This window comes from Mycetomoellerius zeteki, unplaced genomic scaffold (genome assembly GCF_001594055.1).
Source record: "Mycetomoellerius zeteki isolate Tzet28-1 unplaced genomic scaffold, Tzet1.0 scaffold113, whole genome shotgun sequence".
Classification (NCBI taxonomy): Eukaryota; Metazoa; Arthropoda; class Insecta; order Hymenoptera; family Formicidae; genus Mycetomoellerius; species Mycetomoellerius zeteki.
In genome coordinates, this window is record NW_017256051.1 from 686033 (window position 1) to 758121 (window position 72089).

Sequence of the window (72089 nt, forward strand, 5' to 3'; positions counted from 1 at the left end):
GCTACGTACAGTCATTTTAACTCACGCGAAATTTCTAAAATTTCGAATGCACCGCGTGAAAGAAGTCGCCAGTCAGTCGGCATAGAATTATACCAAGGCATTGAAATGAGTTCTGAGAATCCGGGTAGAGGACTTCACTGTCTTATAGGTGCCGTCCTGGAGTCCACGAAATTGATGGCTCGTCCTAGCCCAGTCCATTGTGTCTAATTTGCTAATTTTAGACAGAGGTCATTACGAAGAATATCGTCCGGATTCATCGTAGATCGCGAAAAGAGTCGTTTTATATACCCAACTAAACTTTTGAAATACGATCGCGTTTCTCGAGCAGACACCGGAATAATGAGATTTACATAAATTACAAATTGCAAAAAAGTTGGCAAGTTTTAAAAAAATTGGATATCATATGTAATTTCTTCATCAGGATTATCATTATCGATTCAAACATGAATTATTAATAATGTAGACCCGGTGGATCATCAAAGACTCTCAACAGAGCAGCCAGTACATGTTTTAAAACCGTAATTTTTTACCCGGTACATTTCAATCTCGGCATTTAAGGCAATGCTACACAATAAATCCAAAGGGACAACGCTTGCACGTGCGTCTCGCTGAATCAGCATGAAGAAGCGTGGCGACGACTCGTCTGATATTACTTGTTACATTGCATTGTCGCAATTTTAATAACTATCCAATGGATACAATCAAATGTATTTCCAGTGCGCCACAATAGACACTAGATCCTAAAGAATTTAACTCTAAAGAGAAATATTCATGACATGTTCCAATAAGAGAATTAAACATACAGAATAGCGCACGATATGTCATACACACAGAAAAATAAATATTGTATTTAAATATTAATTACTTGTCTCAAGTATTTCCAAAGTCCGAAAATCATAAATTCATCACAGACATCAACCTTATTCGAAATATATTCTGAATTTTAGTAAATTAATATTTCAATCAAGACTATTAAATTAGAACAAATTTAATTCACTTATATAAAAAATTGTTTCATCGATAAAATTTTAAAATATTCTTCAAAAGAAAGTAAATTCTTGTTTTGAGTATATAATGAGTTTTTCTAAAATTTGTAATAAGTATATTTTATAACCACTATAAAAAAAATATTTTTTGTTAAAGATCGTTACTTAAAAGAAAAAAATAAACCGAGTAATCACTTTTCTTTTAACAATAAAATGATTTTTGTATGTGTACCATTTAGTTTATATATATATAAAACACATTTATTTTTAATAAAATTGGTACAGAACTAGTATGAAATTAATTTTATTTTTCAAAATCTGAAAATTGGATAATTAAATCGTATGATATTTCATGCACTATCCTATAATATAAAATAATATAAATTCGATACGTTATAAATATCGAATATTAAGCTATTCCCATCCTCGGTATTCTTTTGCGTGTTGCTTAAAAGTGATATTCTCTGTTTAAATCTTGCTGATAGTTCCAAGCACATCGCTGAATTTCGATATAAGGTGGAGAATTTGCGTGATTTGGCAGTGCACGAGTCTGCCACCCGACCGCACTATAAAAACCTTATCGGCGATCTTCCTGCGGCTCGAGTGGGGACGCTTAATATTAATGTCTCCTCTCTCGCGGAGGTATCCCTGCATTTGTGCATACCGGGTGTTCCGGGAGAGAATCACAATTTATTCCTGGCGCTTCTGCATGTATTTATTTCTGTTTACAATTCATCAGAATTATCTGAACAAAATAATTTGATGTAACTTTTGTTTCGACTTGCACAATAAAAAAAATAAGACAATTCTAATTTAAATGTAACTACTTTTCTCTTACTATTTTAACCTCTAAATTGAATTTTCTAAAACTTATCTTTTTTATGAATGTGCTCTTTAAATTATTACACTGAAAAAAATGTTTGACGTTTATGACTATAATTGCCTGGTAAAATAATTATGATTAGAAGCTCCATTTTTATAGTTATTACTTCATAATGTTAGTAATAATAATTATATTTACAATTATGCTAAAAAAGTATATAGTTGGTTCAGAAAATTATTATAAATTATAATTAAATAATGCAACCATTTTTCTCAGTGCAGACTTGAAAAGTCATTATTTTTTAAACAGATGAGGATCTTCTGTAAAGATGAAAATTGATTAGATGAACATGTCGCGTTTATAACAAGGGCATATATACGCATAACTACGAAAAGAAATTCTATTGCAATTTATGTCGAATTAACGTGTCAATCACGCGGTAAGTAATCACAGCTTGACTCGTGTCAACCTTCGAACTCACTTGACCCAGAACGAAATGAAATCGGTCTTTGACGTAGCCTTGATCTTTCAACGATCTTTTATCCTTGCACCATACCGAGGATCATCCGCCGATATCGAGAATCGAAATCGTCATTAATTCCACGTGATTCCGTATCCACCCCACCAACGGAGCTTCATGCTCCGTTCCGTTCCGGGCACCATGACTTTTACCTCTAATTGCGAGTCACCTCGCCCAGGGACTTTTCGCAAGACAGACCCGTTGCACGCAAAGGTCATCGAGTCGTTTACGAAGGAGCAAATGTTATCCTTTAGGCGCGATAACGGTCGTCATGATGAAGTGGAAATACTTGGCACGTTGTTAATCAGAGAGCCGATGCTGCATGAGAAGAGAGACCGAAATCGATATACAAAGAAATCTCAACTCCCGCGATCAGGCCTTCCTACATAATCATGATTAATGTCGCTTCTTTACCATACTCAAATTTACTTTATTCGAAAGATATAACGGGAGAGACAGTTACTTTTTAATAAATAATTCTGAATATATCACAATCCAGACATGTAGTAATGTTAATAACTGTATGAGTTTTTTGTTATTCGATAATTAAGAATTCTATTTAGTCTCATCAAAATGCCATTCTTGTTGGTACGTTTGTTAGTTTAATAAAACATTTTTTTTAATGTAGCAATAATTGTCGCATTTACACTGTTAGATACAACACTATAGTTATTATTACTATAAAAATGGTTGCAATCACAATTTAACTAATAATATAACTTACAGTAATTGTGCAACTTATAATTAAATTTTCGATTATATTTTCAGTTTTGCCAATTATAATATTTTTATTGATGGAACTATAAATATAGTTACTACTAACATTATAGTAATGATAATCATAACTGTGGTAACATGTAATTATGGTCACAAACACCAATAATTTTTCTTTCATCGTAAAATCCATTTATAATTGCTCTTAGTTTCACAAAGAGTAAACAATCTTCATATTAAAATATATACACTTATTAAACAATAAACTAAATTTGTGAGTCAAATTTAACGGTATTTTGAGTTAAATTGTTTAATTCTATTGTTTATTTAAATTAACAACATATTGAGTAGAAGCAATAGCGACGTATAATAATGATTAAAAGTAACTCAAACTGGATGACATTATGAATTTAACAGTGCACAATTCAACTCACATAAGTCTGCATATAACTCGATCACCCTATATAAAATCTCGTGGCAGCATATAGCAATGCACCAGGTACCAACGTCTCGCATCCCCCAGTATAACGTATGAACACCACGGGCTCGAGGTAGTATAGGAGTTTAATTGGTGGTAATATGAATCCGCGTAATATAAACCGCCATCAGTCTCTCGCCGGGAGAGTGAACGAGCAAAAGAGGAGAGGGCCGACGGGCGGATCGGAGCGGAAGAACACGCGCGGCCCGAAACGGTGTCTCCACCTTCGTAATACCGACGGCTCTTTTTATCACTGTCGCGAGATTTGGCGCTCTTTAAACGCACCGATCGTTGATTACGCCAACGATAATTCACACGGAGAAGACAGGAACTTTAGCGCGGTTAATCGAGACCTCTTATCAGACGTGAGCGAATGATCCTTTGTTATTGCTAAAGAAAGCAATAAGAGAATCTACGCAACTGTACATATTTTATTCTTCAAGAGACGTTCAATCATTTCACACTTGATAAATCCTTAACTAAATAAACTGCAACAGTGATTAACGATCATTAATTACACGTTAAAAAAACAGGTTATATAAATTAATAATGTTAATACTGATATCGTCGAACTACTGCTATGATGAAACGTAATAAATCATTCAAGTTGTTGAAGTTACATCTCTCGAAAAAAAATCAAGATCTGCACCAGATCACAAAGGTATTCAATAGAAACGCGGTATAGAGAGTGGAGGTGCACAAAATCCCGCGGGAAAGCCCGAGAGCGAAAAGTCGTTGACAAAAAAAATTAGAATCCTCGCAATTCTGGAGCCGCGAGAAGAAGGGAAGGGGATGAGAGAGATAGAGAACGAAGTTCGTTGACTTTCCAGGGACGCGACCCCAACGAGATCGGTGGAAGATAAATACCCGAGAGGCGCGGAGGAGGATTCCCGGGCGTTTTCCTCCGGGAACGAATCACCCTGCCATTCCTCAGTCCTCCCTTTCGCGCGCCCTCCCCGAGGACCCCACGCATTTTCTCTAATGTATTCACAAATCTTCGTTCTAACGCGGCGTTATCATTCTCCCAGCAGCCCCGGTCGTCTCGGGCGGTATAGCAGTGTGTGTGTATGTGTGTGTATATGTGTGTGCGTGCGTGTGTGTGTATACTCTCGCGCATATACGAGCAGCAAGTACGCGAGTATGCGAGACCGGCGCGACGGGTGCCTCTTTTTTCCACCCTCCGTCGAGGGGTGGAATTCATTTCGCGGCCCAACGCCCTCGACTCCCACGAACGGCACGACCGCCGTTCGATTGCTTCGATTATCCTTACCTTATTCCTCGAAGCTCATCCCTTCAGCCGTTCCCCGACCATTACCAGGAGTTTGCTTCTTTCCCTCGATCTCGATTCACCGTTCTCGTTTCGCAACGTCGAGAAGCATCCTTATACGTACGTCGCGAGTCGCGACGACGACACATTCTATGATGTGGACTCGTCGGAACCATCGTTGTAGATTACCAAAAATTTCAAATGGATCTCACCTACGTTAGAGAAGTGGCTACACTGTAAATCCAAGTGTGAAATAAGTGCCTTCATATATGTACATACATAGGTAATTTAGTTTTATAGTATAGTGTAAAAATGAAACCATACTACACATTTAAATGTGAAAATTCATTTTTATATGCAGTAAAGTATGTTATTTTTATACGAAAAACTAAATCGCATGTGTGTGTGTGTGTGTATAAAGACACTTATTACACATTTGGATTTGTAATGTGGAGCGTTCTTGAAATTCACAAAAGAAAAGAAAAATAAACTAACCAGAATAGACAGTCGAAAAATTAATACACTGATTACAATTTCCCGGAGGAAATTAATTTAACTATATTTATAGTTATTTTGTGCCAACTATATATTTTTTGGCATAGAACTATAAATATAATTTTATTACTAACATTGTAACAGTAATAACTATAATAATGAAACTCCTAACCATAATTATTCTATCATGCCAATTACGGTTGTAAATGCCAAATCCTTTTCTCTCGGTATAATGTGTAAATGCTGCATAATATTGTGTTTCAAATATAGTAAATTGTAAAACGATATAATTGCTGTACGGATTGCGCGTGGATAATCGAAAAATTTGCAGATTATTATTCAGAATTTTAGAATATATTTTAGATGAAATAAATTTTTTGTACATCTCGACGTTCTTATTATTATTTTGCAAAGAGTAGTTTTCATATCTCCTGAAAAATGTTTTTGAATCTTTAAGATAAATATACTTCGTCACAATTTCGCTGCATGTCATATATTTAATTTGATTAAATTCTTGAATTCAATTAAGTATTCATCTTACCTACATCACAATTGAAGTAGTTATAACATCTCTTGTATTGTTTTTTGCCTTGCAAAAAAAAGAACTATAATAATGCTAAGCGACCATCCATTTCCATTATAATTTCAAGTCTCGGAACCCGCTCTCGACTTTTCATAAAACTTTACGTCTCCGGTTACGTACGTCGTCGGGGCACGAAGGCGTACGTATTCATAATCGACTACGCCGCGGGTATATGCGGGATATTTCGAGGGTGGAGATAAGAATATATATATTCCGATAGGACACTGCACCAGTACCGGGCAAGGGACGGGGGAGTTAAATTCGCGTCGTCATTCCGGAATATGAGATTTCCAGGAGCGCCGCCGATGGGTAGCTGGGAGAGGGTCAGGCAGGACACGGGGTCGCGAGCTCGTGAGACGTAGGAGGGGTGGAATTTCAGGGGTGGATAAGGCGGACGGTCGCGCGAGCTACGCTCTTCCGTATGTAAGTCGCATAAGCGAACGAGTGGCGCACATGTGTGCGCAACTACGTATCTACAACGAGAAAAGGAAAGCGAGACAGAGCGAGAGAGAGAGAGAGAGAGAGAGAGAGAGAGAGCAGAGGACATTATTGGATTCTGAGCATTCCCGGAGTTATTAAAATTCGAAGCCAGCCGCGAGGAACATAGCGGTGCAGGGTTCGCGGGGAGTGGAAGGATCCGGACAGAGTACGAAAAGCCACCCCGTCGTGAAAGAGGGGTAAGACGCTTCCACGAGAATATTAAACTCCCGATACCCGGCTGCCCCTCTTTTAAGAAAGGTTCTCCGTTACCTCGGGCATAACAGCTTGTTCGCCCGCGCGACCGGCTAACCACGAAAAAGAGAATAAGAAACGGGGAGATTGCGTCTCGGAGACGAGACACTTAACAGGGTGGAAAGTTAGCTGGGGATCGGTCGAGATGGATACTTGCAATTCCCGCAAACATGTTGCTTGTTACGGCCACGAGTTCGTTAAATTTAATTTACATTGAACAAAATTAGTCGACGAATTTCTTTTAATTAAAAGTTTTCTGCGATATGATATAATCCTACCACTTCGTCCTATCTATATTTTAAAGCAAGACTAAATAAAATAAAATACAGCCTTAGCCATAAGCATAAAGCATCTCATTTTATTGTATTTTTTTGAAAAAGGCGAAATCCAAAGGAAAACTAACAAAATTTGCAAATTTTTCTAAAAATAAGAATTATTTTTCAATAAAACTTTTTTCATTTATTTTTCGTGAAATATAGAACGTTTACGTCAATTTATAGGGATGCTTTATACTTTTGGTCATAGCTGCACTTAAAGTAAAATTATATTTTGTAAAAATTAAAATTTGTACTGTTTAGTTTATTCAATGATACCCGAAGAGCAATGTTTACCGTGAAAAACTAAGGTACTAACGAAGTAGTCATTTATTAATTAGTATGTCTTGTACGTTGTGGTTAAATTTGCTCATAAATCTATCAAAGTTATCATTACATTAACTCGATATATTTATTATTGAGGTAACTATCGCAAATCGATCGCATTAATTTATTAAGACCTTGCAAGCTAAATCCGGCGACGTCCAATGTCCGATTCGCCGTGACCCCGCGGAGCCATTTTCCATTCGCTTTTAACGTAAACGGACTATTATCGAAGAGAGACGATCGATCATCCGAGCCAATAACAAATGTCCCCGTCGAAAGTATAGCTCTCTCGACGTCGCGGAAAGCACAAAAGACGACGGCGAATTTTCAAGAGGGTCTGTCGAAGGATGTCCAGGATTCACCTTCGCGAATTCGTACAGGGTGGGGCCAATGTAGATTTCATCCACGGCTACCACGATCGCATGTGAGCAAATATAGAGATCCTCGACGTAATCTGCGTAATCGCCGGATGACGTCGTTCATCGATCATGTCGCGACAATAAACCTAATATGATTTAGCGCGCTGAGCAATATGGCCGGAGACGAGAGTTGACCGTGCTCGAGTCGTGCACGTGATTATCCGGCGGTTCCATTATTTCGAAAACATATTGTACACGTGTGCCATTGTGCGGCAAACGATCGCTGTCAATTGCCATTTATATGCGATACGTTTATCCATAGAATCCGTTATAGTCATCCGTTAGTCGCACTTAGCCTTCGTGACAATGCGGCACAATTATACATATGAGTTATCGTTAATAATTATTATTAACAATATACACATGTAATATCACGTGCTTTGAACGTTCGATTACGCGCAAGTTAAATTATTAAATGTTGAGAAATATAATCGCGTATATAAATACGAGAGACTGATTAAAAATGCATACAATTATTAATGTCAACTTGTACGTTTATAACATGGTGAATTCTTATAGAAAAGTTTCTTTTTAGGATATATGTTTCTAGCAAAATCCTTTTTATAGCCTTTCAATAAGTAATTCGTGATGCGAGGCTGATTACAGCCTCGGGTTATACATATCTTTCATGCAACGATGAAATGTCGAATGAATTTTATAAATGGCAAGGATAGGGGAACCCATGATCGACGAACGCGCAAATTTTCAATTATGTGGACTCAGTTGAAAGCTTTGATCCTTTGGAAGTAATTCATGTTATTCTCTGCACCTCTTATGTATCATTTTTTAATTCTTATTCATCGAAAACCAATTGATTGATTGCACTGCTTATAAAATCAGAATCAGATATGTAAAATTGGAATGATATAAATAAATACAAAGAGAGAGAATTAAATATTGAAGAAAAAAGAAACGTTTTATGTATTAATAATTACAGAAAAGAATAGTAATGATAATCAAAGTATATAATCAAATTAGAATAATAATTGTTGCGGCATTGTAGTTAGATCGGCGCGATAAATGCTATTTGCGCGTCGATGGCACCATCGACCAAGTCCTTTAACGAATATTTCGTCGCGGATGCGGCGCCGTCTCACGAATCTATTAATTATGAACTCGGCATTGTATACACACTATTAGATGACGCGTAAACCGATGCCGTTGTCATCTGCCGATTCGTTGCGCTAATCACGTGATAAGACGCTGCCCGTTCGAGTACATCGTTCATTCAGAGTATTCCAACGCTCGACATGACAAGTTGTATCCGAGTCGGTCTAAAGGCGACAAAAGTGCTGCCGATCAACAGCTTTGCAATCTCAAGCAGATTGAAAGCGTAAATTAAGTGGACAGTCTACTACTCGTATCACTGCTCCCGAAGAGGAGTTCGGGTTTCGCGTGAGCTACCGCTGATCGGGTTTCGTGTTACGATTCGCGCGCTGGACGAAAACGCAAATAAAGTGTTCAATTAACAAAGGCTACGAAAACTTTGTTATTCACATCCAGTCCACTAAGTAAGATCTCAGTCGAGATCGAACCCAGCGATTCTCAATCAGAACAATTGTTATTACTCTATGTATATATTAAATCTCTTCGCAAAAAATTAAAAAGCAAAGAATGTTTCGATGAAAAAGATTAAGACTAAATAATCAAAGAAAAATGAATTTTCCTCATTTATCTCGCAAAAGTGCGGAAATACAATATCTTCGTTAATCTAATTTCCTCGTGAAAAAGGGCTGTACCTTGCATAAATAAATTTCACCCCATACAAAGCCGAGCATACGTGCAAATAAAACCGCCGGGATTACGGACTGCAAACGGGAAAAACGAAAGGCGAACGAACCCTCGCGCGAGCGTTTGATTTTTAGACTGGCATTGCTGCCTGTCGGCCCGGAAGAAAAGCCTTTAGAGAGTTTTTCCGCCTGGCAGGACCGACCAAATATTCGTCGTCCTCGAGCGAGAGATGGCGAACCTATCCAATCCGATGTTTCATTTCCATGATTGCTATTTTAAATAATTGCATCCTTCTATAACCATCCTTCCACCCCCTTGCCAATCGGCTTGTACAATATATTTCGCCGTGCAATCCTTTACCATCCGTTTCCACGCGCCGTCAAACATAGGTTCGGATATATAATTCGTGATTTTTAATTAAATGCGTTTGAAAATGTTAGCAACCATTGCACTTCCAATGATTAATTTATTGGAATCGCGACTGTCGGTTTATCGACGATATTTTTACTTTTAAAGAGAGAGCGTGACATATATATATATATATATCCCAGGTATTCACATATCCACTATTTATCACGATTATCAATTCTTTCAAAATGATGTGATCATAAAACTCTTTAAACTACTTATAATCGGAAAAGATTATTTGCAACGTTTCGTAAATTAGAAGTTGGGTTTTTGCGAGGGGTCTTCCGGATCAGAGTGCGCGGGGAGGTCGGCCATTAGACATTTTTTAACAAGCTGTCGCAGGGGGAGAATATCATGTTTCTGTAAAGCCAGGCATCTCTCTCTGGCCTAGCCCTTCGGTCAAACTTCCCCTTGAACTTTAGTCAGCACACCCCTGTAAACGATCGATCGTCTTCGTAACGTCGCCCTTCATTGTTTCCGACACCCTGGTGCCAGCGGCAGGAAAAAATTTACATCACCGTTCATTTTCGACGTAGTACCCTCTTAGCTCAGAGTAAACTCGGAGCGCGGTGTGATGATACAAAACGAAGGATAAAACTTCATCAAAAGCGACAGCTGATTCGAAAAGTTCGTTAGCTATCTTACAAAATTATCCTGAGATGTTACATGATAAATAATGATAGAAACTTTAACACTTCTAATTTAGTTTAATGGAATAACGATATGAGTAAAATTCATAACTATTGTTGTGTACTCAGTTGATAAAATATTAAATTTAGCACATTTTGTTCTAAATGGTCTAATCAACTTTTTGTGTTAATTTAACACAATATAATTTAAAAAGTAGCACAAATATTATATAAAAAATTAACACAAAAATATTGACGCGATTTTTAAGCGCGCGCGCGCGACGTACAAGTGTATTTCTTCATTAACATTTACATTTATAACATATTAAATTAACACATTTATTAACTCATCTTAGAATTTACATTTTAAAATACATAAATTTTATGTCATTTATTCTCTTATTATTTTAACACTAAAATATGTTAAAAATTAATTTAATGTAAGATATTTAAACACAATGACATTATGTTAAATTAACACTCAGATATGTTAAAAATTCAATGTAAAAAATTTAGCAAAGATTGGTTTTAACATAAATATCAAATGTCTTTTACTATACGTATATTAAATAAATTTTATTCTTTTTTTGAATAATAAATATCTCTTGTCTAATAAAGTAGTTGAGAGAATTTTGCATGGAATACCTCGTAACTCTCTTACTTTTCGAAATGAAGATAATACGACTCCGAAAACTGGATTCTGAATAGGGCAAGGGACAGTAGGATAAACAGGAAGAAAGGGGATGTATCGCACACAGTGAAGTATCGCACACAGTGATGACTGTCATGCGAGATGGCCCTCACGAATCGAAATCGCTCGATGAAGGCGAACTACGGGAAACAACGGCCAGGAGAAAAGAGAAGAAGCAAGGAAAAAGGAAAGAGACAGAAGAGTGTTGTTCTGGAGGGACGGGTTTGTGCAGTAAGGAATCGAGAAGGAGGAAGAGGAAGAGGGACAGAAGCGCTCCGAGCAAGTGCTAAGCCCGATGCCGAGAGTGCCCAGGCTAAGCCCGAAGGTAGAAAGAAAGGTTTTATCTGCTCGCAGTTATTTATCGCTTTCCGTTGTAGCGGTGGCGTCGGGGCACGACCAATCAGAAGTCAGTATCCCCGGGTACCAGTCCGCGCCATCCGCATACATTATCGTGCGGAGCCTCGGCCATTGTCTTTCCACCGTTGTAAATCACATTTTATTCCCTCGCTTACGGTTTCGTTTTATTTATTTGTCGGAGAAACGTATCGCTACCGTACTCGTGGCCAACTCGCGCGCTCTCCTACACGTACGCGCGCACGTGAGTGTATGAGGACAGACGAGAGCGCGAGCACGCTTGTGTACGTGGACACACGTGCAAAATCCCAGAGACACGTATTTTACAGCGTGTGTGCGAGAATGTAGACGAATACAAGCGAAGAGAGAGAGAGAGAGAGATAGGGGGGGAGGGAAGGAGAGGAGAAAGAAGGAGAGAGAAAGAGAACAATGTGCTCCAAGTTGGCTTCGCCTCTTGACCGTAGAACGTGTGAGAGGGAAAGGGGACCAGGGGACCGCAACGAACGACTTCGATTTTTATTAAGCACCCAAGCCCGACCGTCGTCGACGACTGTTTAACCAAATTCCATCGCTAGATCATCCTACCGCGCCGTGCTCCCGCAAAGATTCGTTCCAACGTTTTTTCCTTTCTTCCTCGCGCATCGCTTTTCTTATAAGAAAACATACGTGAACGCTGTTTACTTTGAAACTAAGCAATTCAATCATAGAAATGGGTGGATTAAATATGGTTATTTTTTTAACCACATATTTTGAATTATGAAAATATTATGTTTTAACACACCTGGAAGATAAAATAGCTATATTGTTTAAATTAAGAAATTGATTTAATTCTTTAATTGGTTCGATCCTTTAATATTTAAAGATCACCGAATTGTTTTGTTTAAAGGAAAAAGTAAAATCTGAAAATTCAAATCGGATTATTATCTAAAATTATAAAGTTAGAACGTTGCACTTAAAAAAGTTATAAATAATAAAATTATTCCATCTTTATCTCTAAATTTAATTACATAAATAGTATATATCAAAATAGAACGTGTCTATTTCAACGTATTTCATAATGTAATGAGTCGAATAAATAAAATATTCGATCTGAAACAGAAGCGGCGCGCTATCCATTCAGCGAAAAAAAGGATTGATTTAATATCGCGCGTCGAACGGACTTTATACACTCTTCGTGATACGTCTTAATTATACGTTAGGCTGTTGCATGCAGATATTTAACTACAGTGTTGCCATTCCGACGAGGCAACGAGTTTCTCGCTTCGGAGTCGAAGGTCGAAGGGTAAAAATGTCTGCATGAGGAGGAGAACCGACTGCTAGCGATTGGAGGCAGTCGTACAAGTTGAACATTCTAACAAATCTAACCAATTTAAAATTTTAGTTATTTGAAACGAACCTAAGATTTCTTTGTCAGCTCATGACATCATTATTTAAGCGTTACGATGTGAGAAGCATATATTTACCTTGCTGCTTGCAACATTTTTTATATACTTAATACAATATTAATGTACGAAGAATGTTGAAAATGTCATTCGACATTCAACATTCGCATTGTTTATTTAAATGTAGCAACGCTGCGACGATGACAAGCCAATATCGCCGCATTGATAAAAAAAATGTCACTCAAATAAATGTCAATAAAATTAGTATTTTTTTAAACAATAAAAAAAATTGATCTACAAATAATATATTTTTATGGAAAGACAACACGTTTGTTGATACATTGATTATATGGAAAAGTGTCACAACTTTGATGATGAAATTTACACAACCCTATATTAGGATTGCAGTATTCGAATTTTTTAAAGAATACATTATAATTGAAAATATATCAAGGGAGGAAAGCGAAGTTATGCATATATTCACTAGACTAATTAAAACGTTATTCTTTTTTTAAATCAGAAAAATAAAATGCTCTACTGAAAAGTTGCTAATTTTGAGATGTACATTTTAGTATCGATGCAGCAATACGAGATGTCTCTGTACATCATTAAAATAAATACAGAAAAATGTTGCACTCTCAAGAGTAAATCAACAGAATTTAAGTTTGACTCCAACTTACTTTTTCGGAAATATCGGTCAATTTCATTTACAGTTGTATATGACATAACTGAAATATTAATATTACGTTTTTTTTCGCAGCCTTGCTTGCATCAATCGCTTTCGTGTGCAAGGTTTTCAGATGTAGAGATATGAGTCGCGTGTCAGCGTTGCTACCGATTGTAACAATTAATAGTGGTCAAGTAGAGGCCGCTGCCTATGACGGCAATCAGAACGAGGTTGTGAAAGAATTCTACACATTGATGTTGGAGGCGTCGAGGCGAAGAGAGAGTTTGGCCTGTAATGTCGTTTCTCCAGAATAAATAGAACAAAAAAAGAAATGAATAAAAAAAAATGCGCAACATTGGTCGCAACAAGACGACATTTCGCGAAGCCTTTCGACCTGCTTCCAAATCCAGGTAGAGTTCCTTGGCAATACGCAATTCTGAGATGTCCACCCACTTCCGGTTCCTGTCCATCTCATCCCGTCCGCGTGTCTCCTATTCCCGTAAAAAAAAATAACGATGAAATCCTAGCGTAATGAAATAAAATACCAAATGCTTGTGACAGTTTCAGCGGTGCAAGTAGACCATGCAGGCCAGGCTCTCTCCCAACCTCAGTCGCGTTCTGGCCATCAACAGGTCAGTACGATAAATGTTATTCCAAGTTATTAATGTATCCGAGCCGCCCGATAGAGCCACGATGTAATGCGGTTTAGACGGCGCGAAATGTGTGACTGAGGTTGACAAATGTAATTTATACTCGAAACATTTTTCGTATAAACAGTAAAAATATAACAATCCGGCAAACTGCCTATCTTGCACAAAATATAATAAATGGTTCACGGCAGTGACTTTACAAATAATGCAATAAATTGTACACAGTAGAAAACATTTTGTATTTATGTTAAAACTGGTCCTTAATAAAAATTTTATGTCGAATTTTTAACATGTTCATGTGTAAATTTAACGTAATTTTATTTGTTAAATTGATATTAAATATTTTTTAATATTAAAATATTTTATGAGTAAGTGAATAAATAACATAAAAATAATGTATTTTAAAATGTAAGTATAACGTATTTTTTAAATTCTAAAATAAATGAATAAAATACGTATTAATTTAACATATTATAAATGTTAATTTTTCTTGAAAAGATATGCTTAAGACATTATCTGTTTACAAACTGTGTCAATGTTATATTTTTTATATTAATTTTTTTACATATTATTTGTAGTACTTTCTAACATTCATTTTGTATTAAATTAACACAAAATTTTGAGACGCGTGAAATGTATTTAATTAAAGTCAACACCAATTTTCCAATTGTGTACTTGTTCAGTAAATAAATTCTGACTAAACTAAATTTACTTTTAAAATCAAAATGTATGATTAAATAATAACCGAATAGTTACCGGATACACATTTTAATTTTATCGCCAACATATTGCCTATACGTGGGTCTATCGGACGTCCGCGTTTCATCGGGATAATCAGCGATTACGTAAAACAATTTACGAACATACAAAACGCACTGTGAATCTCTAACAGAGAGAGAACTTACAGTGTGCTTTGATAAATTTCGCGTTACGATGAACGGCATTCGGCGCCGTTCGGCGCACTGCGGGGGTTGAAAGAAACTTTTCCACCCACGACGACGTGAATTTGTCTCCCCGCGTGACACTATTTCCTTTTCTCTTGTCATCTTCGAAACAACCTGCAGAGGGCCGCAAGTGGAATGAGTACGAAGAATGGTCATATCCCACGAGGGAAAAGACAGCATGAGGGTGCTTGATTGGTAGAGAAGGTGGTCGGTGGAAGAGGTGAAACTTTAAATCGCTGTAATTCGTTTTCATGGTCCCCTCCTCCCGCTAAACCCTCCGCCGAACAGTGGTCTCAGCATCCTGATTACTTTTCCAAGCCCCTTCGAACCGCACACGAGCGTTCTTGTTTTTTCTCTTCTCTCTTGCCTCAACCACTCTATACACGCGCGCGACTTTTTGTCGCCTGCGAAATTAGCCCTTGAATTAAATCCCCGCCTGCCACCATGCGGAATCATTTTTTTGTCACGGTAATTCGAAACCGCGAGCTGATGCTTGTTTTAAGTTTCCTCCCGAGTCTTAATCGGTGCATGTGCCACCCCTCGAGTTCTTCACTCGAACGCGACCCACCCTCCAATGCGAATGAGCGCTCATTGTTAATTTGCATCCATGCAAAATGTATTATTGTCCCTAGCATGAGTCGTGAAAGCAGCAAAAATTCTGTGGCTAACTAGACATATCCATACCTAGAGAAAAAGACATTTAATAGTAATAAAACTATAAAGGTGACAACAACTGGCCAAGTTTCACATGTAGAATTAATGTGTATGGTTGAATAAATTATAGTTGTCGCAACTATAAAATGGTTATATGCACTGAGAAAAACCAGAAGATTCTGATTCATCCACTTTCAAGTAGAATTCCAATTAATCCAACCAGACATTTTTCAGTTCAGTTGTCACTTTTATAAGTGCAACTACTACGTTTTTTTTTTCTGGGTCTTTTTAAATTTAGTAATATTATTATTATGTAAGAATTATGTGTGCTTATGAATGAACGACACATGACATATATATATATTTAAAAAATAATTAATTTGCACATATCTAAAAATCGCGAATATAACCCGATCATAAAAGAATAGAAAATAAATCACTTTTAAACCAAACATTGGAACTTGTATAGAATTCTCAGAATTAATTTAATTTGTATAACTGAAAAGTTCTCTTCCTACTGTGAGTTCTCTTCCTACGAGCAGAAATATTTGCACGAAATAAAGCGAAACATATTTACGAATATATTTAGCATACTAGACTTCATAGTTACAAAGCACGTTTAAACGGTCGTAGCGATGGATAAATGGTCATAGCAAAGCATTGCTTGACTATATAGATGAACGTAACCTAAAAAATCGATAGTTATAAATGTACTACCTTTGTGGATACAGAACTGTATCGTTCGGTTGCTCAATGATTTATATCCCTGCTTATGAACCGCATCGATTTCTCCAGATATACCAACGTTACGCCTATATAATTTTATACATTTATCGTGCAAATATTCGGTTAGTTTCGTACCATTTCGATCGTTACAGCGTAAGATTTATCGCGACGTACATTTATCTTTTATTTTATTAATATTTTATTATAGATATTTTAACATGTTAAATAATTCAGAAATATTTAGATCTTGAATAATAGAATACTTTTTGCTAAATATAATTATTATCTTTTATTATATTTAAAATAACAAAATTTAAATTTTCATGTCTGTCGTGTTTTCTGTTTCTTAAAATGTTCTTATATTTTATGATTACATTTTAGAAAATCTCAAAAATAATGATACATTTACTATACTTGTATTTCCTGTATATCGTCCTCCATCAGCGATACAAAAATTCAATAATGACATTCTACGATCGTGCTGTATACTACCCGGGACGACTATCCGCAAACTCGCATTTCGCACGATATTTCAAATAGTTTCCGCGCTTGACGGGCATCCAATTACACCCGGCATCGTCATTATCGCCCGGTCACGGTATACCATCGCGCTGAAGTAAGTTCTTCGACAAACTGAAAGAACGGGGTGAAAAGTGGGTGGCCGTCGCACGGGGGATAATGTCAAGGAGAAGGAAAGTCCGATAATGAGACGTCCTCGCTTTGAAGTCCGCGCCAGGGCAATCCGGGCGAATCGAGGCCGAGGGGGCGAGGAGGCGAAATGTTCGCGCGGCGCATGGATACGTGAACGAGATGCAGTTACCTTCCGGAGGATCTATGGATCTCATCGCGTTGGTACACTACGATCCGCGAGAGTGACGTATCGACTAAACAATGTGCCACGTTCGAGAAGACACGGTGCCGAGCGTGAAAACGACATCCCGATCGAAATGACTCTCCGCCTCTTCCTCGTCGCCTCGCCCGCCTCGTCCTACGGATGCTCTTCCGTGACTGTTGCGACCGTTGTCTAGGTTGCAACGTGTAGCGAAATGTCACGACGAGGCACGCCGGCCCCGGGTTCGTCGCCCGCTCTGGGATTAAATCGTCCCGAATAAACGTTTCAAACGGAAAATATTGTTAACACGCTCGCAATGAGGAGAAAAGAAATTTAGCCAGGAAAGCGTCGAGAAGCGAACCTCAAGACATTTTGCTTATATTTTATTGCGTTATTCTCTGTGCCAGACGATATAGTTTTAGTCTTATACGGAATGGCTACATTGCAGAATTTTCTTTTATTTATTCACTGTTCTAAAGGCGATTTTTTATGTGTCGTTTGTTAATTATTTTTTACTCTTCAACAAAGGTTAATTTTTTTAATTGTAAATCGCGCACAAAGAGAATTACTAAAATTGAAATAATAACTACAAAAATTGAAATGTCAGAAACATTCCACACGAATAATTACGATAAAGAAACCACGTGAGTAAAATGTAGCATTAGAGAACTAAATTTTATTAGCATCTTGCAATCTTAATTCTTTAAAAATTTTATTCTATTCATAGCTCTAAAATTATCGATATTTTTATTATATACGAATGATACTTTCTTTTAGATTTTAACAATTCATAGACACCTTGTCTATAATTTACTATGCATAATGAATATTCTCGTCTATCGTGTTCGAGGGAATAATTTTCTCCATTACGCCCTCTCTACTTTTTTTATGCAAGGGTTCTCTAGTTTATTAGAAAGATGAGAATAAAGGCGTGCAATTCTTTTATTCGTATATTCGGTATATGAGACTCGTTGCACATGATCGTCACAGCAAACGACTACTACGAACTGTGCGCAAGGTCAGGGGTCATCCCTGACCCTGCCACTTTTCGAACCCTCTTGAAAAAAGTCCGTAATGATCTCTCGTGACATAAAGCTATTTTTTTGTCGCCTCCTACTTGCATCCATCCTACACCCGCAAATGACATGCCTTCGCGATGCAAAGAATAAAGGGGCATATAATCGGAGCGCGTATGTAAAACCGCAGGGGAGGAAACTCAACCCTCGATCCTTCACGTAATATATCGGTAATAACAACTCTTCAAATATGCATGCGAGTAGTGATACATATCTCTCCTTTTGTCTACAATTGCGGGAGAAAAGGATTAATAAGATTATTTACCTTTTAAATTTTGAAAAATGTTTTCGAAGAATCTCTACTTTAAATATTGAATAACATGAAAGTTTCACATTTATAATCCTTTTCATACGTATCTGCAACCGAATTTTTCAACAATAATAATAATTATGCACGCAATTTAAGTATATACACGATAATTTTACGTTATTCTTTTCTTTATAAATTTGATGATTTCTTATGAATTTTGATGAAATTGATAACGACAAATAATCGACATTTAAAATTATCAAAGTTACACGAATTCAGAAAAAAATTTATTGATATCTATATTTAATATATTTTTATTCACTGATCAATATCGCGAATCATCGGTACTGACAAACTATCGCAGAGTGCTTCTTAAATATTAACATTTATTATCTCCCTCGCATTTGCCATTATACGAGTACAGAAAAAGCGAGCAGAGTCACTGGGAGCCGCCGATAAAAGTTTTAGTTTTCCAATGATTGATCCGCGTATGCAACATGTCATTCGCTGAAATGACGATCGCTCGCTAGAGAAAGAAATAAAGAAATAACGCGAAAAGTTTCCACCGTCATTCAGTGTCCCCCGTTTTCGAGATGACCTGTCATCGGCTCAACCTTCACGGTATAACACTTAGTTCTACTTCGTCATTATTTATAACGAAGTCATAAGTTTATGCCTACGAAGAACACGAACGGCATAAAAAATAATAGATTTAGTAAAAATAAGAAACTTTAACATGTTTTTAAAAACTTTTTTAAATGTTCAATTTTATATCATAATTAATGTTTCATCTTTATTATATCTCACGTAATAAACAATATTATTAACGATAATTTTTTTAGATTAACTATAGATATTTTTATCTATATTTTATAATGATAATAATTGATAATAATTATACTAGATAATAATTATACTAAATAACTGATAATAATTAACTAAAAAAAGTATATATTTTCAATTATATTTTCCTCTTATATTATTCTATCTGTGAATAAAAATATATTTCAGCAGAGAAACGCACGTACAAAATTTTGATAAAACACCGCGTGTAAAGCAGTCCGTCCAAAGTATTTCGCTTCTACCCCACGTGAGATCATCGCCTACCCCTCATTCCGACTTTTCTCACTACGCTCGCCTACCACGCATGGTTATTAACGTAAAAAAAGGGCGCGCATTAACGCTACCCTCCCGGTTACTACCCCACCTCGGCGCAATAAATATAAAAAACAACCCTCACCCCTGAGATACCCTCTACCATCCGTGCTTGAAACGTGCCACGTGAAAAGCACGATTCGAAACCGACATATGGAGTCCCATTGGGTCAATGGCATTGACGAATCTCCGTTTGGAAAAAAAATTGATTTTGAGGTAGTTAATGTTGCGTAACGTCGCCTTACTTTAGCCTTATTGTACAAAAATCAGTTCTAATATTCCCAGTATTTTGCAGACTTTTTTTTACTCAAATATATCACTGTCGTGTTATATAACATATAAATTATTGATTATATTACATAATTAATTATTCATTCTTTAGCTTTATTTTTATCAAAATACGTACAATAAAAAGAGATATAAGAACTCGATCAACAATGCTTGTTCGCTTTTAGAAATATTTAATGCAGATACACCAAATTATTGATAACTTTCCAACTAATTAAAAGGCAACGATTAAAAGCAATAATTTAAAGTCAATGAACGACTGGCAAAGTATAAGTGTAAAATAATGGCGGAAAATACCACGTAATTCCATTCTTCGTACGGTGCGAGGAAAGGGGTCAATAGATGGAAAAATCGCTCTTTCCACGTACTTCTACGTGTTGCCAGGGGCAGTAATAAAAAATAACCAAGATATACAGCGTAGCCAGCCATGCCTTCAGGGGCATAACTCCGCTAATATACCCTACTGAAACCTATTCTTTGCTCCACTCTTTTTGCCCCTCTCCCTCCTCTCGCTCCCCGGTGCCGTCACCGACTCTTAGACCATCTCGCTGTTAACGCGGTTGAGAGGGCGGCCCTTCGCATTAAGATCTACGCGCAAGACGCGATATCCGTAAACTTCCTGCCGCGAGAGATCACAGCGAGTTATCTCGTGTACGAAACGCCCACGACTTATGCGAGACAGATTCGTGTTACAGTTGATTATTTTTGATAATGTTAACGTAGCTTTATTTAAAAGTGATTATAATAATTTGGCCGTAATTAAGGAACCCGTCAACTTTGTTGAAAATATTTTAGCATCATCGCATTTGATTATATACATATAGGTATAATACATTTTGGCATTAGAAGAGTCAAACAAACAAATATGTTTAAACAATTAGTTTGATATTAAATCTACATTTCTATAATTAAAAATATAGATTTAATAATCAAAATAATAAATGTTAGGTACAGTAAATTTCTGGATAATAAAGCGAAGAAAAAGGGAACATCCATAGATTCGAACGGAAACGTTGCGCGTAAAATGAAACTTTTTCGCTTTCGATCAGCAATTTTAGCGTGAGGTCTTTGCTTGTGACCAAGCGACGCCAGTATTAATTACGGGCGTGTAACTGGAGCGCACAGGAAAGAATAGAGATAGCGTCGTTGGTCGAGGGCTGCGGAAAAAAACGGCCGCCGCGGAGTCATAAACGTGAGTTATGTCAGCAGTTAGATAGTTGAATCTCGGTATTCCGTGGCGCGCTTTTGGTCCGTTAATATCTTCATTACTAAATCATCCTCGTCTCTCCCCGAGATTCTTCTCTCCTTGCGCACACACAGGCGCGCGCGCCTATACACGCACGCACACACGCGTGTGCACGCAGCACGTGTAAGTAGACCAGAAGGCAATTTCTGGATATGGTCCTAAGTACCACCATTTTCATCCGCGGCACATCTCTCTTTTATACCACCGCTCGATAAGGTCAATGGCAGAGATGAACTTATACAGCCTAAGTTCCTCGCGAGATTTCGCAACGCGAGTTACTATCAGCTACAACCCAGTTGACTTCAACTAAGTGTAAATAACATGTATGTTATTTCGCATTCAATAATATCTATAAAATGTAATATAACATATAGTGTTATGTAACAGTTATATTAACTAACCAATAAATTTTCTCTTTAAAATTTTCTTCAATCTCCTATTGGTGAATAATAAAAACGAAAAATGAGGTAATCTTCAAAGGTTAATTTTACTTCTTCAGGGATAGCAAAAAGAACTGTTTATTACATATCAAGATACTTTCTATGTATTGCTAAAGCTTCATAATTTATTGAATTTCCAAATTAGAGGTCTTCTTTTGTGAGAATATATACTTATAACGCTGATATAATTAATTGAGAAATAACTGACAGTCGCGGTATTAAAATTTATAACTCGGTATTAAAATTGGTAACTCGTACTATATATAACTCGTTATACGAAATAAATAATTCAGAAACTTTTCCTCTCTTTCTCTTTCTCTTTTCTTGTGTCGTAATCTGATTAAACATTAAGTGCAAGACGCGCCTTTTTCTCACCGTTAAGACAAACCGTGCACGTAATACTTAAGAATTTTGGCGATCTACCTAATCGTGACTCACGTCTCTCTTACCCGAATGATACACCGAAAAGTCATGACGAACGGACGTGCCGTGGCAATGCGAACGACAAGAAAGGAGCGGCGCATTTGAATCGAAAGAGTCTTTTCTTCTATCCCTCCCCCACCCCTTTCCCTCTTCTCTTTTTCTCTCTCTCTCTCCTCTGTTTCTTTTTTCGGGTCTTCTGTCTTCTTGCTCCCGTCTGTTCCAGCTACTGTTGCGAATGCGCTTTCTACCAAGAATTAAACTGGCGACCTTAAATTAAACCGTCCGTACGGGCGGGTCGTAGGGCCTGACACTCACGATAATTCACGTCGACCCACGTTGACGGTTGAGCCGTGTCGCATACAAATGGCGAAAATTCGTATGGTCGTTGCCTCCGTGTAAAACGAACGAAAAAAAAATGCCGGCTCGGACTCGCGAACGAAAATAAAGAGGCAGGGAGAGCGGACGGGGTAACGTTATGTGCAATGAATACTGTTGAGAATGAGTATCCTGAAATGTGGTTAAATGCTCATTGGTTTTCTACGATCGTAGTCACGATTAATTATCACAAAATTGAAAGATATTAAAAGATTCTTTTTGCTCAAGGCATTTCAAAGAGATATTACAAATTTTAATAATGTGCTCATATACTGTTATATTATTTTTTAATGTTCCGGAGAACATGTTTTAAGAAGTTGCAATAAAATTTTAATTAAATATTTGCTACAGAATTAATTACTAATTAATTATTATCATTAGATTAATCATATTTGATAATAATGACTTATACATTAATATTTTATCGCTATAGAAATCTTTTATATGCTTAATATATGAGCTGTTATATAAACGTCGCGTAATTATGATTGAGATGAGTTTGTCGCTTTTGGGAAACTTATAAATCCGCAAACACACACTTGGAGTTGCGAATGGGAAGATCACGCGGCACGGCGTGCAAATTGAAATTCACAGCAAGTCCTTTAAAAGTTATCGCGAAGGGGACCGCGGGATCTCTCCTCGGTCGAAGGAATAGAAAAGATCGCGTTAACGACGTGCTCGACAATTAACCCCAGCCGGAAGGGCGGAGGACTTTCCGGCTCGGTACGACAAGCAAGCTGGGACAATTAATTAATGCCAGCTCGCTCGCTTAATTCGGGGCGCAAACGAGTTGGATCCTCGGCTTACCGGAGCATACCGGTAGCTTCTGGCTCCTGGTGCAACCTGTTGCTATGGCACAAGAGAGGAGTAAAGAGAAGCGCAAGAAAAGAGAGAGACAAAGAGAAAGAGAGAGAGAGAGAGGGTGGAAAGGTTCGGATATAGGATGCCTCGGTGGTGGTCGACTTGGGGGCGGCTGTGATGCTGCGAGCTGGCAATTAAGCCATCAACCCTTAATGAATGAACTCGCTCGAGCTGAGCCACCGACCCTACCAACCCCATTAGCTAACTAACCCCGAGTTATTTGCATGTCTGACGGCGAGGGTGAACGCCGAGATTCGCCGGGACAATTACAAGTGACTTTATGGTCAGGTGCTTAAAGGCTTAAAGCCGACGAATTCTTAAATGATACTTGTTACCTGGATATGAATTAGTCATTATGCCGCGATAAAAACTTATGAAACTTTTTCCTCAGGTATCTAAAAATTTAGCTGAATGCGGATCTAAAAATAATTTTGTTTGGACTATAAAAAAAAATTAGAACGCTTAAACCAGTTGCTAAAACTTCTTGCAGTATTGTCATAAACACTCAGACATTCTAATTATTTTGATCATCCAACAAAATTATTTTCAGATCTATATCTAAAGTAACTGTGTACCTAATTGTAAGTAGTTCAAGGATAGTCAAAGCTTTATTACACCCATCTAAATATTAAATATTAAAACTGTCTTATATTTTCAATTAATATTCCGAAATGTTTCCTATTTTGAATCTGACTATCAGTTTTCAATATTGGACTCAACAAAAAACTTAATGCTTAGGTAGACCATTTTAAGTAGAGTTACTTTAGCTAAATTTTTAAATATCTTAGCAAAACCAGTTTTTTAATGTATGTATCAATAAATTATACAAATGGAGATTTTCTTCTGGTAATAATTAAATACCGAATATTTGATACCGATATATTTCTCGTTCTCTAAGAAAAATGTGTTTAGAAGAGAGATGAATTATGACTCTCATTTATGAACTTAATTTTAATAAAAATTTGCCCCACACGACGAAGTCAATTTAACACAAAAGTTTGCACACGTATATGCATGCACGCATGCGTGCCGGTTATGCGACGGTGATCAGGATGACGGACTCTTCCGACCGGAGTTAAGGAGCGTTTAATTAGAGCAAGTTGAAGCGCCCATCGCTTGTTCAGCCTAATTTCACACACGAACGCATCCCACGAGGAGAGCACGCCCGGTCCCAAGGTGTGAAAAGCGATGAGATAGTCAAGCTCCTTGGCCACGTGGGTTGTTTTATCTGCGAAATGGATCTTCGGACACACGCCGAACAAATTCCACCTTCGGTGGTTGCACGATGCCGGGGACGATGCGTGCGCACACCTGCGAACAATCGGGAATGCACATCGCGAAATTTATGCCCCGGGGGAGAACCGAAATAAACGTAAGCAACGCTGCCATTTTATGTTAACATTCGCGCGCCCGAGCACTGCTGTAAACAAGCTTTAAAGACGTCGAATATACAACGGCGATTCCGAAGAGTTTTACGATCAGCAATCGTATTGTTTTACAACGCACGCAGTTTGCGAAAATTAACTAAAAACTGGCATCTCGTTCCGCATCGATCTCCGTATTATATTTTTTTACGTATTATTATACGATAGGGTATAAATTTATTTAATCCTTTAACCTTCCGGAGTGGACTATTGGATTCATTCAATTATAAATCTCTTTGTCAAACATTTCAAATAACACGGACCTGCGAGGTTTGGAAACCACTCCACTGCATTGAGATGTAGGAATGGTTTCCGACGTATTGTTCTTCTTTTAAGACGATTTGTGTTATTTTAGATATTTGAAATTAATTAGTGTACTTTTTAATTAATCTTCCGTCTGCAATCTAAGTCTTTTTTAATAAGTACAAACGAAATTTCACTCTCAAACTCTGAAATAAAGGAGGGCGGACTCCGGTTCGCATAAATTAAATGAGTCTTACAGACAATACAAACCAAACGTCAATAGGTAACGGTGTTACAAATTTTCAACTCCAGAGGATTAACATATTTTTTAACAAAATACCTTAAGATGTTCGATATTTATAGTCAAGTTTTACATTACGGTCGCGTATTATTATATACTTATAGTCGCGTTTTATGTTGTAACTAAATCAGTTTCACTCTTTTTTCCTTATAACGCGAAAGAGAGAGAGAAAAAAAGAAAAAATCGCAAGTAATAATAATAAAAACTAAAATAAAAACCGGCAATGAGCAAGCTCGAGGTAAATGGCGCACGAGCTCGCAAATTCCGGGTGGATTTGATCGAAAGGTGTATCTCCATCCGGCGAGCGAATGTATTTTATACCTGCACGGTACGGTGGGATCGCGTGTCGAGACGCACTTTGTCCTCCTAACTCCTTATGCCTTATCCAGTCCTTAGCGCGGAAACGCTAATTCGTTGATTATCCTAATGACTGTCAGGGAGTCAGCGGGAAGGAAGCAAAACCACGCGCGCGCCATGAACCCCGTCTTGATTTATTCCGAGCAGAGTCTTTGAACGTGCCGCGAGCTTCTCGTTACGCATTACGTTTACTCGATCATCATTGTTCCATCGATAAGCCGTTCTTACGCTCTCGCGGCCTTCTGTTAATTCACGTGTGACTATTATGCGAACAACTTGCGCGAGCAAGTCGAGAAAATGCGCGACCGATTTGTAAAATTAATTGCCGACGAGCTATATTTTCATCCCAGCGTATAGTGTCTAATTAATTTCAAGGCTTCGTTTCTCGAGCTCGTTGTGTTGGCTATATCAATTTGAATCCGTTAGGAAACGAATAAAGAAACTGCATAACCCTTGTATAATATTAGCAGGTGTTATTAACTGTTAGAAATTTTACTTGAGAATATTTTTGGCCGCGCCATATGTGCTCGTTTATTTCTTCAATTAACTCTGATAATATTGCTAATTATTCAAGTTGCGCAACTGTAATACTTTATGTAACTATATATTGTATGAAGATGAATTTGTCACGCTGTGAATTTTTATTTTTAAACACGTTTATGTATACTTTGAAAAGTACGTGCCTTTATCATCAAGATAACTGAAATTTATTGTGTAACATATTTTTTTACTAATAATATTCAAAATTGAATGACATCGTAATAATAAAATAAATCTTTTCCGGATTAAATCTAACGACTTCTGATGAATCTAATAGTTGTACACACGTGGCATCATACTAAGGTTTCTTAATTTAATCTGGCAAGTAATGCCCCAGTTTTATTCTTGGCACCTCTGAGTAACTCATGTAACAAACTTATAAGATTATCAAAGATTTATTTTACGTTGTATGACTTACAATAGACAATCTGTATGTTTCATAGCTTTCTACAAATTTTTTTATAATAATTGTTGTATTTTAAAAATCGATGAAAAAGTTATTAAGACAATTTATATATCAAATATAATGATACAATAGAAAAAATAGATTAGATATCGTATTAAAAATAAATCGTTATTAATAAATCTGTATACAATTTATAAATAAATCCAGCTGAACTATTTTTAATAAGCAAAAGTAAGATTCTCGTCCAAACTTACTCGATCAATGGAATTTAAATTATTCTTATTTCAGTCGTCACCGCAATAAGGTTTCTTAATTGTACGAGAGTATGACATTAATGCCCTACTTTCGCGCCCTCCAGTTGCCCGCAATTACTTTCACCCTGTGCTATTATCGTAGTGCGCGAGTCGATGGTTAATACATCGAATATTGATGCATTACTATAGTACTAGATACGCCCGCGTGTATTACATAGAAAACTTAAATATCGCCGTATACATGTACACACACACGTGTGTATCGGAGTGTTTAAAGCTATCGAACATTCGAACAACTTTGTTCGTTCTTCAGTTTAGACATGTAGAGTTTCACATATCCTTTTTTCCACTATAAATGATTTAAACCAATAAGAAACTCTCTTTAACCTGAATGTCATGACAATCTATAAAGGATTAATGTAAAGCTCAATCATAAAGGTTTTATATAAGATTGCACTTTTATTGCAAAATACCTGGTAATATTGCTACGTCTATTTCCTAGAAAGATTTAAATTATTTTTCTCTCTTTTCCTGATTCTACATTCAGTTATATAAATTTTGATACTTTTATTCTTCTTATCATTGTATTAATGGAAACTACAATGAGAGCAAAATGTTGGTATTTGTGACTATAACATACTTATACGATAAAATAATTAAAGTTAAAACTTTCATTTTTCTAGTAATTATTGTTATAAAGTTGATAATTATAGATTAATAATTCTATCAAAAAAATATATAGTGGCACCGAAAATGATATAAATATAAAAAGTTAAATTATGGTAATTGCAACCATTTTTTTTCTCAGTGCAGTAACGAAAATGGTAAATAATTATTTAGACTTTCTACTGCTTATAAGTAATGCTAAATTGTCCGAGTCTGAGAGATCCTACACATCTCGTTATCTTTTTTTTTGCAACGATAATAAGGGGCGATAATAAACGCCGAGGTCTTGGATATTAAAATCTCTCTCCTCAAAAGTCCTCGAGTATCTCCTCGGGAACGGATGGAAGTGGTACTTCTGGTATTGTTTGCAGGGTCGGCTTGAATCCTCCTAATTAGAAAATTCTCGTCGCGATTCCATTGCCGTGTGCGCCTTCTTTCTCCGATGAACCTTTTTATTATACGAGGGCGTAACAAGGGCCGAGGGTGCCTTAGTAATTATTATTCAAATATTTTCCTTTGCCCGTGCCCGCCGCATTAATATTTACAATGCCTTCCCGTCAGCCAACCCCCTGGCTAGGACTGATAGAGAAAAGAGTTCGCGGTTCAAGCAGACATTTTCACCTTTCTTATCCCAAAAGCGATAAATTTACGAGAAAATATATTGATTTGAAAAATATATCCACGCATATTTCTTTTAACATTACATAAGACGGAGATAAAAATGAAATTAAAGTTTAACGACTTTATAAAATAATTTTCAAAGAAGAAACTTATATAAAGAAAATAATAAAGTTAAACCTATCGTTTTAATAAATCATATTTAACATGTAAAATTAGATATATTGGCAATATTGGAAGACAAGCTCAGAGTAAATGTTAATATAAAAAAAGAAACGTTTTAATTATTTTGAGATAATCACAAAGAAAATTAATCTAGAAGCAATAACTTTCCAATAATATTATCTTGTTAAAATTAGAGATAATAAAGAAAGTTAGACTTCTTTTATGTTTCTTTGGTTTTCTTATATTTCTTATAGTTCTCCCTGAATTATTTCTATCAAACTGACATAAAATCAATTAGAACATTGTACCTTGTCACTCGATAGCTACGAAATGCTTCGCACAAGGTCAATCTCCTTCCGCGACAGAAAGAGAATCGCCGAGTGGCTTTTCCATGAGGAGTATATACCCGATTGCATTAAAGTTGTATCACGTTGCGACGTCCGCGTATAAGTTAGATTCGCGAGGTGCGCGCATGCATAAGTGAAACGGCGTGCTCGCCGCCGAGGAGGCATGATTCCCAGTCGCGTCTGACGGTCTAACAAGCCGCGCGCCGCTGCACCGTTAGACGAACTTAACCCCGTCGATAATCTCCTGGTGGAGAAACAAACCCTCTCGTGCTACCTAACGATATATCAACAAAATACGCGAATAAAGAGACGAGGAACGTAGGCAGATTGAGGGCAAAATTGACGAACGTTACGAGAAAGATGTAATAAAAAGGGCAGGATGCTCGTCGGGGTGGTTCCAGGCGAGGGGGTTGGAAGGGAAGACAAATACGCGGAGCTCGACGAAACACGAGGAAGCGAGCTAAGAGTAGCCGGCCACGATCATCGTGAAGACGGTTTTCCTCCCCGTCTTTCTGAAAAAGGAGTTTTACCCTCCTTAATTATCCGACTGACAATTATTTTTAACGACTTCGCGATATCTTAACGAGACCTAATCCGCCGACGTGGCGTCCGTTAAAAAAGGAGGAGGGGAGAGGGAAGAGAGAGAAAAGAGTCGAAAGGGAGGACGCGCCATAAGGGGTGTTTCCTTACCGCTCCTTTTTAATCCCTCGCTGAAATCTCTTATTACCGTGCCGTAACATTCTTGCCGGTGGTCTACCCTCCGGAAAGATTTCGAAGGACCTGCTCTTCTTACGGTCGACTTTGTAACAGCGACACGGATCCGCGCCGTGCAATTAAAGGGCGAATAATAATCCTCGGGCGAATTGAGATTCACTCTATTGTCATTCTCTCTTATTTGAGCGTCGAAGCGAATCTCCGTTTTTTTTTTAATTTTTCGAAACCTTTACCAATCAGAAATTAAAAAATGATCGCGTTAAAAAATAAAATCGGTGATATTTAATTTTAATACAAAAATATAAATAAATCGCTTCAAATATGATAGTCTGATTATTGAACAATAAATTTTGATTAACATTTTGTTTCTTAACAGGTAGTAAATGTTTCTTGTAGAGCACTAAAAAAGAACGCTTTTTGAAAAATTCCATCACCCTTAAATTGTTTAGAAAAATTTCGTTTTAAATTTCTCGTATAATAACATAAATTCGTAATATATAATGTGATAGTATGAAAGTTTTTTACTGTATACGTACAATTTTATATGATATATTAAAATTAAATAAAATTTATTGGCAATGTTTAATGTCAAATACTGATTTACAAGATTTCTATTTCCCAACCTTAACATTTCTTACGTGCTCTACTTCATAACGTAAAAGAAGAAATTTTGTAAATTATTTAATTTTCTAGAAATTTTCTAAAAAAAAGCTTTTAATTTCTCAAAATTTGTGGTTGAAGTAACTTTTTAAATCTTATATTTTTTTCAGCATTTAAAAATACATAAGAATCATTCAGGAATCAAGAAACAGAAATGTCAATCAGCGTTATCATTATCATTTATTTTTTGTAATTGAATTCTAGCATCAATTTAGCTTCGAGAAAAAAAGACTACGTTTTTCCATCATCATAAAGAGGTTTAGAATCTGTTTCCCATAAAAAGGGTACAATTATTCGAAATCCTTGGAAAGGCGTATTACTTCGAACCTAACGCAAACAGCAGGAGAAGTCTATTAGCTGATCGCGGCCACGATCACGTGAGAGCGTCCACTCCCATTTTCGATCCCCATTACCGTACGGTAATCGTCTAATAATTGAAGTGAGGTAATTACTGCACGATAGGCTACTTCCCACGTCCGGCGCGCCTGGCTCATTAAGTCGTCGCTTAATGATAGTCGCGATCGGTCAGTCCCTGCCCGCTACGGCTACGGCAAAATGCGTAGTCATAACACTCGGCGTCGCATTAGTTGATCCCGTTTCGTTATTTATCTCCGAAGGACGCCGGATTTACTCTTCCGCGTTAAATGGAATCCAATGACGTGCCATTAGTCATCTTGCACGCATCTTCACGATATTCGCAACTACTGTTTGCGCAGTATGAAGATGTTCGGCGCAATAACGCAAACTGTAATTTATTCGCTAAACGCCGGATAACGAAATCCTAACGAGATCGGTTCGAGCTACGGAATGGATCCTACCGTGCGTATATTATCGCCGCGCCAGGGTCAACGATGCTCAACGCCGATGCGTATTTATAGAGCTAAATACCAAAGTGCTACCGGATATACACCGCTGCCTCGAGCCCACTTGTCACTAAGGATTACTCGTGTTCCCACTGAGCCTAGCCTGCGATGCTTTGGGCAGGGGCGGATTAGAGGGAATAAACTCTGATGGCGAGCAGATTCTCACGATGCTCCATCGCCGTCTTTGACCTCAAGTTCGAATACAATGATAAATTAATTGAAACTAGATAAGAATTTTTTTTTTAATTATAATAGAGATTAACAGAAATGATGTTGCTCGTATTAGTACTTCTACTAATAACAAGCACAGTGAGAGATATAAAAGAAATATTAAGAAAATTAAAAGAAACATAAGAAATCTTAACTTCATTATTGTCTCTAATTTTGAAGAGATAACAATTTATTAATCAATATCATATTAACGATAGAATTATTTTAAGAATAAAGCAAGAGTTACTTTCTTTGACAACAGAATGATGGGACGAGCGATGGATCAAAAGATCTGCGCAAGTACATTCAAGTTGACAAAGTTTCGCATCTCCACAAATCCGCCCCTGTCTCTTTAGAGGGCTCCGGTACCCTTCGTGCCGGGTCCGCCGCGGCTCTGCATTTAAATAATTAAAGATCCGCCGGGACGGATGGACGCACGGACTCGTCGTATTAATGGGATAATCGAGCGTTCAACGTCGACCGAGAAGTAACGGCTTGCGCGGGAGAGGAAAGAGGGACAGAGATCGGTGGTAGTGGTGATGGTGGTGGACGGGTGATAATGATTTTATAGTCAGCTGAACTGTCTCGGGGAGGGGGATGTGAGACAATTGACTCGATAATACGGGTCTTCCTGCCTGGCACCCGTTGATACCGACGGCGAATCAAGTGCGAACACCCGACCAAGAGAAAAAGAGCGAAAATCAGCGAGAAAGAGAGAGAGAGAGAGAGAGGAGGGGGAGAGAGAAAGAACGAAGGACAAGGATAAATGTTCTGTTCGCTAATGACCCCGGTGCCTCTTTAGGAACGGCTCCTCGACTTAGGCTACCGGTCGAAGACCTCTCCACCTCTTCGTCAGATGCCGAGAAATCAAGTACCTGACAGCGAACTCCACCTTCTGGCTCCCGGTGCATCCTCGTAGCATCCGGAGGCGCGATGCTACGAATGATTCGTCACCCGTGCCGGGAGTTTGAAGCCTGAAAGGCTCGCTATTAAAGCTCTTGATCCAGATATCCGTTAGAGTCATAATGCGCACTTAGACAAAATATGATGACCACGACAATAAAAATAATAAGATAAATTGGAACAGATAAGCGAAACCCGCGCGAATGAAATAGTACATGGTTTGATACATAACAGAGTTGTTACATTTGAAGAGTTCAAGAAGTTTTGACGTGAAATACTTATGTGAAAACAATTATGCAGAACACAATCACGATAAATCAAATGAAACATAAAGTATAACAAATCATTGTAAGCTTGATTTGCACATTGTTTTTTTACTATAAATAACTAAGGTACTAATGTACTAGCGAATTAAAAAATTAGCAGCTAAAAAAAAATGTAATTCTATAAATTATATATTTTTGACTGCTAGTTTTCTAAAAAATATAATTCATAGAATTATATTTTTTACCTTTAATTTAGTTTTCTAGCTCACTAGAAGATTAGCTATTATAGTAAAAAAGCATCATATAAATGACACCTTAATTCTGACAATTCTGAAATCAATTTACTAGCATGAGACAGTAACTTAATAATAATTCGTCAAGTTTAAGACAGATGAATAGTTTGGCAATCGAGCGAACATTTTTATTCTCCATTTTTATTATAGCCAATCTATTATCTAAAGTGTAATGTCATAATGAAATTTTTAAACCGACCATAAGAATTAAATACTGCTATATATACAACAACGTACGGACATTTGTAGCGTCGTTCGTCAAAGGTATTTGCTTCACGCTACTATATTAAATGACAGACACAAATGTCGAAGGAACACCTGCCTCTGGCCACACACAGATCTTATATCTTACGCATGCGTCTCTAAGATTAAGCGTTACCCAGCAACATGGACGTCATCATAATCATTTAATGTGTCTGATTTGACAGCGATATGCGAACCATTGCAATTTTATACAAATCGTTGGATGTAAAAAGTTTATATACTTATCAATGAATATACAGATAATATATTCAATGAATTTACAGCTAATAGATATATAAGGAAAATTGATTAATGTACATTTCTACCATTGTAAATTAATTTTAATTTTTGTTCAACTTACTTTTATCTTTTTCTAAAAATGATAGAAAGAGTAAGTAAAATCGAGAATAAAGTTAATCTACATTAATAAAAATGGACATAAGTCCGGCGCGTTTATAAACTTGTTGGTGATCGATAACATGACTCAACATTAATCGTTAATGTAGATAATTTTGTCTATTCATATACAAATTAATTTTTATACAAATTTCCAAGCCAGATTCCGTTTTGTTTAAAAAAAAAAATCAGACTCTTTTAATCCGGCAAAAGGAAGAATCAGAATAAAAGAGAAAGAATAGGCGGAGGAGGAAAAGACATCTGCTTTTGCGTGCGGAGGGCCCGAGCAGTGCAAAAATAGCCCCGAGACACGTCAATAATTAATTAACGGAATTTATCGATACGCCAACGCCGTTATCTTGTCCGATACGCGTACGAAGCGATTTCGTGGTCGAGCCGCGAGATAAGCCGTCGTCAATTCACTCGGGCCTGCCTCGTTCGCGTGGAAATTACGACTTCCTCATGATTCCCGGCGACATCTAACATTTTCTGAGCCCTCTTACATCGAACATCGTCCAGGTATTAAAGTCGGTTAAATGGGCAGGTGACTTGGGGTGGCTGTTCGATCTTTGAGTATACGTATCACTTTGTTTACGTTCTTAGCGAATTTATTTCGCGTAATGAAAGTAATAATATACACAAAATTCAACTGTTCAAAATAAATTTCTTTAAATATACGCTATAATTATACTCTTTCGTTGGATAACACATACACTTCTTTTAATTACTCGTTTTAATTTAATTATTAATTTATCTTAATTATTAATTTCTATTTTTACTTTAATCTATAAATTAAAAAAATTTATTTTATTGCATCGTTTTTCTTTTAACTAATAACACACGTATATAATGCATTAATTTATAAAATTCCTATATTGTCAAATTATTTTAATTGATCGAAGTATAATATTAAATAAAACACGATATATTTTAGAAATAGTTGCGTATTAATATTATAATTAAACTGCGGCTACCATTTTTTTATCCATTTGATAGTTCTTTCTTTTCCAGTTAATTTGAATTTGCACATCGAGAGAGTTTTAGATTTTTGTGACTTCTTACAAATAATCATAATTAATTACAAGTGATTTTACTTTTATAGTGACAACCCTCTCTCATAAAAAGTCAGATTTACCTTGAATCACGATTAGATTAATTTAGATCACGGTTTTAGTGTTAATGTATCATCAACTTTTCTTCGTTTCTGTAACATATTTCTAATCGCGTAATTATAAGATATCATAGCATTGTACACACACACACTACGTGGAGTAAACAAATATTCGAGCAAGTTATGACATCGCTCACGTCAATACCCAGAAATAACTTCTCGTCGTGGGTTAATTACAAGAGTGGCTATCGCGATTCTCCGAAAATGGTCGAGGTAAAGTATCAGCGCCGTAGCTTACCTTTTCGCCGTCATTTTAATCGGGATTGACCCGTTTTTAACGAACGACCCACACTCGCCGCGCACTCCGCGCGCGCAGAGCCATTGATCCTGCGGTGTGTCGGGACACGATTTCGACCGTGTCCTCGGGTCCTACAAGGCCCGGGGCCTCCGACATCGGGCCTTGACGTCTTAAGCGTGGGGTGAGGTGGCCATCGGGCGAGATAACGAAATTAGCCCGACCGCTAATTTATTTCCTAATTCCCGCGCGAGCGGAGGTGTGAAACAGTCGTTCCGGGCCATGGTATCCACGATAACGGGTCTGGATGAGGAATAAAAAAAAAGAAGAGGATTCCTTCTCGTACGTGGTCGGTCGACGGCACGGGCGTAAGAAGGAGAGAAGTCAAGAATTGTGAATGCGAGAGAGAGAGAGAGAGAGAGAGAGAGAGGCGCGATGAGTGAAAGTGCGGGGTGAGGCGGGATGAAGGTAGGGGAAAAAGGAGGAAGAGAGAACGAGCGAGGAGATAATGCGAAGGCAGGAATGGAAGCCCACGTTCACGATGTGTTTTCCTATGTATACGTGCGCGGTGGTCACCATGTGAGAACGCGCTAGCGTGCACACGTGGAATGCACCGTTGTGCATACTTCGCGTAACGGGCAGTTATGGACTCCGAGCTGATCCTCCCTGCGGCACCGATTCCCCTCCGGCGAGATTCGTTCTGTCTGACCAAGTCGTGATTTCGTCCGCAATGCACTCTCTTGATCGAGGTGGGCGCGAGCGCGCGTCGCGGACCGTTTAAGATTCCACGTTAATCTGGATCGCCATTTAATCGTCGATTAAACGTGGCGAGAGCGGATTCTAGCGCAGAGTGGCGAATATGTCGCGTTCTGTATGTTTCGTCGTACAGGAAAACCGATCGTGTTTGACGTAATTACTTTAAGTAACGTGAAATATCGCGCGTTTCGTTGCCACGATATCATATCAGACTCCAAATGCATTCCGAAACTCGATCAAGGTCTTTTCTTTTTCTTCCCTTTTCTATTGCATCACTTTTTCTTAATGCGAATAAGATAATGATAAAAGGATGTATTCTTGGTAACATCTGTGTATTTACCGCTCATTATTCCCCAGCTACATTCAGAGAAAAATATAATGATAGGCGCAACTACATCAGTGACAATTGTACAAATTTTATATTATGTAGAATTAATGTATATAATTGAGTAAGCTATTTTACAGTTGCAATAACTATAAGATAATTTATTCAACTGTGTATATTTATTATATTCTACATACAAAACTCGTATTGTTATCACCTATGTATTCATACAGTACAGAATGTTGAAAGAATGTTAATGAGTCTTGCAATGTTGAATGTTAAAGTGTGAATGGCTTTTCAACGTTGAATCTTCATTTCGCGATGTTGATGTAACATTCACAATGTTGCAATTCAACGTTTTTGAGATGTTGATTCAACATTGTGTGCTGCAATGTACAAGATGATTGGTACCATGTCTTTTTCCCTGAATATAGACAGATTGTGGTATTATAAACCAAAATTATTAATATAATCTTGGCTTTGAAAAAGATAAAAATTAGATATATCTGATTGTCTAGACAATCAAAGATCGAATATGAAAATATTTCCTATCTCCTGTTCTCATTTGATATATCGGAATCTGCATATAACAATGATTTTCGTAATGCCGTAAAAATATACTAGTAATCTCTCGCATGGTATTAACTTAATATCTTTTTTCGAAAATTTGATCGATTTGCAACAGTTTGATACTTTCTCTACGATCACCGATCTGCAAAGTGGCCGTGACTCGACGGTATGCCACTTCGAACGGTGACAGTGACGCGCATGACGGATTGCGTTTTATCACACGCACCTCCCGAACAGCCGTTAAAATTCCTGAACGCGCTAACTAACGACATTCCTGATTATTCTGTTCGATGGTCCTCGAATGCGAGTTTATGGCTGCCAGGATATATACAGACTTATATCTACTTACTAACAGAGCTCAGGTATTGGTTCTGACACGGAAACTCGCTCGTAAATTCCCGCCGAACAAATTTCCAGCATATGTCGCAGCAATCTTGAGGCCAGCGGTTCTCAGGCGTGAGAAATCTATTCAGGCAAAGCTTCTTAAATCTGCAACAATTAAATAAAGCAATCGGGTTAAGAGACTTATAAAAGTAATTGTTCTAGAAAATAATTTTGCAATTAACGATCACAAGTTTAGGAAGTAAAATTTTTATTACTTCACCCGTGGCATATTTGAACATATTTTATATATAGGCAGTTGATTTAATTATTTGAGTAAATTAAACCTAAATATCATGCAACATATTATATTTAAATTATCGCATTTTAATATAGAAAAATTTAATATTTACACATTAAAAAATTAATAATTTTATGTTTATGCATAATACCATCTTTTAAATAGAAATACAAACACAATAAATACATACGTGGAATGTTATCATTAATTATTTATAAATATAAAAAGATAGCATTTCTAACATATTACAAGGTGTCCTGAAAGTTCTTCAAGAAAGAGCCGTCTGCGCGTATTGAGCACCATATAAATGTGTTCTATTAGTATCACGGTCAGAATAATTCTCAGCGCAAAGGATTAAACCATAGTAGCATGCTGAAATTAAATAATGAGAGTCCGTCGCAATGACGACCACTGGGGACTTGGGAGCGGCCGGCAATCAGAATCTCGCGCGAGGCGCGCGCGTACACGCCGGTCACACATTTAAACAAAAACACACATCGCGACCGTACCGAAGGCACTACTATCTCAATCCGTACGCAAATGAGCCCCTTCGAGAGGACGAGATGAAAGTGATGCGCGTGCAGAGACGTGTGTGCGCGCGCGCGTATGTGTGTGTGTGTGTGTGAGTTTCTTCTCTCCGTTGCACGCGTATACGCACACATGCGTACGCGCTCGTAGCAAAGGCTCCGTTGACCGCCGTGGAGGAGAAGGTGACGGAGGACGGAAAAGGGAGGACGAATCAAAGCCACTCAAAGAAATAACCAGTGCTCATTAAGAGTAATAATCCCTCTCCTCGATCGTTTCGATTGTTTCAAGGGTGTCACACGGAGATCGTCCGGCTGCGCGTTATATATATTTAACAATCTTCCTTATCATATTAAATACCTTCGCTCGGCGGAGGGCCGACGGCGAAGGAGGAAGTCTATCAGCTAAAGAAATCATGTCGTTGAACAACTCCCGTGCCCTCCGGTTAAGTTATGCCGCACGAGGTTCAGCGGGATAACAAAAAACGTCATTGTTCATTGTCCCTAGAGAAAGCGGGATCAAAGATGATTTATCGAGAAGTTCGGAAAGTAGTCTGAAGTGTGTATGCTGCGCTATCTTTGCTGATGATGGTCAAAGAAGCAAAGTTAGCATTCTTTTTGCACTACTTTATTTCTTAGTAATTAAAAATATTTTTACAAATAAATTACGCATTTGCTGCGATTAGCTCAATTTATTACTGTATGTTTTGATTTATCGAGAATATTTTTAGAATTCTAAAGTACACTGTAACTGCTGTACACTGTATCAGTTTGATAACTTTTAATCGATAAGACATGGGAACGTCTTTTTTCTGGATATATAAAAATCCCCGTACATATTTTTTTTAGTACTTATATCAATGATAAATAGTATAATAAACGGCAGCAAAGTCATTCTTTCGTTTATAAAATCATTTTGGACAGAAGGATTTAACATTTTGTAAGGAAGAAAATTTTTGGCCAGTGGTCCTGTAAGATAAATAAGAAATAATAAAGAAACAATTTCATAAACATTCGCGTGGATTAAGTTGAGCAATGCTTCATAATTTTTGCGTTTCGTCCAACGATATTCCAATTTTACAATAATACCCATCGTTCGCCACGTACACGATATATTTGCGATGTGTGCGCTCGATGGTCATTATTCAGCCGATTATATCAAACAAGAAGAGCGAGCTGCCTCTGGTACCGCGGACAAGCGAGTCCGTGGATCGGCCGGTAATGAATTTGCCACATTCCCGTGAACGGTACGAGGCCGTAAAGGGAGCAGACGAAGCGACCAGAACTATACACCGTGTCCAATGTTGTTGCGCTAATCCCCTATTTATCCGTAACACTTTTCTCTCTTCTTTACTGCACACGGCCGTGCCTCCTCCTTTCCGAGAAGGGCTCTTTCGATGGCGGAACATAAAAACGCGGATTATTTGCTCGCCCGATCGAGGTGAACCATAATCCACGTGAGCGCGCAAGATACGCGAGAGAGCGAAGAAGCGAGGTATCTAACTGAGAGAAGCAGAAAGATAGAAGGAGAAGTGTTAGTCAAACAGTGGATTGCCATGCGTGTGCCAGGGATTCTCATTAAACGACAAAGGAAGAACGGAACCGCGGACAGGGTCTTGGTATTCCAGTCGTCTAATAACGATCAATTTCATACTGACATTGAGACAAACCGGAGGAACGGGACAGAGAAAGAAAGCGCGAGAGTGAGAGAGAGAGAGAGAAATAAATCGCTATTAATTAAGCCCTCTGAGATAACATTCCCTCAAACACTGAAATAAGTATTACAATTACAATTATGATAAACAAAAGTGATTGTTAATAGAGAACTCAAATGTAGAGATATGTGCAAGATATAGAAAAAGAAAATTAAATAGAAATAACAAAATAAAATAGAAATAAAAATATGAAGGTAGCAAATATACAAGAGAAGATGCAAACTACAATATTTGCAACAACTAAAAATTTAATCCAGTTAATGTCCATTTACTAATGTAGATTAACTTCAATCTTGTTTAATTTACTTTTTATCCTTTTTTAATTCTTAGAACTGGAAAAAGATAAAAAGTAAGTTAAACTAAGATTAAAGTTAATCTACATTGATAGAAATTGGTAGTTAAATAATACACTGTTGAATCTATAGTGTCAAATTTAACTTAACGTGAGTCGTCACTGCTCCTACTCAATCATATCGTTATTTTATACTAAAACAATGGTTATATTTGACATTATACAGTGTCAATTTAACACTATATAGTATCAAATTGACACGATATAGTGTCAAATTTAACTATCGTTTTGATAAAAAATAATGACATATTTAGTAGGAGCAGTGGCAACTCACGTTAGATTAAATTTGACACTATAGATTTAACAGTGTACGAGAGAGAGAGAGAGAGAGAGAGAGAGAGAGAGAGAATCTCCCTCGTTGTTCTCCTTGTCGTCTCCTCGTCTTCCTCCCACCAGCTCCGATAATTACAACCGGGCGTTCAACGAATGAGCAGGGGTATCATTAACACTTCCTGCCTCGTAACGATCCTCATCTGATACACGATACGCGCGATATTACCGCGCGCGTCACTGCGTAAACCTGTCAACCCGCCTAATCGACGTCGACGTGCCGCGTCCTTCTCTCGGTCCTCGCGACGCGCGCGCATTACGTCATGCATCCGATTAAACGTCAGCCAGACTAGCTCGGTGACACATTTTACACTTTTCTATCCGTTTACTCGGCCAATCAATAAAAAAAAAAGGAAATTAAAAAAGAAAGAAAGAGCAACACATCCTGCGGCGCGTGATCCTGAAATTAGAATTAATCATCCTGCCGAGGCACATTGGGAGACCCTTTCGATACATGGACTATCGGACTATCCTCCGGCCCCTCGAGACGCGGCCGCAGGAATTATCCCGTCAATGTGCACCGGCCCGCGGGCCTGCTAATAACTACCAATTTACCTGTCTCGCTCAGGCGAAAACAGGTTCCGCATAAATTCTCCCCCGTTTACGGCGGGGATGCTATTATGACAACTAAGTTGGCACAAATCAATTACGCACGAACATGCCGTGTAACCTCCCGCTATCCTTTCCTTACAGAAGTCCGGTAACTTTGAGAATTTTACGTTCTCTTTATGCTGATATCGAACGCGAATCCCGGCGTTTATAATAATCTCGTAAATAGATTCCGGACGGAAACCACCGTATAATTACAGATATCTTTTGCAGATATTCATACGCAAATTCAGACGCATCGTTTTAGAATATTGGCACTTGTTCTTTTTTCTCTCCGCTAACGCTTTTGCGTTATGAAAGCTGGAGAAAAAATGAAATTAGTGCCACGATACGAAACTTATATTGATACTCGTAAAACGAGATGATTACCTCGAGAGCAGGGTGAATTTAGTTTCAAGATAAAACAGGTGTGACAGTAATGATTTTAGCGCGGCATGCGTGAAACTGAACTCACGTAGCAATTAAAGGCAAACAGCTGGTACAAATTGGAATCTCTGAAATAAAAGTCTGGTCAAATACTACTACTTGTTACAAATTAGTTTAATTGAATTTGTAATCAATATAATGACGGAAGCAATAGAAATTCCCCATCTAAAAGGAAATTAAATAAAATGAATAATTTAAACACAGAAATTAAAATAAAAATTATAAAATTACATAACTTATGAAATTATAAAATTTACATATTCTTTACTGTATATAAGCACTATAAAAATATATTTTAACATTTTTTATTGCATACTTTGCTTTGCTTGTTTAGTGTTCGTTGTCACCATATAACATATTATCTGATGTCAAAATTGACCTGACTCTTGAGGGTTTCTAATGCAGATTCGAGATCCTCCGAGCAGAGACTGACCAAAGTCGACCAGTTCTTCTGATTAGTTACCACTTATGATCGATCTATTCAAAGGTATATTTCGGATAACTTCGTATATTTTTGGAAAACGAGAGAAAAAGAAAAAAGAGATAGATAACTATAAAGAGAAAGAAAGCACAAATGTCTGTGTTAACTGTTTTTATCCACTATTTTGTATCTACTTTGGTCAGACTCTCGTTAGAAAATTTGTAGTGCAGACGACGAGTTAGAGCAAGTCCCTCATCTATTCTAACAAGAATCGATCACGCTTTGCTTTCAGTAGCGGCTGCAGGCTTGAGCGGCGGTCTACTCGGAAGCGCTATGATGCCGCTGCACGTGGAGGGTGGCTCGCAAGTGCAGGTGCCGCGGGCCTTGATGCAGGCGTTCCTGCAGCAGGATCCGAATCATCCGGGCCTGGAGACGGTCCGCTTGCCGGCTCCGTCGTGTGGCGCCGACGAAGGCGGACCACCCCAACACTGTCGCGAAGTGGAGACTGAGCTGTGCCTCGTCTGTCGCCGTTGCGGCCGCGCGTATCCGCAGGAGTCGTCGCTATTGGCACATCAGCGGTCCTGCTATCTGGGCAATCAGCAGCGTCGAGGCGCCCTGCGTCTCGTGCAAGTGCGTTACTGCTGTTCGTTATGCGAGCCCGGCGTATCAACGCGCACCTACACCACCGTGAGCGAGTGGCGTCGTCACGCCGAGACGCTGCAGCATCGAGTGCGTCTCGAGGCCGCCCAAGAACGCCAGCAACAGCAGCAGCAACAGCAGCAATATGACGGCGGCACGCAATCCGGCGAGGAAACGAACCCGCTCACCGACGAGATGGAGGACGTTGTCAATCAGATCACCCTATTGGCGGAAAAAAAAACCGGGTCGGCAATCAGGACAACAACAATGGACCCGACGCCAAACGGCAGAAGCTGGTGCAAGAAGTCACCGCCCTCGCCGGTGCACGTTAAACGCCATCATATCGAAAGCTCGGGGATTGGTCTACCATCTCTCTCATAAACAGGAAAGTTGCGCACAAAATGGCAGCAAATAACAATAGAACTAGGGACTGCAAAAGGAAAATGTGGAAAAATGGACAAAAGGGGGAGAGACGAGAACCTATAGACGTCACTTGGAGGAGGTCGGACCCGAGGACGTCGCAGTGAACGAGCCAATGTTCCTAACCGGCGATTAACGGGCAAGCACGGAGTGTCCATCTCGGTGATGCACCCCGTCGGGGGCATTTGCCCCGTGGCGGTAGGAGAGGGGGCAGGAAAGGGAGGCACATTACTCAGGCGCGGATGGCGGACGGTCATTGATTCTCTCTCTTAATTTCGTCGTTTATACACCGCCAGCACATAACCACCCTCCAACCGCTTCCCTGCCCCCTGGCCCCCGCCCCCCGCGGTTCGCCTATTATTTTTGTAATGCGAATCCCGCGCAGCGCGCGCCGTGAAAATGCGCGCTCTCCAAAGTTCCTCTCGTAGCACGAAAGAAAAAGAAAAAAAATTAATAATAAAAAAAAGGTAGCAAAAGGACAGAAAGAGAGAGACTCGACGAAGGACGAGCTAGTCTAGGTGAAATCGACTGCGGAACGATCGAACGAGCGCGATCGAGAAATCCTCCTTGCTGGTCAGCCAACAACCGGTCGGTCGGTCGGTCGGTCGGTCGATCGACCAGTCAGTGGCTCGATCGGATCGAGCTGATCTTGGACGCACTTCTCGGAACGATGTGCGCGGTATGTTTCCAGGTGAGGAGAGTACGGGAAGTTCCGGAGGGAAAGTGCGTCGTACGACGCGCGTCGAGGTGGGCTAACTTAAACGTTCCTATGTAAAGTAATAATAAAGATTTAAAGCAGAGTTACTAAGAAAAGAAAAAGAGAAGCAGGAAGATACAAGCGGACGCTATTAGGCGCGGCGTAGTAGGGTAGATGGTGTGCGGCGCGCGAAACTAAAAACGCCGCCATCGTTACGAATACGTACGTACATATTCATATATATATATATACATACATCTATATATATACACATATACATATATATATATATAGATATCTGACTGTCTCTATCACTCTCTTTCTCATTTTGACGCGTCGTATGCACGTGGTTGTCCACTGATTTGTGTGAATGTGGATCTGCGTGCGTGCGGATGTATATGCGTGCATGCGTGCGTGCGTGCATGCGTGTGTATGTGTGTGTGTCGCGAATCGTTCAGCGACTTCGATGGCGATGAAAAGGGTAATAAAAGAAAAAAGGAACGCTTTTCGAGAAAGCGACGAAAAACGAAGGAAAACTCAAGAAGATACACATACACACGTACCATACTCTTTCTCAGCCACTTTCTCTACAATAAAATACACACACACACACACACACACACACACACACACACACGACAGGCGCGCACTGTACACACGTGTACAAACGGGCTTGGCACGTACGTTTTTTTACGTTCTTTATTTCCCATTTTGATAAAAAAGAAAAATGTAGTAAGATGGCGGACGAAAGGGAAAACGACGGTATATGAGGCAGCATAACAAACTCCCGGTGTGCCCGTCATCGACATGATTCGCATGCGCGAACGAGCAAGTAAGACCCAGAAACATGGTTCCTATATTTAATAAATTATATTTATTAACGCTAAACAAATGATTAGTAACAACGTTAATGATAATAATAAAATTAATAATAATAAGAGTAATAAAGTAATAATAATGAAACTAGTAATAATAATGATAGTAATAACGATAGGTATTTTAGAGAACTGTCGGTAGCTATAACGATTATCGCTAAGCAACGCTCGATGATCGAATCGATTGATACACATCGACGCTCGGGGTGGGGAAGGGGATAATGGGAGGGGTAGCCCGGCACCATTGAAGGGATAGAATTTTACTTCTGTGTCCTCCGTCTCTCTCCCTCTTTTCCACAGTCTCGCGCGTATTATAAAACGTCTCTTGAAAATAAACACAAATTGTATACACGCGTGCAGCATAACGTAAGTGGAAAAATATGGCTCTTTACAGGCTCTTTTTAATTATGAACAGATAATGGACTAAATTTTCTACTGAGACAAATCAAGACACTTTAGCGTGCATGTCCGAGATTTTTAAGTAGAATAAGGCAAATTTTAAATTAGAGACGGCGGTTGGAGACAGAAATTTCAAAAATCATCTCGCGCGAAAATATTTTAGACATACAAACGTCGTCCCGGATCACAGGTTGGGAAAGAGGGAGGAGGGAGAGAATCGCGCCCTTTTTCGAATAGCAAGAAGGCGGGGAATGATGTAAAAAATCGAGAACGACAAAGAATTCACTACTAGTTGTAAGTTACGGATAAATTACGATTAAACTATAGGATATAAGGGGAAAGGGGAGGGGTGGGGGGGAGTACATGCGCGTCGATAGAAACGATACATAGACACACAGACACACACTCTCATGCATATAAGTATATATACAGAAGAGAAGTATATATATATATATATATATAAATGAAAACTGAAGTGGATGAATAAGAAAAAATATATATTTAAGTAGATAAATATATATATATACATATATAAATATATATATATGATGTTGTGACGTACTAAAATCCTCGCGGATACTATCCGGAACGGTGACGTGTCTACACGCGTACGTACGTCGTGTTCCTCGCTCTAGAAGCTCACTCTAGAAGAAACGAAAGTTCGCGCATACAAGTGCGGCGCGTATGCGAAGCTAACAGAATGCCGGAAGTGCCACCGGAAGTGCAAAAGAAAAAAATAAGCGCAAAAAGAAAAAGTATGGCGTTTTACGTGCCGCCATCTTCTTGAATTTACGCGAATCATTAGGTTAAAAAAGAATTAAAAAAAGTATACCGAAGAAAAAACACACAAGGGTATCGCGTGAAACAAAGGACGAATGTGGGGGGGGGAGGGATGCTGGACAGAGGAATGCACTGACGAATTGGCGCGTTCGCGTCTCTCGGGGATAAAGGGGACACTCGGTGGAGGCGGGGGAGGGGTCTGAGATTCGAGGACATTAAAAAAAATACGTGATCGTTGAGATCAAACGAAAAAACGCGAAGTAATAACTATTTCTAAGGTTAACTAGAAGTTAACTAAGCAACTCTCGAGGTTCCTGTCTGCAAAAGATGCTTTTCTAACATAAAACGTTGGTAACGACGATTATTAATATTATATTTGAATTATTATTATTATTATGATTATAGATTACGATATTATATTTACATATATGTGGTCATGTATTGATTATTATCTATATAAACGTTACAGCGTTGAACTAGCGTACATTTTTAACACACGTACACACGTTCCAAAAAAATGACACCACACGAGACATTTGTGCACATATACACGCGCATTACATATTACATCTCTATACACACACATACCCGCACTCTTATACTGCTACCTAATTGAATCGCTAAATATCGAAATTTTCTCAGCCGATCGTCTTTCCGACCGGCACGATCCACCTTTACAGGACGTACCGGGACAAAGGGGAAAAAAAAAGAAACCCAGAGCGGAATCTCTCTTCATGATAAACCGATACCTCGCAAAATAAGACAATTAACGGGTGTGATCAAGTCGTAGAATTAATTAAGACGGATCTCGCGGAATCGCGCGACCGCAAATCCGTACTGTCTTCAGGATCATTGCAAACGATAACTCTATCACTACCACTAGCACGGGGCAAGATGTTCCAAACAAAAAAAAAGCGCCCGGGGCTTGAAAACCGCGGTGCTAAGACTGTGAGAGAGAAGCGAAATTTATTTCCCTTCGCCGCGTTTCCTACATACGTATAGTAAAGTCATAGAGAAGTGAGAATGCACTTGAAAACGCACAAGACGATGCGCTTTGGCCGGTATCCATCGCGATCTTAGTTTTTTTCGAATTTGCTCGCGAGAGACAGAGGAAAGCGACGCGTTGTGAGGACCGTGATATTCGTTGACACGAATTGAAACACGCGTACACACAGACAAATTGACGGACACACATACGTGCGCACACACAAACAAACAAACGAAAACACACACACACACGTACATACTGAAATCGAATTTTGCGTATGAACTCGGAGCTACACATCGCATATGAGCGTGAGTCTCAAAACGCGGCTACGTACGTGCGCGTGTACGCAAAACCGGCGCGTCGGTTTTGGCGTTTTGAGTTTCGAGTACGGAGATTGCGTGATAGAGTAACCGAACCTCGCTAGCTGTTCCTAAAAATCAACAATGAGTGAATGATAAGCGTGCGCGGATTATGTAATGGAATGATGAGCTAAACGATACGAGAACGATATGAGGAAACGAATGCTATATACATATATATATTACTGCGTTGCGGAAGAGAATTAAGAGCGGCCGAGACGTCGCCGACGCCGTTTTCCGTCGACACACGGCAAACACCCTCGCGTCGCCAACGATCGATAATCCTTCTTTCTCTTTCTCTCTCTCTTCTCGCGGGCGCGAACGCGATTGATCGCGAGGATCCATCGAGGACGCATTTTTACAGAGAACCTTTTCGCTCGACGCGGAAGAGAGAGAGGTGACGATTGAAACAATTTGCGAGCTCCTGTTATATACTTTCATGAACTCGGTAACAATAACCGCGACGTGTCATGCTCGACGAGCAAACAGTCGGAATATATCGCGTCGGTAGAACCGTTCGACGACGGAAAAGGCTACGGTGTGATCGTCCAAAGTTTTTCATTTTTTTAATCTCGTTGAGTTTCTACGAAATATGTTGAACGTGTCTATTTATTATTAACTCTATTGATTGCTATTGTGACTATTATTGCAATTATTACCACTATTGCGATTACTATTGTCATAATTATTATTATTATTATCATTATTATTGCGTTATTACCCTATTATCATTATTAGTGCGATTATTATTGCCGATTAACTTGCGAATTTGTTCGTGCGGTACTTGATTGACTATTAATTAATAATGGATACTAATTGATAACGATAGCGACTAATTCTTGTGAGAGATTGCCATGTGTATATCTATATGTACTCACTACGGGGCACCGTCAGCCGCGCGTGGGTCCGCACACTCACCGATGGCGTGGGGCAACCCGAAACGCCGGCCCGGGCAACCTCGATGATGTTGGCGCCGCGCACATCGGCTCGGCCCGCGATCGATGTACCGAGGCATCGTTCGTTCGATCCCATCTCTTGGACGCCATCCCTTTGCTTTCGATAGACGGGATAGACGGTAATAGACGGTAACGGGATAAACGCCGCTCTTTGCGCCTCTCGCGCCGCGCCGGGCCCTTTTTCTAAAACGCGGAGACGCAAACAGATCGGCGACGATCACGAAAATGTTGACAGCTTGATAGGGAAACAACGGTGACGTAATTAAAAAATTGCCATGTGTCGCGCACCACTTTATCCTAAGGACATTCTGCAGAGAACATTCTAAGGACATTCCTAGAACGTTCTTCTGAACGTCTTTGGAATGTTTCTTGGGAGGTCTGTGTTGTATGGACAAAAGTGACCGGCAGGAATTTAAAGAGAAGATACACGTGCGTTTTACCGCGAGAAAACGTGAAACGTGCATTTCATCGCGACGGAAAGATGGCCAGGTACGTTCGGTTGCGTTTCACATACCTTCGACGCGTTAAATACATATACGTCGCATCTTTGGTTCTCTAGCCAGTCGGGAGACTCCACTCGTTTCATTGAACTTTCGTTTAACTTGGCTCGTCGCATCGCGCGCAGGTTGTATCCCGCGAGGGTAACGATTTTCACGCGATCGATGATCGAGCGAGGGACGAGAAACGGCGGGACGAGTTCGCGGGTTCTCTCCTGGTCACCGCTCCGAGACTTACGCACATATTCTCGCGTGTGTGTTACAGACTTATTATTATCCATTCACGGTACCGCGCATATACACGTAAACGCGCGTCTGAATTTTATAACGACGGCGGAAAAAAGGATATATGCACGCGCACGTGTATCGCGACGACGACCATCACGACGAACGGATACGGTTGTACCTGTACACGCGCGAGGAGATGGAAAAATACACGTCAGCGTGAACGCGTGCGAGCCCCGAAGACAGAAGGAAAAATGAGGGGAAATAAACGAGGAAGGCGGCAGAGCCGCAATCGGAGGCGCCAACATCGTGCGGAAAAAACGGGCACGGTGCAATCATGTTCCTATTAGGTTTCATATCTAAGCGAGTAATTAATTATACCAGTAAATATAATGATGATGATGAAGGAAATGATGATATACGTTATTGGATGTACGCATACGTGTGGTATATATGCACAGTTTGAAAATCTATATCGAAAGCACATTTCACGTGTCTCAAACGGTCCATCCAATTTTTGTGTTAATTTAACAAGATGAATATGTTAGGAAGTGACACACGTGTTACATAAAAAATACAAAGAATATAACACTAACACAATTTTTAAGCAAATTGTGAAGAAATATTTCAGTAAAATCAAATTTAAAATATATTAAATTAGCACATTTTAATCATTTATTTTAAAACGTTTAGAGTATATTATTTTTAGGTTTTGTTCCCTTACTCATAAATGTTATTTTAACAATAAAAATGTTCATTATTATTGAATATCAATTTAACATAAAATGGTCAAATAGCGCAATCATATTACATTATTATTATATTAATATTCGGATATGTTAAAAATTCAACACAAATTTTTAACAAGGACCGATTTTCACACAAATACAAAATGTTTTTTGTACTGTGTATATGTACGACATAGTATAGCTGCAAATTACCTGAATCCTCTTTCATTCCTCCCTTGTAGAATAAAATTAAGACAAATAAGCGCGCCTCTATTCATGGGCCACATATACGTACTGTAATAGGATGGCTTAGAGTTACAATTAGAATCAAAAAACACGCACTGGGAAAATGATAATACGAGCTTTTTTTTTCGCGAGTCGCGTCAGCCGCGTACACCGTTCAGAAGACATGTTAGCCACTGTTTTCAGTGTTGCCAACCTAACGCTCTTACTACGCTGTATCCTTAAGCTACTATCACAGTACATACGTATGCATCTATAAATCTGTTCGCGTTGCTTGTACTTTTTGTACTGAGCATCTTCGCTTTCTTTCGTTCCAATATCCGAATATATGTATATTTATCTCCTTTTAAGTGCAAAAAAGTTTTGAAGATTTCAAACAATGCGAACAGACCTTAAATAGGTAAAGGAATTCGTTGTAATTTTGCAACGAAAAGGTGAATTTATCCCTCTTTTCATTCGGTTCCTATTCTATCTATTTCTGACTAGCATCGATATCGATTAGCTATCATGAAACCATTTTCAAACCCCTCGGTTTTCGGTTTCAATCGACCGATATATCTGATCGATATATGCAAGCTATGGCACATTCTCTTGAAAGGCATTATCTTCAATGAAAATCGCATGGAGACAGGAGAGCGGAGGACAACGTGATGGTGAATAAAGGAAGAAGAAAGAAGGAGATTGCGAGGAAAATAATATTTGGTTCCTAACACGTCATTCAGAACCAACGCACATTGGATTGACTTTACGTTCGTATTCAAATTTCGCTTAAAATATCTCTTGCAATATATATTCGAAGATTTCGTTATATTCTCCTTTCATAGCTTTCTCTTATCTTCAATATAACTTCAATAAAACTACAGTCTTGGTACATAAGTATAAAGCATCCTCAATTTATTGCATTTGGAAAAAGTGATAGAGCAAAAAGAGAGAGAGAGAGAGAGAAGAGAGAGAGACTCACAAAATATTAAAATTAATATAAAAATAAATCATTGTCTCATTGGGACAACTTTTAATTACTAAGAGTAATTTGGAAATATTATCACGTTCATTATAATACTATCAACTAAACATATTTGACAAATATAATTTCTCGTTATAAATCTCCAAGTAACAAATAATAATTAAGATAGTACAGCTTGCGGAAAAGCTTTGATATATTTCGTGTTATTAAGAGACATATATAGGATATTATTGAAAACCAATATTCAGCGATTTTTTGTAATTAATATCTTGTTAACTATTGCGAAAATTGCAAAATGGTAGAGGACTTTTCGACTCAGTTTTTTATTAGGAATAGCACTGTGTGATTAGTGTACGTTATTTCAGATACACCCTGTATATGTTAAAGATATTAAAAGAATCAGTAGAAGAAATAAAAACGCAGATTCGATAGATTCGAGCCACGATAAGCTGTCAAATTATCTCTGAAAAGTTCGCCGAATTACGTGACACCGCCGAAAATTTCATCAGAGTCTGACCGCGAACATTGTCGCGGACGCGCGAGCTGTCAGGCGGCACTGCCATTCTATTACGCTGGATTTCATTTTATTTCCGGCTTGCGAGGCACCCCATTTCCGGACGGCGAGTATTAGTTCACCCGCAATTTGCATAGAGACACGAAACACGCTCGCTTGAAGAACCAATGTCGCGTGATAAACTCGCTTATCGGCAATGCCGGCGACGACTTGACTGCCGTATTTTCAATCACGGGCCTGCGATCACGTCGCTCGACACGACACGTGACCGATGTTAACGCCGTAAATAATTTTGTCGATTGTCGATTATTCCGTACGAGGTCTGTAATACTCTGTACAAAACGTAACCCTCGAACTTCTTTGTTTATGCACTAATTTGAAGGGTCGTCAAGACCACAGTATTACGTGAGAGGCTTGTATAATCTAAACTAAAAATAGACACCACGTGCAGCGTTCTATTTTACCTTGTTTATTTTTTGTGCAATGTAATTTTGTGAGCGTTTAAGATGCACGAAAAGAATGGGTTTGCTGAAGTATCTAAAAATTTAGCTAAATGCAGACCTGAAAATATTTTTATATTAAAATATAATAGTTACATGTAGAACAATCAAACTAGAAGTTCCTAAAATATTAACGTTTTTAGCAGGCTTGAGTTTCCTACATAATTATTTTGATGATTCAACAAAATTATTTTCAGATCTAACAATAAATATATCTAACTAAATGTTTAAGATAATTCAACAAAATTTTTCTTTTCATTTCCCCCGTTTGCCATTTTTTTTAGAATAGTCAATTTCTCCATAAACAGTATGTGAACATTAAATTTTGTTCTAAGTTCGAAAAATCGTTCCCTGAAATTAGTGAAATATTAAAACGGTTGCCGATATGTTGAACGACCGGCTTAAATAAATGGATTCCTACACTGAAAAAAAATATAGTCAATTTTAACAAATATTTAGTTCAATACTGCCAACTAAATATTTATTAAATATAAAGATATATTTATTTGATACAAGAAACATCAATTTGATTTAACAATCATTCTTTCTACTGAACAAATATTTATTTACTGTAAATAAATGTTTAATTGGCAGTATTGAACTAAATATTTATTAAAATTGACTAATTTTTTTTTCAGTGTAGGCTTATTGATAGCTGACCACTTTTAAAGTCTTCGTATTTTTCATAACATTGAGTATGGCCGAATGGTTAAACGTGATTGGTTCTTACCTGTAAATCCGACCAATCACATTCAACCACTCGACAAGCGGACTACCTGCTTTGTTCAGTTTGAATACGCCTATTGTGTACGACTTATGCACTGCTCACAGTGCATCTATATATTGATGAATAAAACCACACTGCATAAAAAGTAAATGAGACAGAATACTGCACGTGCGATCCATTTTTAGAATAAAGACCTCTTCTATCACGTGACACCACCAGCGTGACTTGTCATTCTTTTAAATTGGCATATGAAGAAAGAAAATTCGATGGCTTTTGAGTCTATATCTCATATATTGCAAACCAAACATAAATATCAACTAAAAAAATCGTCTTAATCGAGGCTTTTGTTTTTGAAAAAGTGTGATAATAATAATCAAACCTAGATAAACAGTTACTAAAGCTTTAGAGAAATAATTAAAAAAAATAGTTCAGTTAATATAACTAAAACAGACGAAACGTTAATTTTGCTTTTCGAAATATTTTTTCTAATTATTAAAACGATTGATTACTATTGTTATGTTTGATAATATTACTACATATTACCAATATGCTAAAAAACATATTTAATATTATCAGACTTTTTTTCAGTACAGAGATTAAGTAACTGCATCAGAAATTGATTTGAAATAATCATACTAGAATAATGCTAAACTCTACTAAATCCAGACGTATTCTATTAAATAGTAATTTATCAAGAAAATCGATATTCCTGTATGTTCATTGTTTCTTTAGGTTCCTCGAGGATGACGACGCTGGTTTTAATGCGTTTTTTAAATGTCGCTTAGCTTGTTTCTTTCGAAGAAGTTAAATCGAAATTTTCGCTTTTTCGTCGTATATTTTTTGACAAAACAAGAAAATTCGCTCCTCGACGAAAACTGTTACGGTAAGTATGGATTTTAACAATTTTAATGAATCATACTTTGTATGATTAAAATTCATCAGAGATGCAGTACCGAAGTGACAAACTTTTTAAACTGTTACTTTATTTTTATTTCAAAGTTAGAGTACGAAGGAAAACTTAAAGTTTGTTAAACAGTAAGTTTCATAGAAAGATATACTATTACATTTTCATAACACAATAAATTATACTTTAAATTATAAAGACAAATAAATAAGGACAAATTTATAATTAGCAACAATCATTTGAAAGAAGAAATTTACGTATGACAATATTACGAGTGCTAACACTGCTAACAGTCTTCGGTTTTGTTAACAATTTTGCATACATCAATATAGGAGCATTGAAATAATTAAGCTTAAGAAATATTATTAACATGTTGCATTAAAATAAAAAGAAAACAATAAGATTTTTTATATTATATAAAAAATGTGTAGACACAATTTATCTTTTTATTACCTATATACAATATTTTAAGATCAAAAATTGCTTATCGCAAGTCTAAATAAATAGATATGTCAGATTGGTCACGTCTGGAGCTGAAAGCGATATTTCCTCGTAGCCAGGTCACACCTTGTGGGAAATTCGAGCCAGTTCAAAGAGCACACCTATGCGCTTGCGATACACGGTGTATATGCGTATGACGTAACGACGGTGTCGCGGATACCTTGTGTCAGAGAAGGATTACGACGGAAGTAGGAAGAAGGGAAAGGAAATAGAAGAGAGTCGCTCTTCAGGCCGCCCACCCGTCTCTCGTTCCCGAAGAGTGTTTGCTCGCGAGATGGAACGCAAATTAGGTTTGGACGGGGATCGAAGCCCCGACGTATCGAAATAAAGGCGGGCACGTAAAATACACGTCACCTAGCTACCCTGCCATCCGTAACCTTTCGGGGTAAAAAGGGATGAGATGCTATACCTACACTCGTCTAAGCTTGTAGACGCTGTCAAGTTCTTCTCCACCTTTGAGCAGCGAAACGCTCTCCTTCGCAATGTCGTTTCGTATGCTAACCATGGTTTCATATGTCTGCCTTTTCTCGAAATTGTAGTGGATTGTTGTAACATCAATGAACGCTACGAACCGCTTCACTTTTGTTTGAAACATTTCTTGTATCATTAATAATTTCGGAGAAAATTGACTGGATTGATTAAAATGGATCATCTTGTATATATGATGACACCCGAGATCCGACCATGTTTCTTTATGCAAGGTATCAAGTTAAGAATTTTTAACATACCTGAACATAATTTAACATAATATGACGTTATTTTAATATTTTATATTAAATTGGTATTTAACATTTTTATAATTAAAATAACAAAGTTTATGAGTAAATAAACAAATAATATAAAAATAATGTAGTTTTAAAACATAAATTCTAGGATAAATAAATAAAAATGAATGTACATATTAATTTAACAAATTATAAATGTTAATTTACTGAAACAGATATGCTTCCAACAAATTGTTTTCCAATTTATCAAAGTATTACATTTTTTATGTTAATTTTTACATAATGTTTGTGTCATTTTCTGACATATTTATCTTGTGTTAAATTGACACAGAAATTTGAGTAGCCCATTCACATGGAACATGTTAGAAATATGTTTTCAACATAGATTTCCCAGCTGTGTAATAATAAATTAGATACCGGACGGTATCAAGTATGTAATTAGCGATAATTTATTCATGAAAAGTGGCAACTCGTACAAGCAGCCAGAAACGACTGCAAACGAGCATTATGCTAATTTCGAAACCTCAAGGTATTAATGTCATTTTGACGCAGTTACTCTTTTCCATTTCGCCAAACGTCGTTGCATCGCGCTTAACCCAACCGATCCGTCGTAATGGCGGTATGCCGAGAATGACGAGTGTCACAATATACAGATTTAACGATACGTCGCGCATAAAAACATTTCTCCATTATACGAGATACGCTCTACGAGGTAGCAGGTGTTAACGTTATTGCCTATTACAAAGTGCTCCTCTCCAAGATTTGCATAAGACGCTAGACGACTCATTCCGCGCGCGCGTTATCGTCGCTATTGTCGCATTATACATTCTGAGAGATACAGCCCGCTGTACCCTGCATAATTTGCGCGAATGTAAAAAGACGTCCTCCGCGATATCTCACTTAACACGCACCTGGTTGAGGAAACGGAGAGGCTAGTAAATGGGAATGCTACGCGAAAACTGTCGATCGATAATTGAACTGTTAAACGATGTATATAATATTCTTCGTATTTTTAAAATAAATATCTTCGATGCAAATCCTAATTCTTTCTTTCTATAAGGCGGGTTTCTTGTTTTCTATTTATAGCTCTAGACAGAAGAGATCTAAATTTTCCAAATTTAAATTGAATTGATTCGAAATTTGTGAACGTGGACTGAATATTGATACGACAACGCTCATTACGTTTCGACTGCCATTATACTCAAAATACCAGAATTACAGAGAAGCCGTGGCAAGGAGTCTTCTTGACGAAAGGAAATACAGAAATAAATTCACCTATACAGTTTCCTCACATCCTACCCATTTCTACTCAATCGCATCGCGAATACATCCTCGCCAGAGTATCTGGTTACCCGTGCAGCAGTATGTATCTACAAAACAATTTGTATCGAACTCGATATAGTTTCTATCTCGAATGTATAGTTTTTCTCCTAAAAGGACTGGTTCGATGTATGTCTTTGCACACGACAGGTCAAAAATATAATACGAGTTTCATTAAAAAATAAACAATATTAAATTAAATTCGTTGCTGCATTGATGTAGAACAACCTCTGATATTATTTCTAGATGTTTGAAACATAGGATGCATTTAACAGGTATTGTCTTAACTTTGTTAATATAAAAACTAAAAGAATTTATATTATATAAGTAGTAATAATTAATAAATAAGTATTATTAATAATAAGTAGTATACGTATATTTATTTTACGTGTATGTATACTTTTTATTTTGTCTTTCTTCTATTTTATTATGCATTTATTTACTTATGCACGAAATGCCAAATATAAATCTGCATCATAAACAGTAATATTGTATTCATTTTCACGCTTCAGGGGAATATTAGTTATATATTTTGCCATCATTTTTATCTTGTCCTTGTTCTATTTCATTTATATTACGTTGGCATTGTCATAAATCGATAGATACCTCTAAACTTGTTAACGTTGCTGGTCCGGATAAAGCACGTAATGTGTCTAAAGCTTGCGTCACACCGCGATATTACGACGCGTTACCTGGAACTACTGCGATACACAACTTAATTCGATTTATCTTTTTCATTCAGCGAATTTTCTTTTTTTTATACTTTATGTATAAATGACTATGCCACGATGGCCGCCAAATTATTTACGAGAAGCTTATTCGCCTCGGATTCGTCCTCCAATTGCAAACATTATAATAATTCTTTTAAATCGAGAATACAGTGTACCCAAAAAATTTTATGGTACAGTCGAAGCGGGAACGAATCTTCTAACAAAGTTTAAGCAACGTGTTTTTAATAAATGTCCTTTTTTTTTTTTGTTTTTAATGTAAACGTATTTCTGTTTCTATTTTGGACAAAAATGTATAAAATCAAAATTGTTAGTATAAACATTTATTGTCACTCATTAAATTCCACTTGATATCTCGAGATGATTCACAGAAAGGCGAAATACGTTATGTTTAAAGAGACAAAATGTACAAATAGATTATAGAATGATACATAATTAAATATCGATATCACGCGATAAGTCTATCTCGCTAAAGTCGTAAACGCAGGTTTATCGATTTGAAATTACGCCACCCGGTATATGAAAAACGTACATCTTCGCGCGCTACAGCACATGAGATGGCTATACCTATATACACGCTAGGAGGTCGTATCTTCTCGTTAGCCGCGCGATGAGCTACCCGCTCGGTAGAGTCACGTTTTTAATTTCTACCGGGCCGGCCTTAGTTCATTTTCACACCCCCACAGAACGCGAGAGCCGCGCAGAGCGTTCGTCGGGCGTCTAATAAGTAAATAATAACTTGTTCCGCCACATAACTCCTGTTACCCGGTGGAATCATTGGAATTTCTCTTTCATGTACGAGCGCGTTCCCCGTTTTATATGTAATTAATACGGATTCCCGAGCGCGATATAGCTGCTCACATATAGCTACAGGATCTGATTTGTGATAATCATGTTATCCGGATGGAATGAAATATTCATTACGAAACACGAAAACGCAAGGCGAATTCGCAACTAAAATTTGCAACATAGAACAAAATGAAAATTTAAGAAGAAACAGTATGACTATTGCTGAAATTCATCGAAGATTTATTGTTACATTATTTCACCATTAAATCCATTAATAACAAAAAATTATGTTATGGAATATTATATTACTAAATATATGTTTTTTAAGATTGTTATAATAATTAAACAAAATCGGGATCAGATAGCTAAAAAATATATATATTATATTTATTAAAAAATATATTTAATACATTTATTAAATATTTTTTATTTTTTTGTTTTATGTAAATGTAGATAAAAAATATGGACTGCCGTTTGTAAAGTTACGCTTCTAATACCAAAAATTAAATAAAAAAATAGCTTTCTGTATTTATCATTTAGAAGGTAAAAAATTAGAAATTTTACATAAATGACTGCTATTTTAACTTAATCCTATGACAAGTGTTGATTGACTGCTCATTAAAGAGAATTATACAGCAAAATAACATAAAGAAACAAATCGTGTTTCTGCAGGAAACGTGTTTTATCTAGCTCTATTCTTTTCATTTTTCCCGTTATCGTTTTGCAGAAATATATAGGTATATCGCGCGTATTTCTACATACGTAATACGTGTATATTTAAAACACATTAAAAAATTTCAGAGTTGGGAAAAATATTTAATCTAATATTCTCACAATACGAGATATATATAAATACGAAATATAAATTCTCTTCTTATATAAATTCTCAATACGATATATATACTTACGAAAAGGTTATCTAGTATATTAAATAACAAACAAAAACTTTTTGAAATTCAGAGTGTGTTCAATTATTGAGATGCACGTCTAATCATATGCATTACCAATATTACGGTTTCTAATAAAATTCTACGAAAATAACATTGATGTGTTTCCCTAACATTTCCCGTATCCATCCTACAATTTACTATTACTACATTTTAAGGATATTAACATCATCATTAGCCTTCCCAGTAATTTCGAAATAGATTCTCACGATCGAACGTGCATGCGTGTGCACCTTAGATAACTGACGGATGTAGCTATAGGAGGAAATAAAACATAGAAGGACGAGGCTTGGCAAAAGTATCTTCTCCTGAGTGCCTGAATACATAGACGTGTGCCGCGAGGAGGAAAGAGAAGCGGGCGGGGAGTCCGAAGGAGGTGGATAGCCCAACCTCCTTAGGATGCATGTGTTTGCCTTTAATACATTTTTCGACGATGTTGACCGAGGCGTATCTCCAACCGGTCCGCGTGTGCGCGCATATGTATGTGAAGCCAACAACCTACAGCGTGCCACTAAAATATTCACCTTGTCAGAGCTAGCCCACAAAATGTGGCTGGCAATTTCCGCGGTGCCAAATTCAAAGTGCCGGGAAATGAGAATAAGAAAGAGGGACGAATTCTCCGGAGGACCCGCGCTCTTTGCCTGACTCCGTAAAAGGCATCTTTAATATGCATTACGACTAACAATTTAAGACAAGAAAATATTTCCTCCATGCTTGAGTTATTTCTCCCCGGTCAAGAAAATAAACTTGAGCTCATCAACTTCTAGCCCCTACTTTTCTTTTAACAGATATATGTTGCTACAATAATGACATAACTTAAAAATTATTTTTTAGTTGCATAAAAATAACATAAAAAACGAAAGAATGTATTTTTAAAAAATATACTTTTATCACAACTAAATATGAGAAACGTACGTTAGTTATAGTCAAGGTAAATAAATATTACAATAATAACATTATTATTATATATTTTTATTCCTCGACAATCAGTTGTCATACCAAAATTAATTTTAATGATTAAAAACATTGAAATTTATTTTCTAGAAACTTTGTTTTTTTAGTTGCTTTGAGTTGTGTTATTATAATAAATGAGCGCGATATATAAAACGGTATAAATACAAAAATAAAGGTGTATAATAAATATTAATGTATTCATTGTGTTTCTAATTTATTAATGCATAGCAAAATACGATGCACTGTTTTGCACTCATTCTATTTATATAAGTATAATAAAATATGAGACATTACAATACGTATAATTGTATGAATATGTGGATGTATTCGACGTTTCTATTTAAATAAGTTTTTTGTCCGACTGATCGCTACATAAGGATGGCCGGCAATTTGCAATATAACGCGTTTTGTCGTCCATTGCTACAACGGCCGAGCAATCTCCGGGGTGATTTCACGTGCATTTTACCGCAGTCTTGCGACCAGTCGTAGATCCAAAAGGGTTGGATTCAAAGATTCGCCGGCGCTATTTCCGCGAAAATCATTCGTGAAGGATCTCCTTATCTTACTATGCAAGAAGAAAGAAGGAAGGGGATAGAAATTGACAATTCCTCTGGTCTCAACCTGCGCGAGCGACCCGCCCGCCTTCGCCCTTCTCAGGACTTCGTAAAGGTCTGAAAAGATGAGAAGCAGAGAAGTGGTGAGAGGGAGGCAGGACGAGTGTCCTGGTGCAGATAGAAGAAGAGCGAGAATTCGCGAAAGCTACACCAGAGCAAAGGAAAAATGTGTACGGAAGTCAGAAGACGAAGAGATAGACCTGAGAGGAAGAAGAAGACGAAGACGAAGAAGAAGCGCCTGTACAGTGTTTGTCCAGGAGGAACCGAAAGAGTAGCGAGTGTGTTCGTAGGGAGCGCGGGCAAGAGGACGAAACGAAAGGGTGGCCACCCTCCCTCACCCGACAACCACCCACGTAGGTGGTGACTGTGTTGCAGAAGAGGCCGGAGGTGGGATGGCTCCAAGGCAGTCCTCTCTTAGAGCATTTCAATATATAGCGAGGGCCTTTGAGGTTGCGGGGGTTCCGGAGGTGGGAGCGGGACGAGAAGGGGGCACCCACCTCCGCAGTGCTACGAGGAGGTGCGTGGGGTGAGAGGCGCTATTGATTCTTCTTTTAATCTCGTCGCGACCCATCCCTCGTGCCAACGTAGGGGGAAGCGAACGAAGGCGAAAGAAGGACCTAAGGGGTGGCGGGGCTGATCGTCCTCGGTCGTGGAAGACGAAGGGACCGGCGGGGATGAGCCTTACTTATTTGAATGTGTCGTCGCGCGAGACAAAAACGACGGCGAATCCCTAAAATCGATGTGCCGTAGCACTGCCGTTAACTCGACGTCGACGCCGTCATCGACACTTGACGGAATCGCAAAAACTTGACACATGCGTGGCTCGCGCAAAAAGGCCTACGTGAATATATTTATGCAAAGGAGTGAGAGAAAAAGATGGAGACAGTGAACACCTTCGAGATGATATTTGTGTGTCTATTGATTGAGTGCCAGCACCAAGCACTGCCTGGGGCTGTTTCGATTCTCGCGGAGTCGAACGTGCCGAGAATCGTAGTATGGTAGTGCAACTTGGATATTTTAAAAAATAATTCACGTTAGAGGTTGAATTATAAACATTTTTAGAACGCCAATTCAAATAATTTTTACGCAAATCAAAACAAATCAAAATTTTTATACAAACGTTATAGTGTGTGTGTGAAAAATTTGTAATAAAATAAAGATCTAAAAGGAATATAAGAATATGTTAAATATAAAATCATGGATAAAACTCAAAAATGTTTCAATTTATAAATAGAAAAATTTTTGGAAAATGAATCAAGAGATAATGAGAGATAAGAATCCAGAAATAATTTTATTTAGATTATAAACTGCAATATAGCTAATCTTTAACTACTATGCTGGAGTCAGTTGTTTGTAATAAAATTTATTTGTAATAAAAAATGCCGTCAAATGTTTTAGTAATAGCTTTTGAACCCTTCTCTCATTTATCTTTTACTAATATAAGTCACGAAAAATAAAAACAAAAATAGTATCTAATAAAAAGATTTCAAGCGATAAATAAAGTATTTAACGAAACGTGGTGTAAGTTAATAAAAATAAAGATCCATCATACATATCGATAATCATATTAACACAGAATTTTAGTAATTTGATTTTAGTAATTCGATTTTAGTAATTTGATTTTGTTTTAGATACTTAAGTAAACAGCATTTCTTGTATTTTTCAGAATGAAGAAAGTAGTTGTATTTTTCTGCTGTACCGCGTGTTACATTCTATCGCTTGGAAATCGTGATTACATGGAGATAGTAAAGACACGCTGTAAAACGAAATCACGATATCCCGATTTTCGCAAGCGTAACGGCACTCGCTGCCTGCTAGCAACAGATCCTTAAAGCATAGGCGTGTCGCACGTGCCAGCGGGGCATTAAAAGTCCATAAGTATGGGCCGCATGCAGCGTATAAAAATTCAGGAAACGCAATAAGCGCAACGAAATAAAGTCGCGCAGTTTCTTCCGTTATCCGTTATACGTCGCCTTCGCCGCTACCCCCGCTGTTGCGGTACTCCCGAGCGCACCACCCCATCCTTCGCTTCGCCCAACAGTGTGCCAGGAAGACTCTGCACCCTTAATAGAAACAGAGAGAGGAAAAATGGGCGATGGGAAGAGCAGCGACTGAAACGACAGCCGTGGAAGACGACGGGGGTAGTCACCCTATTTTTTTTAGCCTCGACTGGGGTAAGATATTGATTTTTTTATTTTATAATTAGGGGCTCGCACCCCACTTGGCTGCCAGAAAAACACGTCACCCTGCAAAGCGCCTTCACTGCGAAAACTCGCCTCTCTATTGCGGCACCCTCGTGTGGTCCACAAGCGTTCCGCCTGTATACGCACGTTGCTGAAATGATCACGTACTTCGTACCGGAACATCATTGAAAGCTAATATTCGAGATTCGTAATTCCGATATTTTTTTTATAACTTTTGTATACCTGCTCCAATATATGTTTCTTGATATACGTTAATGATTTTTTAATGATATTTATATTATTATATAGTTTTTACAGTCGAATCATATACTATTTTGAAGATACTGTAAATCTAGATGTCAAAATTATCTTGGAAACAATAAAAACAATATTATTTCTGAAGGTTAAATGTTACTTTTGGACAAAATAAATATTTATATAACAAATCATATTATTATTATATGGATTTTTTGTTGTTTTTATATAAACTATGCAAGTCTATGTTTTTAGAACACAATCCATAATAATACATAACATTCCCATTGTCTAAATAAATTTATTTTCTATATCGAGATCAATAACGCGGCACGTCACAAATGCTCTCACGCGACATCAATGATTTCACAGGGAGATACGGCACGCTGCGCATTGGATTAAATTGAAATCGCAATCCCATGCATTTCCCCGGCGACATATACGTTCTGCTCATCGATCTACACATAATCTACATCATTTCCGACTCCTCGAATTAAAAAAAAGCCCTGACATAGTAACGCATATCGCTTATTTTGTCGATTTCAGCACCAATCCGATGTATACCCTAAATTATGCAACACATTTGATTAATGTTTTGATCTTCCGAAAGATGCGTAGTTGATAGCTTTATTTAACAAACAATCACGCATACGGTACAAAAGCTTGCTGTAACATTTGCAATGTTACTACAATACTGCAGGAACGCTATATATTGCTGGAATGGATCTGTACTGTATAAGCATTGATATATCCTCAATTGTGTGTGTGTGTGTGTGTGTGTGTGTGTGTGTGTGTGAAAAGAAGCAAAATATCGTACATTCTTTGACACAAAATTATATACGTATAGATCTAAACAAAAACGCCATTATCTCGAAAATGATAACAGATACGATAAAATGTCATAGAACTTTCAATTCCTCTCAAGACCTACGAGAAAAAGTCTAAACGTAATTACCTATGCATAAAATTTTTGTTAAAGTATATACTTTATAAGTATATACTTGTTAAAGTATATAATCTATTCACTATTAGATTTTTGTCAAAAAAATAGTTTAAATAACTTAGTCGTTATTTTGCAAAAAAAATGACGGCAAACTATTTCAAGCTGAAATCACGTCCAGAAATATCTCGAGACACACACGCACCCTATCTGCCCGGGAGTAACCGTCACTTCCGATTCCCTTCAAAAAAAATCAAAGGCATCCCCGTAAAACTCGTGAGCGCAGCGTCCTAAAGAAGGAAGAGGAGATCGCTAGAAATCACAGCATGCCAGGCCTCGTCTCGACTCTTTCTCTCTCTCTCTCTCTCTTTCTCTCTTGTCCCCCTTTTTCTCTCTATTTCTCTTTTTCTGCCTCAGACTCTTTCGTTTCTCCATACGAGATTCCAGGATTCGTAGAATTTCCACCGAGAGGGTGGCAGGGTTCGTCGGCGATGACGATGGGGTGAGTTCACTCGCGAGGCCGGAGGCCGCCGAGGTATGGGAGATTGCAGCAACCCTGCAAAGTACAAAGAGGCGGCATAGGCACCCCTCTGCCCTCCGCCACTCTCTTTCCACTCCTCCGACCATCCTCGAGTTTCCTCTCGCGCGCCCTCAGTCGCGTTTTCTTCTCGCTCCCACTTTTTACATCACGAGCTCCGCCGGGCACTCCTTGCCCCTCCTCGTCATTCCTCGTCGACGGAGGTGACAATTCCTCATCTGCCTCCGCTCACACCTCCAACTGATTCCTTTGCAACCCCTCTAAGCGAGCGCCCACGCACACATTCACACGCTCATACATATACTCACGTGCTCGCTCGAGCGGGGGTGGATAACCAACACCAACACGAGCATACCTAACGAGTCGGCTTGTCACACACAGAGTATAATATGCAAAGACCCGCCTCCAGGTTGCCATGGAAACTCGGGAGCTGGTGCGAGAGGTGCCCGGCGAAGGGAGGAGAGGTCGAAGCGGCGAACGTGGAGTGAAGAGGAGAAGGAGGTACGAGGGAACGGAGGGTGGAAGCAGACACTCTTGGAAATTTGTATAACTACCCCCAGGGGCGGCCAGAGGCGGTGGGTGGGTAGGTGGGGGCAGGGGGATAGCTGAGTGTAGAGAAGGCGGGGGCACACACATCGATCCGGGAAACCACCCCGCGCCCAGGGCTCCTTCGTCATCTCTCAGAGCTACTGCCACCCGTCCACCACCTTGCTCTCGCTTCTCCATCCCCCGGCCTCTTGCTATCCCCCTCGCGCCGCCCTCTCTTTCACGGGCAACTTTCTGCGTGCCTGCAATGCTCCCTATGCCGAGTGTTTATGTCGTCGTTGGCGTTAAAACCGTCGGCTTTTCTCAAGTTCGATGCACCTCGTAGAGGCTTCCTATCTTTCTCAAGTGCAAATTAAACGAACGAGTGCATTCCCGCGTAGAGACAATCTGTTTTATCGCAAAATACGTATAGGCAAGTTGGAATCTTTCTGTACTTGTAATATAGTAAGATCGCAGATAATAGAATAAATTAGAAGATTATTTCATATTCAAACAAAAGAACCATATTATATGCTAAAATGAATATTTATATATGTAATTTATGCACATATCCTATTATTTAAATATAGAATTGAATTCCCATTTAGAGCAACGTATAAGCAACATTATTTACTATCATATTATAACAGTTACTTTAAAAATATGAGTGTGGATTCAACATCATGCGTTATTTATGTAATTCTTACCGCATTAGTACTGATAAACATCACAAGGGACACAAGGGACTTTAAATCACAAGTTAGTACGGGTATTAACATCAACACGGTGAGAATTATACGTATAGACACTGCATGGTGTTAAATCCACACCTATATTTTTGTAGTATAATATTACGTATATGTATATATTTTTGTAGTATAAATTAATTATTAATTGCGTCTATTGATTTCATATTGTTTCTCAATAATTATTTTCGATATATTTGAAACATAGAACAATTCAATCACGAAACATATAGAGTATATCATAAATTCTGATAATTAATTATATTGAGACATTTATATATAGATGTATATATATATATATACATAAGCGGTTAGTTTTGATATAAACAAATATTCGTTTGCTGAAGTTTTTTACCGACAAATTTCACCTTAAAGTTCAATTAAGATATATAAAATAGTGTATTTTAGTAATAAAAATCAATGATTCATGTAAAATCCTCAAACGCGCGTTTAAAGCAACGTCTGATTCCACATTGTGCCTAAAGAGGCCTATTTATTAAGATATGTAGTGTCGAATGAAGAAGATGAGACCTATATTCTTAACAAGAATTTCAAGATCGTAGTAGTTCATTTGCCGAATGATAAATTCGCATCGTATAAACTCGTAATAACTTTCCTACAAGGATAGATTGCTCTCATATCTCAACAATTGTAGCGGAGCCATACATTATTTAACGCAAACATTATGCAAGGATTCTAGTTACAATCGGTAATTGTAGTCCCACCAAGACAGTCTTCGATCATGCGAGCCCGGGCAGCCCTGGGCAAGAAATTCTTCTTTATTGAATTGCTTTTGCTGCTCTCTCGAAAATAGACGTATAAATCACGCCGTGAGAGCGTGAAAACGATCCGTGGATGCTTCTATTTCGTTCGCAACCGCCATGTTGTATAGTTTTTCGATGATAGCTCAACCTCTCGAAAATCTACCGTTTCTTTTATATTATAAGTTAGAACAATTATTAAACCAGAGCTATTTATCAATTAAGTCTTCTTTTATCATTATCATAAATATGAAAAGTATCAAAGTGTCACCTTAAAAATGAGGAACTTGAAAATAACTTCTTTTTTTATATCAAGAGTACTAATAGAATTAATCCGAGTCATAAACAAATGTAATATCTTTAATCTATTGAACAAGTTCAATGAATCTCTTAGTAACTCATTTAAAATATCTATAACATATTTAGCTTAATTATGTTAGTAATAGCACAAGGCTCAATTAGAATAACAATTAAAAATGAATAAAATGAGAGGCAATTAATAGAAATTATATGAACCAACACTAGGTGTTAAATTATTAAACCAATAAATCTTGTAATATGTAATAACAAACGTTTTGACTTTTCAATTGGGTCATTCTCAATGTTTAACAAATTTATATATCCATAATTATATTCAAACCGATACACAGTATAAGTGTAAAAAAACGGCATTAAACATAAAATTAAAATGTGACAACTTGAAACAATGCAAAATACTCTTACTAATTGTGAGTGCAATTCGCTCGCAAGTCTTGTTAAAGATGTAATTAAAGGCTTTGAACGAGAACTGTCTTAGGTAGACAGTTGTCAATAATGTAACGTAAAATATCAAAAAATAAATGTGATATGTGGGACTAAGATCATACTATTAAAACAATGAAAATGACAGCAAGATTTTTTTATTATTTTTAATTCAATATAAAAGAATATTATGTGGTGTACAAGTGTATATATTTCTTTTATTATATTATATTGTATATGAAGTTATATAATATGAAAATAATTATAAAGAATTTCAAATTAAAAAGTATACGGAAGCTAAATTTATTTATTATCCATATATAGGAACTTTTCCTATATCTAATAATAATAATAAGTATAAGTATCTTAATGAGAAGACATTTTTACACAAATTAATTAGCGTTCCAATTATCGCGCTCAAACACTAAAATATTCATTTTTATATCCACGCTTTAATTTTTTGGCAATTTCAAATGTTTTTAAAAATATTTTCTTAATAAGAATAAATTTTTGAAAATACAAAACTAAAAAAAAATCTCACAAAACATAATAATAAAATCCATTAAAAAGGGTGTTTTATCGGTTTAAAATTAATTCGTCTGACCTAGAAAACTGACACGGCGCCACCGCGAGAAACAACCATGAAACGAACTCATCCAACAGCTCCAGGAAGTCCGACACTACCTAGCACGATCTCGGAGGAGAGGGGTATCATCGATCCCCCCCTGACTTCTCATAATCCGCACGCCGAGCGGTAGATATATCCGCGCGGCGGCATCCGCGATGGAGGATTGCTCGCGGCGAATCCTGACCGCGGATATACACTAGGGTGATTCTAATCGAATTAACTGAACTTTCACCCGACTCCCTCCTTGATCGTCCGACGACCAGGGTCCGTAGCAATTACGACGGAACTCGTGTACTTTCCGTCCGCGTATCTCCTCGTCGAATGCCGTTTTCAGAATCTCGCGTCCGTCTGTCCATCTTTGCCTCTTTCGCGCCGTAGATGGGGACGTGATCATTCCTTTGACTTGATGTTGGTTACATCAACCAGCATCTATTTATCGCGTGTTAAAACGGATCATCGCGAAACAAGCAATAAGTTCTCACTAATGAGAAGGATACGTATTCATTAGGGTCATGACGGTTGTGCAAGCGGCGTTGCACGTTGTCTTACAAAAATTATGGGCTAATATCTAACGCGCAGTAGATAGTAATGTTGACTAATTGGAGAGAGCTTGCTAACGTGATCAGGAAGTCATAAGCCGAGCGGTTAATTCGTGATTAATCAATCTTCAAAGTGGTCTCTTTCGATTTTACGAAAAATAGAACTAAAAATACGCGCAATGGTTTTACTTATAAACAAATTGCATTTGCATAAGCATTACATAGGTGAACAGATAAAGGATGAGAAGCATAAATGGCTCTTGCTCGCCTTCCGCCTCAACGGATAAATGTGCTTGATAAATGTACTTGTTGCGTGTTTGACGCAACGGAAGAGCATTGGATTACAGCGCGCGTGCAGGCGGATCAACGCGGCTAATTTCGATTGTGGCAAATTTTAAACGATTAAATGCTCAAACGGCAAAGGGTACAAGGAGGGTGAAACGAGGAAAACATGGCAAAAAGAGATATAGAAAGGATCACATTGGCCACGCAGTGGTGAGTATTCTGCTGACCGTGGCCGAGCGCGGTCATAATCATCATAACGATAATTACGTAGGTAAATGCGGCTACGGAACGAAGCGCAGAAGAGGGAAAGGAGACGAGGACGGGACCCGATTCCTCCGCCGACCAGCTGCCTCATTCGATCCTTCGCTAATTATCGTCGTAAGCATCGAGTTAATTGCTACACTCGCTCTCGCCCGGCGGTTGTTCGATCAGTCCCGCTTTTTCAACCCTCTGTTCGTCTCGCCCTTTCTCTTTTTCTCTCTCGTCTACACTATTCTACTCGTGTACTCTACACGAATGCTCTTCTCCGATGATTTCGTCGTGCCGCGCGAACGGTGCAAGTGTAACGTTGAACTACGTGTTTCGTTTTATAGAAGTCGGGATCTTCATCGCGCAAGAATTTTTCTTCTTCGGAGATACATTGATTATATATAAATATAACTGAACTAATAAGGAAGTGTAATAATCAATAACTGAATTTAATAAAAAGGGTATAACCAGTTCTATGTTACTATTGATTATTACTATAAATGTAAATAATTTAGGACCTAAAGAAAATTAATTAGAATGAAATAAAATATGTATAACGACAAGATCCAAGACTTATAGACAGACATGTAAATTTATTCTTATATAACATTATGTCATATAAGAATAAAATACATTATTGTCAGACGAGAGAAAGAGAGAGAGAGAGAGAGAAAGAGAGAATAAATTTATATATATTTACACATAACCTTCTAATGTTGATTTTTATATAGATATTTTGTTATATTCTTTAGAGATTTATAATAATTAGTAGCGTTATAAAAGGAATTATAATATCAAAAATATATATGCTAACTAACAATAAGTCTTTCTCAAAAGGATAAGGAGTGAATATATTTCTGCAAAACTTGAAACAATTTTGTCGCAATAATTTGCAACCAAAGTTACATGTTTTTATTGCTCATTTTGATATAAAATATTCAACATCTTTTTTTTCTTTAGTTTATCTTTTTTTTATTGACAAATGTCTTATATAATTATAGATATATTATTGATTTTTCAGTTACTAGGCACATTCGGTTGAAACATTTACCTTTTATTTATTCTTATGTTATATCTTGCACAGTGCATAGATTCTTTTACAAAATTCTATGTAAATCTTAATATTCGTAAAACTTTAGTTGAAACAGTGATAAATCTAGTTGTTGTCATTAATTATGTATCAAGCTTGTAAAAACATTTCTTTCGCACATGTGTGTGATTTTAAAAATATTCTCAAATGTTCAATTTCTTGTCTTAACATGCGGTTGCGCGGTTTTAGAGAAGGAATTGAATTCTGGCTCAATGCCAATGTAGTTCCTGCGCATATCATGTTTATCAAAATCAAAAATATAGATAGTGAACATATTTTCTTTGGAAACGTCTTTAGTTACGCGCAGACACAATATAAAAACTATTGTATTTTACGAGTACATAAATATAAAATAGAAATTAGTATGTTTTATTTATATAATTAGTCTATACACACACATACACACACACACACACACATACTTTCTCTCTCTCTCTCTCTCTCTCTCTCTCTCTCTCCTTCTATACTATCAATACTAAGATTGTATTCCGACATACACTGCTATGAAAATCTATAGAATACGTAATTATAAATTTTTAATACTGGCACTGTATTGGAACACGGAAACTAAATACATTTATGCATTAGAAAAGGTTTGATTGTATTAATTAGAATTCTGATATATTCAACCATAATGATAGAAATCAGACATTTATATAGTTAAATCATTTAAATCAAACATTCTAGTCGAGATAATTAGAATTCTAATTGGTATGATGAGAGTGCATTTTGTTCATAATAATTTGCCTCTTGTTGGTACAATCAGAATATTTTTATCAGATGCTGTATCAAAGGATTCCATATTAATTATAGAAAATTGTATTCTAGTGAAATGAATTCACTTTCACATCTGATAGTTTATATAATGTAGTAAACAGAAGATCAAAGATGTAAAATTTGTGCTCACATAACAGCTTTAACACACTAAACTAAAAAAAACTATTTATTATCGAGTCTTGTGTCTATGACATTTTTTTGTTTATAAACTATATTACAATTGAAGACTAACTTATTTCACCGAAATTCAATTTTCCACATAATTAATGCAGAGCCTTTTGAATTAAATTTTTTTAATGATATTGTAGTTGGTACAAAATAATTAAAAGACCTCATATTAATAATCTTGCGCTCTATAATATTTTCTCACGTAAAATTAATTTATTTCTCTAGGATAAAGTGTTCTTCGCGCGTGAGCCGCAAAATACATCGTAAGGACGTATTACGTAAATGCATTACGAAACTTGGAAAATGTGCATTGACATTCGATTGCCAGTCGCGGCAAAGCCCGAATTGCAATTGGTTGTAATTGCGACGAGACGCGACCTAAATCCCCGAGACACATCCATCCAGGACGACGGCGTACCTGCGTGATCTCTAATTCGAGGTCGCGCGGGGCGCGAATCCAAATGGGTCGAAACGAGCGGAGCGCGCGCGGTGGCGCGCAAAAATGCACCAGCACGGTGAAGGAGAAAGAGGGGAAAGATTGCAATGTTACCGTACGGTAGAACGTGGAATTGCAGAATCACAAGACGGCGGGAAAGGAGAAAGAGAAGCGCAGAAGGCGAAGGAAAGCGAGAGACAGGAATGGAACGAAAAGCTGGAGGAGAAGAAAGACGGAACGAAGGAAAGAGTAGGAGCGCGCGCTACGTGGTGTGTGCGTGGCGTGGGTGGAGACTGCCCCACGAAGCCCTACGGGCAGAATTATCATACCCACACACACGTACGTACATAGCGGAGCGAGAGAGGAGCGGGGCCTGATCTAATCACACTCCCATATACATAAAATAACCGCTCTACGGGGCCCTATGGGGCACACACCGTGGCCGTGCTCAGGGTGGCGAGGGCACGAGCGAGACCGAGATAGCGAGAGACGGAGAGCGAGAGAGGCGGATTGTTTTCAGCTGGGACTCAAGTATAAATTGGCCAATTATTCGGAAATAAGGTAATTATATAAGAAGGGAGTGATCTCTGATCGCACGGACTTTCGAGGAGAAAGAGATGAGGGTTGGTGCGGCGCGGAAGGAGGAAAGGCACGAAGGGGTGAGAGTAAGGGAACGGTAGGAGGGGGGAAGGGAGGAATCGAAGAGAGAAATCAAAGGCGATTATCTGCCTATGAGGCAGGAATCGTCGACCGGCGTCGGTCCGCTCGCTCTCTAAGAATTGCTCGCCGTTCGGCCCCGTCATTGCCGGCGGTGCAAAAGCGCTCTCGATGCCAAGGCAGATGTTTTTTCTAAATGGAGACGAATTAGAGCCGATAAATAACGATCCATTGATCGTGCCCGCGACGCCGCCGTAATGCTGCGAGAGTAAGAGCAAGTGCGGAGGAGAGTCGATCCCGCAAAAGTGCACGGTTTTAAGTGGAACTTTCGAGCCGACAGATGTGTCGGATGTTTCTTCGCGGTAATCCTTCTCGTAGGACCCTGAAAAAGCTTTCCGTATGTCGTGAGCTAAATTCGTGGAAAGATTTGTGCTAATGATGAAGGATCGCACAATTTTTAAAGGAGTAAAACATAGCAACAATGATCGAGGTACACAACTGGAAAATTTGTGTTAAATTTAACACAGAGGAGAGAGAGAGAGAGAGAGAGAGAGAGAGAGAGAGAGAGAGAGAGAGAGATTCACGTGTCCAAAACGGTCCACTCAAATTTTTGTGTTAATTTAACATAAGATAAATATGTTAGAAAGTACAAATATCATATAAAAAATTAATATAAAATATAACACTGACACAATTTGTAAGCAAATTGCAGAAGCATAATAAAATTAATATTTATAATAAGTTAAATTAACATCTTATTCATTTAGCTTCACGTTTAAAAAATGCATTTTATTTTTATCAAGTTGAGATTTGGTGTTCGATTTTATTCAAATATAATTATCCATGTATCAAATATAATTTTCCAAACGTTTCGATTCCCGATTTGGATCTTCTTCAGTGTAAATAATTCATTAAATCATTAAAAATGATCAAGCCTATCTACAGAGATTCTTATGACAAAATTGTGTACATTACGTTCAATGTTTTTAATATAATGCTATATGTGATCTAAGAGTAAAACGCGGCCTGTGTAAGACTGACTACCAACTTCATCTACTTTATTAATGTAAATTACACATGTTAGATTAACATTTATATTAAAATTTCAACATAAAAAAGTTAACAAGAATCAATTTTAACACAAATATAAAACATTTTTACTGTGTAGATTGCAAACAATTTCTTCGCTTTCTTTTAAAGAAAAGCTTTTCTT

General features: G+C 37.8%; 1 pseudogene; it reads left to right on the top strand.

Moving 5' to 3' along the window:
• Nucleotides 1–14106: 14106 nt before the first annotated feature.
• Nucleotides 14107–43276, top strand: LOC108727550 (uncharacterized; annotated as a pseudogene).
• The last annotated feature ends 28813 nt before the right edge of the window (nt 43277–72089 follow it).